Source organism: Hyposmocoma kahamanoa, unplaced genomic scaffold (genome assembly GCF_003589595.1).
Source record: "Hyposmocoma kahamanoa isolate Upper Pololo Valley unplaced genomic scaffold, ASM358959v1 87, whole genome shotgun sequence".
Classification (NCBI taxonomy): domain Eukaryota; kingdom Metazoa; phylum Arthropoda; class Insecta; order Lepidoptera; family Cosmopterigidae; genus Hyposmocoma; species Hyposmocoma kahamanoa.
This window is the reverse complement of record NW_020654422.1, coordinates 3,824,787-3,896,875: the sequence shown is the minus strand read 5'-3', so window position 1 is coordinate 3,896,875 and position 72,089 is coordinate 3,824,787. Positions and strand designations below refer to the sequence as shown.

The window sequence follows — 72,089 nt, the reverse complement described above, 5'->3', positions numbered from 1 at the left end:
TTTAATCTTGAAGCAATTCTATTTTAAGCTTCATTTCATTCAGACATATTTTATTACTTGAATATTCAATATTATTAGAGTTTTGAAAATGACGTCAAGTTTCGTCACGGCCCGTGAAGTTATTAAATAGACCAGATAAAATGTAATCACTAATCTTTATTTCATTTATTTATCAAATTTTACAACAAAATAATGTACAACACAACCGCAATAGAAAAACAATGATAGACTAACAAAATATGTCATGAAAAGGGATAGAAACCAAACACCCTTCTTTTTTGAAATTGTTATAAAAAAGTAGAATAAGTAATATAACGTAATTTTATAAAACGCTTTGCAACTGCCTTTTGGTAGGGTAACATCGTCCCGTAGCAGTTAAATTGTGAGAATATCCCAGAACTGTCGCTAAACTTTAAGCTCCAAATTCTAACCGGCAGCAATACTGTCTAAAGTTTGACAGACAATAATTAGAAACAATGATTTAAACAGCTACACTGAACTGGAGAGCCAGAACATCAATACCACTAAGTTGTCTTACGCGGTCAATTAGAGTACCAAATTAACCCTTAACCCTTTCATAGAAAGTACTTAAATAGTACCGCACACAAAAATGTCGGTATTTTTCTGTTTTTCTTTTGCTCTAGGTGGAGTGTATGTGTGATAAAATAAGAAAATTAACATGGTACAATAAAGAACTTACACAGAAAGCACTTGGAAATCGCACAGTAAATCCCGTAGTTGGTTTTTTGAGATCCATATGGAGTACCTCGTCGTGTTGTATTCTAATATTTAATTTTACGATAAACGCTGTTATTGTTCATGAACAGGTTAGTAAAATGCATACGGTGCGGTGCACGCTCGGATTCGGACGTGCTCTATTACATAGTAAGAGTTATAATAATTCGCGACTCGCGCAGCAATAGCCGCTGCGTGTAATTGACTATGGGTTCTCAACAACTCAAAACCAATGAACTGCTGGCGTTCATCCAACACGCCATCGACACTAGACGAGGTCAGCATTGCAGATTTGCAAGTGAAATTTCAAAAAAGAAGAGATTTGCAGTGGCAAGGCGCTGCTTTGCCGCACGCTCGGCAAGACCGAGCTGAACCAATCCCGTCGGAGGGATGGAGGAGCAAAGAGTCTCCAGGACATCATTACGCTGTTTAAGGAGACCGACCCATACGACGTGCTTGCTTTCATGGTGAAGGAGTTGCACAAGCTGCCTCCTGTCACGTTCGCCTATGTCGACGTCACCAGGCTACTGAAGGACAACACGTCCCTAAAAGCAAGCCTCGCTGAAGTTCGGTGTAAATTGGAGGCCTCGGAGAACATCATCAGTGATTTATGTGCCTAAGTTGTGCTGCCGCTGTCGCCGCGCGCGTTTCCCCGCGCCCTCGTTTTTCCGCCCCGGCGGAAACGTCATCCGTAAGCACGTTGACCCCTCGACGTGATTACGCTGCTGTTGCCGCTGCTACCCAACCCACTGCTCCACAACCACAATCCAGACAACCAACGGAAGAAGAAAAAGCGGAAACTCATCTCTGGATCATCTACTACCGAGAGGAGTAGACCAGTGCGACGAGGACGGCTTCAAAAAGGTGGAAAAGAAAACGAAGTACACTAGCCGTAACCTTAGTGGCACCGCCCCGACTGACCAAAACCATCAATTGCGTCCAGCGGTACCGACGAAGTTCCCATACGTGTTACGACCTCATTACTTACTCAACAAAGTTTGCGGACATTGTGGTGTACATACGGGTGAAAGCCAAAGCTGCCCTGAGGGTCAAGCAGTTGGAATCCCGCCAAAAGGTGAATTTTAATTCATTTGTGGTGAGAGTACCAACACAACGTATGTCGACCTTCATGAAGAAGGACTTTTGGCCGGAGGGTGTCATGTTTCGGCATTTCCGAGAACGCCTATCGGACATCCACGTTGTAACACGTCGCGGTCCATACGTGTAAATAAATAAATTGTTTTTATCATAATTATTTTGTATGTTAGTCTATAAGGTATGTGTTTTATGGGTCTTTTGTAACCTGAAAATAAATACACTGGTGCGGGTCAGATGCGTCGCGAGCACGGCGGATGTAATTCCGTGTATTTATGTGGACGACAACATAACACGAGCGGGCGCAGGTCAGGTCTTTATACCTATAGACCTGCGCTCGCTCGTGTTGTATTGTCGTCCAGATAAATACATACTATCTACCTCAGAACATCAGTTTTGACGCCAATCGTTATAGTTTTGAAGCATCCCTGGCACCAATATTACCCTATCATTGGGTCACAATCATTAGTTGTATAACCTCAATCGCAAAGTTATGATTTACCATGATTTTAGAATTTGTTATTGGCGATAATAAACTGTTAAACTGGTAAACGTGCCGTTTATCATAACTATGATAAGGGCAGTGGATTTTCCATGTTTACGCACAGGGTATTAGAACCAGGTTATTAGCGTGGTTGTTTGGCAAATTATCATTAGATTCATTTAACAACAATCATAACGGTCAATTATAACAACCACTTCGCTGGTATAGAAAATGAGTTTTGAAAATCGTATGTCTTTAAAAGAGCCTCGTCACTCTTCAGACACCAATTTAGAATACTTTGTTATCCTATTTTGGTTTTACAGGATAACTGACACGGGACGTTTGTATTTAATTTGTTTTTTGACCTCCACTGACTGGGCAGTAATAAACTGAAATAACATTTAACTCTTAAGTTAATATAATCCAACTCATTAGCTTAACGAGCTCACCCCGGTTGTGAACTGGCTGTTGAATTTAAGTTATAAATAACAGGACATTCATATACGTGCCAATATCAATATAAAAACTAAAAAGCATTGACGGCTTATCGGATCATGGAACTCAAGTGGGGCTGGGCGGGACACCTAGCAAGGCAAGGTGATGACAGGTGGAGCAAGACATCGACTGATTGGTGGCCGAGGATGGGCAAAAGAGGCGTCGGGCGGCTTGTTGCAAGTGGGTCGACGATATAGTAGTTAATGCTGGGGTGCCACAGGGCTCAGTGCTGTCGCCCACGCTGTTCCTTCTGCATATCAATGACTTGTTGCCTTTTGGCAACATTCATTGCTATGCAGATGATAGCACAGTGCACGGTTGCTATTATAAGCAATCGTCAAGCACCCGGGAGGACCCTGAGAGAAACCGGGAAAAACTTGTCGCTGAGCTCAACCATGTTTTGGAGCATATATCGTCGTGGGGCTCCCGAAACTTGGTTGAGTTCAACGCCAAGAAAACCCAGGTATGCGCGTTCAGCTCCAAAAAATCCCCATTCCTTCCACTTCCCCATCTTCAGGGTACAACGCTGACGCTGCAGGACAGGCTCAGTCTGCTGGGGATGAGCATCCGGAAGGACATGAGCAACAAAGATTACATCGAGAGCGTCATCTGTACCGCGTCGCGCAAGCTTGGCATCCTGAACAAGGTGCACCGATTTTTTACTCCAGAGCTGCGATACCTGTTGTATAAAGCTCAGGTCCGAAGCAGCATGGAGTACTGTTCGCACCTTTGGGACGGCTCTGCCAAGTAATTGCTCGATGCCCTAGATGGACTGCAGCGCTACGCCTTCCGTGTTGTCAACGATCCTCATGTAACTGAGCATGCGGAGTCGTTACAGCTTCGCAGAGATATAGCGTCTCTTAGCGTATTCTATCGTCTGTACCACGGTGAGTGCTCTGAAGAGTTATTCAACCTTGTCCCTTCCTCTCCTTTCCATCATTATTTTATGCCGAACCATCAAATTGTGGAACCAACTCCCGGCGCATGTATTCCCTCCCCTCTATAACATCGGGTCCTTCAAACGTAGTGTGAAGAAGCATTTGGCCAGACCGGCAAAATGATAGTGACGGAGTGAAGATATTTGTGTTTTCCATCCGTTACTCTCATCTCTGGACTGTATTCGCACTTTCCATCAGGCGCGGTGCAGTCATTTTGCCGAGTCACAATAAAAAAAAAATAAAAAAAAAAAAGTACGCGTCGCGGGGCATCAATGGATGCGGCTATCACAGGACTATGGTGGATGGCACAAACTTCGGGAGGCCTATACCCAGCAGTGAAATCAGGCTGTGGATGATGATGGTAATGACTTAGTAGGAGGAACGATTGCCTCCTACCATGGCCCAATAACTCGAGAGGAATGCTAATCGCGACATAGCGTAGTCGGATATTTAGTACCTATTAATTGGTGATGCTATTTTTGTAACTAATTTGTTTTACAGTGACTAGCTGCAATTTATCAAAGGTACTCTGATTTCTAGTGATAACAAACAAATCAACTAAGATGGTGCTTATTGCACAGATTTTTATGGAAACTGCTGGCTCTTCTTTTACTTTGTTTAGGATAAGCGCCATCTACCTATATTAGGAAGCGTTAATTCATAAATTAGTTTGTAACACATAATCCCATGATGTTAAAAGCAAATTTATTAGATTTTGGTAATATTACAAGGCTAAATAAAAACATTCTTCTTCTATTTCATTTCAATTAAAGCCCAGCACTAGGAAACACTGTATCGCGGGTGCCATGTACACAGACACACGTAGATAACCATAAATTACATCCAAACTTACGAGAGAAGTAAATATAGGCCGTACAAATGTTTCTCCCGGCCCGGGAATCGAGCCCGGGTACCTGTGCGTAGTAGTCTAGCATGGTGACCGTTCGGCCACTTAGTCTCATGATAAAAAATACGATAGACCCGTGCCCGACAGTGGGACGTATGTAGGTTGAAGATAAATAATAAAAAATAGCGTAGCTTCACAATGGATTACCGCTGCAAAATTGTGACTAACAATTTCACTCAATGCCGTAAACTGTTGTGAATTTTGTAACCACAGCGATTAAACTTCGTAACAATGAAATGCGTCTAGAGTTAGTCTATTGTCAAGTTATGAAAAGCAATAATTTCATCATACCATAAAAGAAAATGTCAGCTCTATATTTTTGTCGGTTAAAAAAAACACATTTTGTGAAAAACTAACTAGCAAATTGTCAAATAATGGGGTGTTTTCTTTTTTAAATATGTTCTGTTACTTTACTGTTTTGTTGTTAGGTCTAAAACGAAAGTATAACAATTAGTAGACAGTCATTTTTTTCATTAATTTATTTTAATTTCTTATTAATATAAATGTCGAGCAGTTCGAGGTTGATTTTGCGTTCTTGTTAATTTGTAAACCTTAGTTGGAAAGTGTTTTTATTTTTTAATTTTTTTTTAAATTTAATTTTATCAACGTTAACCTCGTACAGTTTTTAAATTTCCAAGCTGTTTCAGTTTTGTCAAAAATCTAAAAAAATGTATTTAGTTTTATTCGATAATTTTTAATAAAAGCTGAGTAAGACTGCACTATTTGTTGATGTTATTTTAATTGCCAATTTATGTTTACATCTTTTACATATAAATGTTACTCACTTACTTCGTTGTTTCAACAAACCAAAGTGGATCTTAGTCTTCAACACCAAAGTACGCCATTTTTTTCGATCTTGTGCCAATTCCGACCATGCGGGTATATTAGCTTCTTCAGATTTTTGGCGACTAGATCCTTCTAGTGATATCCCAGACGGCGACCCGTCCGTGGACGATGACCCGTAGGTTGCCCCAAATACGCTCTTTTGGCAGTTGGAGCATCTCCAGCCTCTTCCATATTCCCAAGCCAGTGAAGCTAGTGTCTGAGTCGGAATGTTCGGCTCAGGCACTAGCTTTTCGATCGCTCTATTGAGTCTGGTCGTACAATTCTCAAATTCTTATTTTATTGGTCCGGGAATCTTTCGAAAAATCTTCTGCTTCGCCTATAATAATTTATGTTCTTCCTTCAGCGTCAGTGTCTATTCTCCACACCCATTATATACGTTAGTATTTTATATTCCCAATTTTTTTTGTTGCATTTAATGTGGACACATCGGTGTGTATGTATATTATTATATCAAATATAATATTAAAGCAATCAAAATATCGTTATTAACTTCGAAATTCGTTGCTTAGGCGTAAAGCTCGAGTAAATATTGGATACGTAGACCTGTGTAGAAATTTCAGATGACACTCAAATTGGTTCGTGTAAATAGAGCACGGTAATAAACTTGTTGGAAATATTGGTGTTATTAAAATGTGATGGTTCTTAAGATTTACTGTCAAAATATCTCATAACGCATACAATATAAGCAGTATAATAAGATAAGTAAGCAGGTAACTCCCACGGAAGAAACAAAACAATGGAACTACTTTAAGCCTCGATTACTATCAGAATCGCTGTCGCCAAACCTTATACTTTCATAATTTGGTAATGATTGGTCATAGTTTAATATTTAAAAATAAACAACAAATTCTGGACTGTCAATATAATTTAATCTTTACCCTGTAGGCATAACATTGAAAGTTCAATATCATCAACACCTATTATTGCAAGTTACAACGTTTTGATTTTATATTGAAGTTTCAATCAATGTGCTATCATCTAGCAGATAACAGCTGAACGATGACGAATTCGAGATGTTTACTAAGTTCTAAAAAAAAGCGACCATATTACAACGGTATAAGGTTACTTTCGTTTCTTGTATGAAAAAAAAAATTTGGGACGAGAAACAAAAAACTGAAAATTTATTAAAATGAAATAAAATCACACTTAATGATGTGATGATCACATTTAATCCTCCATAGTAGCAAGATAAGTCATTTTTCTATTCGATGTTCGAGATTTTGCGAGATAATTGACACGACTATAACATACAAAGCGAAAACGGTGGACTGAGCTCAACTTTGCGGAACTCCACGAATCGTTAACACAGATGGCATTTCTACTGTATTTATGGTTCTGCGGTAACTCCACTGCACGCATTCACATAATCTCGCGGTGCACTCGTGTAGCATACCCCGGGTCGTCTCACGGGTCACGGGTCATTAAAAAAAATGACATCAAATAGTAGACTTGTTTAATGTTGACTTTGTGGTAATTTGAACAAGAGTGCCTCAAATTCAAAATTGTTCAGTATTTCATTTCTATATCATAATCATACTCCATAATTAAGATGCCAATCCGCGATGGTATAAAAATATCAATACGTATGTATCTACTACATTTAACAAAGGTTATTTCAATATAACACGAGAATACTAAATAGAATATTAAAGTCACAATATTACAATTAAAAAATACAATGTCAAGGAATAATATTATCGTCACTAACGCAAATAATTATAATGAATATAAAGTAAAGTAGTACAACTACTGCTTGTCTAAATACAAAGAAGTCAAGTAAAACAAAATTACACATGTTTCTAAAGAAACTCATCGACACTATAGAATTTCATTATCAAATAAAAGGCGTTTTAGTCGGATATTAAGCGTTTCGTCGTTTGTAACACTTTTCAGGTTTGTGGGTAGATGTTCGTAGAATCGGGGACCTATTACCAGTGGATTTCTCGTTGCGAGTTAGGTACAGTGGATAACGGATTTTAGTTTACTGTGATGAACACCTTTGTTTTTCAAATTATATTTACAACTTCAAGATACAACTAAAATAATAATGTAACAACCCTACGCCCCGCGCGAAGTGTAGACGTTTACGCGCTGAACATCCGGGAGTTGCCCTACATGCTCTTATTACGCCTAACAAGTTATGAAGTGCATCTAGTTGTATACGATGGTTTTCGTGAGAACATCAATTACGCTCTTTGACAAGAACAAAGTTAATAATAAACGAGGTTCATAATCGCTCGCTGACTAACAGTTGTTCATGCATAAAGAAGACTTTGCAAAGTTTTAAGTTAAGGGTAATTTATTGTCATGAGATAAAATATAGATATATATAGAGGTTTGTCATGTTAATTTGTAATTATATACATATTAATTTTAATAAAATGAAAATTATTTCCATAGTAGAAATAATTTTCGTTCTATATAATAATAATAAATATCTTTATTTATCTCCACAACACAATACAAAGAAACGTTACAATTACAGTAAATATACATTATTACGTAAGCTTAGAGTAATGTATTATAGGAGGCTGGAGCCCAAACTAAGCAGAGCTTGTAATATGGGTCTCCAGGCACCCAACCCCTAGGATAGTCATGTTAGTAGTAATGACGAAATACAAAGTACTGAGGAGGAAGTAAAAAATAAGTAAAACAAATTATGTGTGCGCGCGTGAGCGCGTGAGTGAGTGAGTGAGTGTGTCTGAGTGCGTGAGTGAGTGTGTGTCTGAGTGTGTGAGTGATTGTGTGTCTGTGTGTGTGCGTGTGTGTTTGTGAGTGTGGAAGTGTGAGGTTATTTGACTACTTTTAGTAGATTTTCAGTCTCATCATAGTTAAGGAGCAAGAGATATCTGGTCAATTTTAGTTTGCATTCGTATTTATTAAAACTGGCACTAACAAACGAGCCGGAATCACCATTAAAACTTGTTAAAAGCGACTTTTCATCCTGAGTTAGGACAATTTGGAAGAGTAATCCCATTTTACCTAGGTATTGCGATAATTTTATTGGATTTTTCATTTTTAGAAATGTGAAAAGCTTTGTGTTTCGTTCCCTTTCATTTTCAGAAAGCTTGAAATATTATTCGAAGTCATCAGTGTCTGAAATGAATATAAAAATGCGAGTATTTTTGTTAATCCAACTATTTATAGAGAAGAAGCTTCTAATGTAATAAGCGCCAACTTTTAGCTTAAACGATTTAAAAATTACAAACTTATTTACTTTTTAGATTATTAATACAAAAGTCGAATATAAGGAAAAATTCCTTCGGTCTGACTTTATTAACCAACTGCTTCAGAAGGAGGGTAATAAAGTAAGATCGAATATTTTATTTTATCGAGTGTCAACTGCATATTTTCTATTGTTAAATAAACAACTTTCTAAGTATGTCAATGACCACAATTAATAATTCACTTCGGTAAGTAGGTACTAAACAACACACATAGCGTGTACAGTGCATTCTACATTGCTCAAATAAAGTTCTATATACGAGTATTAAAGAGCTTGTTTATCTCCTTTCGATTCTTTTTTGTGGGGATTTTGTTTTTTAATTATTTAGTTTATTTCTTTTTTTGAAGAACTCAAAATTACTTTAATTTGTTTTTATAGTAAATTATCACTTATTATATAAAACTTAGATTCTTATATTGTATGAAAACAGTTTTAATTTGGGATTTACAAAAGTCATATACCCAATTTGGATACTTTTGATTTTTGTAAAGGACCCTTTAAGTTATGGCACCATCTTTATACATGATTTGTATTTAAATATCCAAAAAATAGAGTTTTGAATAAAGTCGATAGTTCAGTAATTGTAGATCTCCTTATGAAAGAATTTGTACAGTGAATATTGCCACAATACCTATTTAACATTCGTGCGTTCCGGTTTTGAAAGGCTTACCCTTCTGGTGCTGGTGAAATTACAGGCATACGGGTGTCTACGCCCCAGAGCGCGTACGGTTCTAATTATAGCAACGCCGTGATGTGTCATGGCTCTCATTGTTTAGTAACCATTTTGTATTTTTGTATTGGTGGTCTATATAAAAAAAAGTTATTTCAACAATCCAATACATTTATCGAGAAACTAAAGTTCTGTAACATCAAGCAACTACTTGTATTCAAAAGAAAATCGTCGACACGTTCTTGCCTAAACAAGAAATTTTTTTGGCGACTGTGACAGGACACTGCAGAACTGTAGGTATAACGGCTCGATTTGTCATGACCATTATCAGTAGTTAATGAAAAGAAGTTACAAAGCAAGGAAACAGATTGATTATCATCAAAATCCTGCGTTTGCCTGCAAGATCAGCGAATCATCTAAATAATCGCACTCAGCAGCAATGTTTAAACGCCTATTTTTCGGCAAGTTAAGTGCCATCTTTCGTTCCTTTTCCGTTTTCCAACTAAATTATTTATCTTCTTAATTTATTTACATTAATTATTAATTATTTATCTTCTTAATTTATTATATTAACATTTATCGCATTTGTGACGTAGTAGTGTTACAAAACCAATTTTCACTTTTTATGCTCATTATTTGAGTTATTTTAATAAGACTTCCCGTTTATCAGTTAACATTTCTTTAAATTGAATTAAACGATTATTCCATTCACAAGGCGATTATTTCAACATGTTTTATTTTGTATTGTATTATTTTTTATTTTTTATTTTAACGTTTTCTCTTATTTCTAAGTAAATTTGTATGGAGTAATTAGCATTCATTGTAAAAAAAGGGTTTAATGTGCTTAACTTATAATTATCAGGCATTTCAGTGTTTAACGTAAAACGATTTTATTTGCTATTCTGATTGAATTTGCCTAAAATTTCCTTGCCGTTGCGGTCGTGTTACGCGGGCCGGGTACCGTTTTCGCATAGAAATCCCAGCAGCCGGCCTATTCCACCAAATAAGGAACGTGAGATAAACCATGGAATATTTATTTTTTGTAGTTTTGAAAACATTTAATACCATTTTAAGCCGTCAAGACTTGTTAATTATTTTAATTTAGTAGGTAATCAGTTTTATACAAAAATTATTTTCGGTTTTATAGCTATCAATTCGTTATTACATAAAATGACTACATCTGAATCAGAATCACGTGCAGGTGTGTCGAAATCACTTAACAATGTAGTAGATATCAAATTAAAAGTCAATTTATACTAAACGCAGTTCTATTAAGGGACAGATCACAAAGTTTAAGAGTAATGTAGAAAAACTTTGGGAAAATATTGATGAAAGAACTGATTTAGAATTTGCCGAATTAAATCTCCGATTAACTAAAATCGAAAGTTTGTCAGCTACGTTTGACGATTTGCAAACTGAGATAGAAGTTTATACTCTGATAATTTGTCATCAGAAGTTGATGAAAGGGAAAATGATGAAGAATCATTCATTCAATGAATTGCTGAGGCTAAATTAATAATTAAACAAAATGAGTTTTCATGAAATAAAACCTTTTACACCTGTTCTGAATTGGATTTGGGAATTGAATTACCACAGATATAAATTTCAAAGTTTGACGGATCCTACTTTCGCTGGCTCGAATTCCGTGATACGTTTAGTACTTTAATTCACAAAAAGGGAAACATGTCCAATATACATGAATTTCATTATTTAATTTCATTCCATGAAGGTGACGCTGCACGCCTTACCTCTAATCTAGAAATTTCATCTGCTACTTACCAAGAAGCCTGGCAGCTTCTCTGTGAGTGTTACAATAATAAAAGGCTACTTATTAATCACAACTTAGATTCATTATTCAAAATGCAAGCTATTTCTCGGAAATCAGAAAAATGATTACGCTTCCTTGTACTAACTTGACGTGATTAAAAATCTATGAATGAATGAATGAATGAAATATTCTTTATTGCACATAAAATTACAATTAAAATACAATACAAAAGCTTAAGTATAATAGTAGTAGTAAGTCAATGTGCAACAGGCGGCCTTATTGCTATGTAGCAATTTCTTCCAGGCAACCTTAGGATAGACATTTCGGATATGCAAAAGGGGTGCAACCAAAGAATATCATCATAAGTACACTACATAATAAGTAATAATAAAAATATATACATATCATAGATTAATATACATATACATACAAATAACAATAATATTATTAATACATACATAACAATAAATACACAATAATATTAAATGCTTATATACTTTTAATAGAAAAAGAAAAATGAAGTACAAATGTAGGAAATAAATGAAAGGATAGTAGAGAACAGACGAAGTTTAGGAGTTGAGGAAGTGATCCTTGACACGTTGTTTGAAGGAATCAAGAGAAGGGGATCGTCGAATCGATTCAGGGAGAGAATTCCACAATCTGATCGCAGAAATGGTAAAAGAGTTGGAATAAAAGTTAGAGGTATGAGAGGGCAAGTTAAGTAAGAGAGTATCAGAGGAGCGAAGGGGACGACAGAGTGTAGAAGAGTGGAAAGTAAAGCGATCTTTAAGATAAGAAGGCGTAAAGGGATAGAACAGAATTGAATAGAGAAGTGAAAAAAAAATCTATCTGCACTCATAAGTGCTGGCCTTCCTACTCAGCTTGGGATGTGCTTATTATTTTTATGCTGTCATCAAAATTGGACACTGACACAAACACAAAGTGGAAAGAATTTCGTAATACATTAAATGACATACCCACCATAGAACAATAATTTAAGAAGTTTCTAATTGATCGTGCAGATGTTCTTGAGTTTTTGAATCGCAATAAGTTTGACAAACCTAATTTAAACAACAATATCAGAGTCATTTCACATTCCAACATGAAACAGCAAAATTACTCACGTCCACTTCATAATAATAAATACCCTCAAAATAACAAAATAGAAACAAAAATGTTTATGCTACATTAAAATCAAATAAAAACAATTCTACATTTTTATGCATTATTTGCAACAACAACCATTGAATTTATGATTGTCCATAATTCAAATCTAAAGGTATCCAAGAGAAACATGCACTTGTGTCTAAATATATATTATGTCAAAACTGTCTGCGACACGGACGTCCCTAAAATGAATGTCGTATAGGTCCTTGTCGCCAGTACAATCAAAAACACAACACTTTGTTACATGACTTTGATGTTTTTGCAGGATGTTCACCACTATCTCAACTGAAAACAAGATTGAACACAATTCTACAGTGACATTTTCTAATGCAAAATCAAATCAAACTTCCTTCCACGGCATTAATCAAAATTCACAATCCTGAAAATAATAAAGTGGAAAAGGTAAATGCACTTCTTGAATGCGGTAGGCAATCGTCCTTTTTGACAAAATTGTCACTAAAGATAAAACCTCTTAATGTAATCAACGTTATTGGAATATAAAATAGTTGCTCCAATAAGGTAGTAGAAAGTTGTATCGCTAAAATCAAATCTATAATAGTAGTAACTTATTTTGGTAAAATAAGTTACTTTTATGTCATTGAAGAGTTAACAAGAATGTTACCAAAAACACCTGTGTAAAACATTTAGATATTCCGAAATCCATAATATTTGCTGACCCACACTTTGATTAACCTGCACTAATTGAAATTTTGATAAGATCAAACATATTTTTGGACAAACTTGGTTGTGAACAACAGTGCTTAGGACCTTCTAATCATCTAAAGTTACGAAGTTCCAAATTCGGCTGGATTGTAGCAAGCCCTACAAATTCAGTCTCTACAATTGAAGTCCATTGTAATCATACTGTAACAATTAATTCAACATCTAAAGTTGATGAAATTATGACTAAATTCTGGGAGCTCGAAGAACTTCCTCAGACAATAGTTCTCAGCAAAATCGACTTTGCTTGTGAAAAGCATTTCAAAATGACTATAACTCGTTCTCCTGATGGAAGGTTTTGTGTGACCTCCTCCTCTAAAGGACTCTCCTGATTGCCACGGAGATTCTTATTTTCGAGCTAAAAAAAGACTTCTACACCTAAAAAAGAGATGTCGAAAAGATCCTATGTTAATAAAAAATAATAACGCACACACTTAACATAGCCCCGCACTAGGAAACCCCACAGCTATGTTGTTGTGTCGCGGGTGCCATGGACACACACATAGACAACCACAAATTACACCCAAAGTCACGAGAGAAATAACGTAGGCAATACAAATATTTCTCCCGGCCCGGGAATCGAACCTGGGACACGGTAACCGTTCGTGGTAACCGTTCGGCCATTGAGACAGTTAAATATTATAGTTGTATTAAAGAGACAATATGTCGATTTTATTCGTGAATATCATGACATGGGTCATTTATCCAAATAACCTGTACGAATACCCGAGCCATCATATTTTTTAAGTTACGTGGTAATTTTTAAAGTCGGAGTCAACTAAGATTAGAGTAGTGTTGGACGGCTCCGCTCCCACTACTTCTGGTTACTCTCTCAATGACATTTGGTAGTAGGTCCTAACATACAATAGGTCCTAACACACAAGATACCTGTAATTTTCCTAACAAAATCACACTTGAGATTGATATCACATCATCATAATCTCAGTACAAAGTACTAAAAAAACCGGCCTCAAAAGTACGTGGAATTACGTCTATTTGCTAAGTTTTATTGAAATATCCTTAAATTCGCCACTATACAGGATTTGACACTGGAAATAATAAAAATCGGTTCTTACTACTCAAAGTATATGGAGAGAAAAACGCCTTCAATTGGGAAAAGTAACAAAATCGACCATTAAAATAATTGCTCCTTTATAAAATTTAGGCACTATTTATGAAAATGAATCTTCATGCGTGAACAGCCACCCTTAGAGGTGGATGATTTTCTTCAAAATGAAATGGGACCACTGTGGAAGTACTCCCTTTCCAACAAAGAAAGAATCATGAAAATCGGTTCACAAATACCGGAGTTATCGCGTAACATACATACAAAAAAAACATACAGTCGAATTGAGAACCTCCTCCTTTTTTAAGTCGGTTAAAAAGAGTCATAATTTCTCATTCATTTCGAATTTACGATTCCCTGGGTCTACTAAGCCCTTGCATCATTCAAGCTAAAATGCTTTTACAAAAATTATGGCTACAGGGTATAGGATGGGACGAATCAGTTTCTTCAGATATCAAGGAGAAATGGTGCGAAATATCTGATAACCTTCGTTTACTTGCAAATCTGCAAATACCACGCAGGGTTCTGTATGATTCTCCAGTATTTATAAAATTACACACATTTAGTGACGCATCCCAAATCGCTTATGGCGCTTGCTTTTACCGACGATCAGTGAGTAGTGACAACATTATCACTGTAAAATTTACAGACTTGTCAAAGGTTGCACCTTTCAACAAGAACAATACCCCGCTTAGAGATGTGCGCCGCACTGTTGGCCGCTCGGCTGTGTGTTTGTGTCCTTTAATCTCTAAGAATCGTTCCCACTCGTATTTTTACTGGTGCGATTCGAGTGTGGTTTTGGCATGGATTAGCAGCAATCCCAACAAATTAAAACAATTTGTTGCTAACAGAGTAGGTAGGTGAAATTCTAGAATTGACTAATCCCAGATCTTGGCGCTGTGCTCCAACTGATTGCAATCCCGCTGATTTAATATCGCGGTGTTAACGGCAGTCAACTTTCAAATATGGAATTGTGGTGGTCAGGTCCGCAATACTTATCCCAAAATGAGTCGAATTGGCCAGGTTTGAGCAATAATGCAAAAATCGAAAATTTATGTGAAGGTAAGACACTACTTGTCTTCACAGTAAAAGTACTAATTGATTTTAAACTATTTTCAACTGTTACAGCAGTACAAAGAGTGTTAGCTTTCTTTTTGCGCTTTTTGCATAACGCAAATCCTAAAAACACAATAATTTCAATCATTTTTAAAACCCAAAGAATATAACAATGCATTTAATTTAATTTAATTTGTAAACTCATACATGCTTGAATGGCTTTCCCGCTATAATGCGAAAGAAGGCCGCTTCTTTTCTTCACCGTGTGCGTGGTAGCCGGAACAGCATACTGATAACACTCGTGAACCGGTTCGATAGTCCCTTGCTAGGGCATCTAATGCAAAGAGTCATAGGTGTAGTTTACATTAAGTAATTGCATATTATTTGATGTAATTCAAATGTAATGTAATTTAAATAAGTACCTACTAACATAGTTGCTAAGTCTTACTAACAAATTATGGAAACTTTTTCTGAAATAAAGTATTATTATTATTATTATTATTATTATACACAACTTGAAAGTTTTAAAACAGAATATGATAAATTAAAGGATAAAAAACCGTTGAATAGTAAATAAAATATTTTACCCTTATCACCATTTATGGATGAAATTCATTAATTAGACTTGGTGGACGAATTGATTCATCCAATGATCCATTCCAAAAGAAGCACCATATTGGTTCCCTATTGGTTCACCCTTGATTCTTCTCATTACATGACAATACTATTGTTCGTGCGCGAACATGTAAGAAATTTCCATGCTGGACCTCAATTGTTGCTAGCGACGTTCAGAGAAACTGTTTGGCCTATTAATGGCAGAAAACTTGCCCGGAGTGTCGTGAAGGTGTGCAAAACTTGCGCTCGTGAACGCGGTGAAACACTTTCCCCAAGATGGGTGATTTACCAATAAATCGTGTGTCAGTCGATTTTCCATTTAGATTAGTTGGAGTCGACTATGCTGGTTCCTTTTATATCATAAACCGCAAAGGTCGAGATGCAAAATTGGTAAAGTGCTATTTGTGTCTTTTTATTTGCTTACGTTTTAATTGCGTGCATTTAGAGGCAGTTTCGGACCTACCAAAAGAAACTCATGTAATGACGTTTCGTAGGTTTGTTGCGCGTCGCGGCAAGCCAGCTGAAGTGCTTTCCGACAATGGTCGAAATTTTGTGGCATCCGCGAATGAGTTATTAAATTTTTTAAAACAACAAAATAAATCTCTATCTGAGTTTGCAGCTCAGGAGGGAATTAACTTAAACTTTATACCGGCTTACGCTCCCCACTTTGGTGGAATATAGGAGGCCATGGGTTAAATCCGCAAAATTTGACATTAAACGTGTGATGGGAAATACTGATAAATACTCATTTACATTCGAAGAATTTAATTCGTTATTGGCACAAGTGGAGGCAATCTTAAATAGCCGACCCCTATATCCTATGTCCTTCTCACCGGATGATCTCCTTTCCCTGTCCCCTGGGCACTTTTTAATAAGAAGGCCTTCGAACGCTCTTCCTTTAGCTGCACTAGAAAACCTCAAGGAGACGTCTCTAAATCGCTATGCTCGTCTAGAGCAAATACTTCAGCATTTCTGGACAAAATGGCAAAGAAAGTACATCAGTAAATTGCAGCAGAGAACTAAAAAAGACATTGAAAATGACAATCAACGTTGGAGATTTCGTGCTAATTAAGGAAGAGAACAACCCTGCACTTAATTGCCGCATGGGAAGAGTTACGCAATTATTCCCTGGGCCTGGTGGTATTCCAAGAGTTTCTGAAGTCCGTACTACGAAGGGCTGCATACGTCATCCTCTAGTTCAACTGTGCCGTCTGCCTTCAACTGACCATCTACAGGGTTGAAGAATTTAGATCATTCAACAGAGGGGAGGATGTCTACGCCTCAGAGCGCGTACGGTTCTAACTCCGTGAAGTGTCATTGCTCTCATTGTTTAGTAACTATTTTTTATTTTTGTATTGGTGGTGTCTATAAAAAAAAAAGTAATTTCAATAATGCAATACATTTTTCAAGAAATTAAAGCTCTGTAATATCAAGCAACTACTTTTATTCAAGAGAAAATCGTCGACACATTCTTGCCTAAGCAACGGGACTTGTCAACCATGTCTCGGGACGACGGGAGCAATGGCAGTGCCCCTTAGATCTTTTCAAATTAAACTCTGATTGGCACTGCAACTGTTATTGGCAGGCATGTCACTTACCACAAAGAAAGTTTAATGAAAATATAGTTCATTGACTAAAAAGGTTAGTACCGATTTCCAAAGTACAAAATCCGGCCAATATCCCAACTGTCGTGCATTATACACACAGAGTATCTCTATCACTACCTTTGTCACCTGTCGCGTACTCTTGATGTTAATGTTAATAACACCATAATGCTGTTTAAACCAATTTTATCAAATCAAATACAACACAAATTGATAGTAGTTTCATTGTAACACAGGAGATTTATTATTTCCTTTTTGTTTATTAAATTTCAGTCGCAGATTATCTCTGGCTTTAAACACTTCGTGTCAGTCAGCTTTTGTTTATTTGGTTACAGTTTCACAAACGTGGATTTAAATACTCCGGCTCATGTTATTAAATGAGATCATAATTTTCGTAGAGCGAAATTTTCGTACGTACAGAATGTGGTCATGCGCTTAATACTATGACAGTGACAATATTTTATTTAAAAAATACGCCTAGTGTTTGAATTTTCGTATGGAATGTAACCAAAATCTAAATGAAAAAGGGTCTCAATAGACATCGAGATGGGTCCAAGGAAATGTGCGGATATGATCGTGGGATACCTAGAGAATATCAATGTGAGCAGCTCCCCTGATAGATATTCCATAAAGGGATGCATGACCAAGATTTCCGATCCCACAGCAGATATTTACAAAAGTCTGGTGATATAAAATTTTATATTTCGTTTGGAGAATAACTATACAATCGCAATTAGATTCGTTTACATTTCAACATTTTATTCAAAAATTAAAACATAGTAAAATATACATACCACCTTATATTTATTTTAAAAAAAATCACCTAAATTTTTTTCTTAACATTCTTTTAAATGGTGTCAACTGCTTCATACGAGCACAAATTTATTATTACTATTTAGTTAATTCTTTATTGGTTTGCTTATTTCCAAGATAATCCCTTATCGTCTTAATGATACCCCACTGTTGAGTGGGACCTGTGGGAAAATAATCCTTACTAATTATTGCACTTACTACTTTAAGTGGGTAAATTATTAGAGCGTGTCAAATGATATAAATTTACTATCGATTGATAATATTACTATTTAAACTTGCATTGTTATATAAAAACTTGAACACAAACAATAATAAAACAATAAAGAAATTATGTAAATTACAGACAGGTTGACTACATTCTTATGAAATGAACTACTTTAAAGATAAAGTGAGTGTCTTTTTTCAAAAGATTCTGATCACCACTATCCATAAGCTCACATAAATATGACACAAAATTTACAACGAGTAACAAGCACTTAACATGTAAAATTACTTTCTATGTAGTTTGAATTGCAAATGCGGCAAAAACTTGTAGTGTTGTTTAATTTTATTGTGTCTTCTTTTCCACAGGTTCGGCCTCATCGTCACTGTACACAGTTGGTTGTTCACCGGGCTTCAGGAGACGTCCCACGATGTCGTATTTTTCTGTAAAATAAATTTATCATACAAATACATTATTGCGTAATTATTTAGATCAGTTAAGGGAGCAATTAATGTTGTGTCGTATCGAAACACAATATTAAGGCGCTGAACAAAGATAGTTTGCTAATTATACCTCCGACAAGAGTGAACGAAGGTCATAAAGAAGAAGAAATACAATAACTTTATAATAACTGAATAATTCATGGCGATAACTATAGTACATAAGGGGCTATTTTTATATATCCTATAATTAATGAACACAGACATCCTTATTATTAAAACAACAATAAAATTGTTCTATGACATTATAATTATTCCCGTGTCCTAAAACGTTACAAAGAAATAATAATAATAATAACGCTTACACTCATAGCCCCACTAGGAAAATACTGTATCGCGTGTACCATGGACACACACATAGACAGCCACAAATTACACCCAAACTCACGAGACAAATAAATGCAGGCCATACAAATATTCTCCCGACCCGGGAATCGAACCCGGAACTCTGCGTGGCAGACCAGTCTTGCAAACGTTCGGCCTCGGAGGCAGTTAATAAAAATAATCATACCAATGTCATGTTAATACAATTTAAAAATAACCATGTACAATTGACAATCATTAAATAGTGTTATTAACCGACTTCAAAACAAGAAGGAGGTTTTCAATTCGACTGTATGTTTTTTTGTATGTATGTTATGCGATAACTCCGCATAACATACATACAAAAATTTGATGATTCTTTTTTTGTTGGAAAGAGGGCACCTCAGATATTTGACCATTTAAATTTGAAGAAAATATTCCACCTCTAAGGGTGGCAAACTATGAATGACTTTAGAGATCAGTTTTTTAGTGCTCTGTACTGCGATTATGTTAATAAATCAATCAATCAATGGTACTCTGTGTACTTACAAACAATTTTTTGACACTAGATGCTGGGAAATGGACAAGAAGAAATTCGAATTGTCTTTATTCAAAAGGTAATCAAATGAAGTTTGAAATTGAAATCACCGCTTTTTGAACTACAGTATTCATTAAAATAGATTTCCCCAAAAAAACTTATGTCACATAACTTTTCAGCTTGGGAAACTATCGTATTTCATCTATTTCTCATACTTTATATGAAAATCATAATAATTATAGCACTAAGAAGAAAAATCACATCACATAAGATCACATTACCTTAATCTTAAGATCATATAATCACATAAGATTCAACAAGCGGCCTGCTCATTGCATATCAACTTAGCAATCAATTAAAATTAAGAATAGATTGAACGTGTTTTCTGTAGTGTTGTTGAACTAAATTAAATTGAATCATGTTACGAAAGTTATCTATTAAATACTGTAATGTCGTTTAGGTATTGTCTAGTTTAAGGTCAAAGTCTTGGAGTAATGTATCTTGCCGCTCTCATATCTCAAAACACAGTCTCAATCCTGTGTTTTTGAGATACATCACATCCAACAGATATATGAGACCCTTGGGGGCTGACGTCGTGTTTTTCACTAAAAAGTGTAATGAGAAGTTTAATGGATTTCAATCTATTTATTGCAAGACCAAGAAATAGATCAGAAAGAAGTTAAGGCTAACAGATGTGATTAGCGGAAATGCGAAGTGAAAATTGGCTGATCCTTAGGCCACATATATAAGAGGTTTGAAAATTAAGTAATTTGACTGGATGAAGATGATAGAAGATCGAAAAAAATATTACATGTACAAAAATAGAAATGAGTGTGTGAATGACTGAATATAGTGATGTTCGTAATAGCTAAGGGCAATAAAATTTGATCTTCTTGATCTTCTTTATGAAGAAGTAAATTTTACGAAATGGTAGTAGAATTTGTGTATGAAAGTCCCACCACCGGAAACAGACCTATATCTAAGATCAAGTTCAAAGTTTACTGTCGGACATCGGCCTTTCCGATAGAATGCTGCCTCGTACCATGTACGGCGTCGGATAGACTTTAAAACAAATAAAACTTGATTATTTGGGTACCTCTAAATTGCTCCTCCCATTCTTTAGCAGAGGCAACTTCATCGGGAGAGAGGTCACTGACGTCATCGTACTCCCCTTCTGCCCCTGATACCTGACCAGTGGCAAGACCTCGTGTCGCATCTCGGCCCGCGAACGCTGCATAAGGACCACCTGGAAAACAAAGAAAAACCATTTTATTTCTCCTTTACTTACTTACATTGTGCTTTGCTACAGGGAAAACTCATTCATAGCAGCGTCTATAAATAAATCAGCTTATCAACAACAATATGTCGGACATGTACATAATAGGGTTAAACGTGTGAAATGCATTGCTTATGTATATTATTATACAACTCATTTAAGAGCACGACCTCCTCAAATATATTCATATTGCTTTTTAACTTGATGCATCAAAGTATTAATCTCTATTAAATAACAAACGTTCAGCTGTTCCTGCCCTAGTGCCAAGATTATAAGGAATCAATATTGGTTTCCGCGAGAAATAATGCCCAGCGCGGTGCGGGAATATTAATGGCCCCTTACGTGTCGCAGACCAAGCATCGTTTGATATTAGAAGTGGACTTTTTTGTTACAGTAAATTCTAACCATATGAATTTTTGGAAATCTCTATATCGAGACTGTACAATACACTACACCCTGAGCGAGTAAAGAACCAAACTATAGCATTACAGCTGCACAATAATTTCCTTTCGACATATACTAAGTAATGTTGTGCATATTATTCCGATTTAATAAAATCTATTAGTCTGATATTCCATTACCATGATTATGTATACCGGTAATGTGGAAAGTCGTGAATGAAGTTCCAACTAAGAATCACCTACAAAGTGTATGACTAATTCATAACGGTAGCACTGTACCAACTGCCGAGATCCCTGGCTGTCTTAATGATTACATCGAAATTACGGTTACAAAGTAATAATGAGAATTCTATCATTCTTAAGAAAGTGTGTAGGTGAATGATATGTAACCCCAGTTCAACATATCAATTGTTTACTCATTACTAGACAAGTGTGCCGCCGATGGCCGACTTGACGGCGTTCTTGTAAAATTGGCGTGGCGAAAATTTGTTTTATTTTAACGAAGTACATTAGTTTCTTTGTTAATTAATTATTTATATATTTCTATAAATATTTTCCTACAAATCAAAAAGAAAAACGTTTCTAAGTCTTACTAGTACTGCTAGATTTAAATTAAGAGGTTTGTATTTGTGTTTCTTTTTTATAAATTTTTTTTACGTTGATTATTTTAACTAACAATACCTATATACCCATTAAATTCCCAGTAAAAACGTAAGATACGTTGAAAATAAATACAAATCTGATTTAAAAATGTTTAGTATTTTTATTACATCAAAAAAATATGTGTCACGCTGATTTCACGCCGATCACTCTACCGCCGACGATTTTACGATCGGCGCACATCTCGACTCTTGACTTGACTCGTTGGAGAGGGTGGTAAAGGGAATGATGCATACAACAAAGGCGTTTGTTATGATTGAGGATGACTTACTGATACAAAAATTAGCTATGTCGGCGTCAACGGAGCCGCCCACAATTTATTGAAAGTCTTTATTAACAAACAGAAAGCAAACGGTTCAGGTCAGTGCAAATGACAAAAAACTAGGTCAGCTGCTGATGTTACTACCATTAGTATCCCTCAAGGATCGGTATTGCGTAACATGCTATTCGCGTTCTTCAACGATCTGGCACATTTTATATCAGAGGGTCTATCTAATATAGTTATATTTGCAAACAACACTACTGTAGTAGTGTGTGTTATAAACAACAGAGTTAGATTAGAAAATTACGTATACGTACAAGAAGCTGTGCGAGTGGTCTTTTGCGAATGGGCTAATTTTGCGTCGAAGTCGAACCACATTGATTTTCAAATTGTAATATTGTGACAGTGTGAAATAAATGAGTCCATTGAGTTCGCGTATTAGCGCTATGTTAGCAGGCACGTTACGACAGGGTGCTGGACTATGCCCTTCTCTGTTTTCTGTATATATTTGTTAGCTTCAGTAGCAGTAGAGTTCCTTCTGAAAGAGTTCATCATACGTAACTGCCACTTGTTTCTGCCGCCAAGTAGTAATGTGAGTATTACTGCGTTCCGGTTTTGAAGGGCAAGGATGCGGGAGAAATTGTAGGCATCCATATGCCTACAATTTCTTCAGTCTTTCAGAAGTGTCGTTATCTTACGCCTCAGGGTGAAGGGCGCAGTGGTAGTGCCCCTCAAATGTTTGCGATTTTTAAAGCTCTGAGTGGCACTAGAATTGCTTTGGACAAGCGCATCGCTTACTACCAGGCTACATACGATTTGTTCATCCCGTCATTTGATGTCATAAAAAAAGACTCGAAGAAAACGTCCACGTTCGTGGTTTCTATAAAATGTCTAGAATACATTATTCGTGCCATTCCACTTATTAAAATAACCACAACCTGCTGTGGCTAACTTAAAAAGACCACATTACAAAATTTATGTCATGACTCTTTGAGAGTCCACTACGCATTTAGTACAAATTGTTATTTTGTATTCTTGGTATAATAAAGCCCGTCATCACACATCAAAAGTGCGTTTATCAAATATTATAAAAATAATACGAACCACATGAAACCAATTATGTATAATATGTGAAATTTCATAACTCTTCCTTTCACGGACAATACTTAAATACTACCGCGCACAAGTGTCAGTTTTTTCTTGGCGTGGTGCTTATATTGTTTCAAAATAAAGTGTTCAATATATGTGAATCATTGAATATTGTCAGTACGTTGTTTATACTTCTCTATGGAATAGAAGTAGGCAGCAACTACACAGAAAGTACTTGGAAATCAGGTAACCTATAACAAAGTCGAAATTTTTTTTGTCGGAAAAAATTTTTTAACGTTCGTTTCGTTATAATTCGGATTTCGGTGTGATGAAATTTTGACCAAACGACGACGTTTAATGAGATGCGTATAGGGAAACGAGGTACCCCGTATTCGGATGTTTAAGTTTACGGTAAACGCGCCATTGCTGTTCATGAACGGGTTGAGTATAAAAACGATACCAACAAATTTCGTAGATCCTTAAACCTCTGTTCCGGAAAGTTGTAATTTTTCAGATGTGACTTTATTACATAAAGGGTGCGATTTCATTATAACATATATTAAAGAATAATCGAATTAAATTTGTTAAAACTTATGGTTAACAATGCACCTTAAAGATAAAGTCATTGGTTAATTTCAATACAATAGAATATGGCATGAGAAAATAAAGGAAACAATGCAGAAAATGCTATTGTGTTAAATAGCACAATGGAGTTAATATTATCGAGTGTATAAGACGTACCCAGAAAAAGATAATAAGTCTACTACACAGTACTTCGATTTTCAAAGGCATTGACTAATTTATTTGGGATATGAAAGTGTATGATAAAAATAACGTATAAAAAATTTGTTTTTCCGCGAACCCAGTAAAGATTGTAAGCCTATATCGATATATATTATTATTATTAGTTGTGACGTGGTATCGTATCATATTAGCTTTTAATAATAACTGTTATTTTGTAATATAGTATCACACCGTAAAGGTCATTTTGTAGAATATTTTTTGTATCAACTGAGGACATTATATATCCTGAGTTGCCAATTACAAAAAATATTGTATTTTGACAATCAGCGTAAAGATTGTATTTAGTCGTGATGTAATTTCTTTGCTGAAGAAGCTCTCCATTAAGAGTCTATACAATCTCATAAGGCTTTTGTTGACTCCGCATAACAGTGAAAATATTAAATCAACCACCTTGGAAAAAATATATAGTAAAATTGAGGATATGCACTGATTATACTATATGGTGTGAAAACACGATTCCTAAAAATTGTCATGGTAGAAAAAATACACAAACTTACCTCGAAATTTTACAAGAAAACCGTTGTATTCAATAGGTACTTTACATATACCAATTTTTTTCAATTCAGCTGAACTGAATAGAACAAGTATATTATACGAAAAACATTTTTCAAATAGCTTTAATTTCGTTTGTAAAAACATTAATTCTGAAATAAAGCCACTCGATCCAAACAAAATTAACCAAATTAAATCGAGCTGAGATGGTATCGACACTTAAGGTGCAAAACAACTGCGCTTGAGTTGAACATGTTTTTCTCACCATCCTTCTGCATAAAATAAATAATATAAACGCAACTACAGTCACAAATACCACCACCAAAAATGTACTCGAAATGACAGTAGTTGTGTTTGAGTTTATTATTTTATACTGAGAGAAGATGGGAAAATTAACTACATGAAAAAAATATTCAACGCAAGCGCAGCTATTCTGCACGCTTCATTGAGTTTGCGAATAGCAAATTAATTTTATTCCATTTTTATTAACATGGACTTCCGCAAGTAACGCCTGAACCTATTAATTACTTAAAATAAAAGATGAGATATAAAAATAAAAGATAAAAGACCTTAAGTCCACATTTTGAAATTGAGATGTTTTACAAACATTGTTTTACAGTACAAAAAGTTACGCAATAATAGAAAACATTAAGTGTTTACACACGTCAACTTTTAGCAGCGATGTAAACGCGCGTTCGTGAAACGCGCGATTGCATTGCTACACTTGCGATGCAAACGCGCGATAAATCAAATCCCAAGTGTAGCGATGCAATCGCGCGTTTGTATCAATGCAGTCGCGCACTTGCATCGCGTTTCCATCGCTGTTTAAAATGCGTGCGTGTGTGTGAGGGTAGACGATTTGCGACTGCATCTCGTTTGCGTCGCATTTGCATCGCTGCTAAAAATAGCTGTGTGTAACCGCTCTAAGTTCTATGGCCGTTTGTTTTTACTTAATGTATTTTGTTTGATGTCATTATTGATTTTAAATACCTAATTAGGAGCATATTCTCTTTAAAACGCTTTGTGGTAAAATTACTTTTAGGCACCTAAGGTTCTTTACCTGTCACCTACAGATGTAATACGCATCTTTATTATTATAACTCATGCACTAGAAGAAACATACAGAAAGATTTTTTTTTTAATTTAATAAAATAAAGTATAGAGTGACATTTAGACCTTGTTGTTAAAATGATCATGGCACGGTCTATCTTGTATGTGAGTACATAAATAGTGCAGATCATTTAAGTGACCTTCTCTTCGAAAGCAATTTTGTTTCTTAGTTTATAATAGGTCAAATTAGAAACTGTGAATAAAAGCACTGAAGTGAACCGCAGTATTCGCAATAAATGTTTTTTGTATTCTTTTTCATCAGTTTAATTGTATATTGAGATTCTAAATTTAAATGTACTTAATTTTGGCCCGTTTTCTTGGACTTGTCATTGCTGTCATACTACTTTCTTGTTCGTGCACAATTTAGTGTTTTAAACAAACAGAAACAGAGGATTATTAAAATTTAAAATTGATAAAAGACATTGTCAATGACAAAGAAATAAAGGAAATAAGAGGAGAATATGCTAACGAAAGTATTATTATTACTATGTGAGAAGAAGACTATCCGCCTGAAGACTGCACAAACCCCTTTGGAAATAAAGGTAAGGCGTGTCGCTTTCTTCTCTCCCTAGAGAACCCATAAAGACCTTCGTCTCTAGGGTGTCCATACCCCGGAACCCACCTTGTGTTTGTACCGGTGGTTTTCTCCGCCATTTCTGATAATTTAATTGGGATTAAATCTCATAGTGGTACTGTAACTGTTACGGACTGGCGTGTCGTTTACCATCAGGCGCATGACTTGTTCGTCCCATCAATTACTATTATAAAAAAAAAATTGAAAAGCACCTGAACCTCATTTTTATAATCCACTACAAGCAAAATACCTTCGTTAATAACAATCTAACATAATTACTACTAGATATATAAGGAAAAATCATAATTTTCTGTCTCTGTAGGATATTCTGTAATCTGTGATATAGGTGAGCGTAGAAGCCATTCAATTTATATAAATAACAGGATATCTTGGTGATATCCGTATAGAGCCTTTTATTTAACCTTATTAAGTCCTGTAACCAACGATCTGTCGGGCTTCTTCTTTTGTAAGGAATAAGAATGGATGTATTTCGTACTGATGGTTTTTTTTTATAACATTTTTATCAAGACGTTTATGGAGATACTGAACTCATACAATAAACTAGAATTAAATTAAGTGAACTTTGATAAACTTACAGTGTTGATAGTCTCTAGCGACTTTGTTCGGTTTCGTTTTAAATTATGAATATAGATTCAAAATTATATGGGCTCAAAAACTCGTAATTGTCGCCCAAAAGGCCTTTAGACTTGTTAATAAAGGCAATCTTGTATTTTTTATACACTGAAAAGCCATGATACACATCTAACATACAGATTGTTATGCAAAAGGACCAACAATTTTTTTTTTTTGGAAATCATGAGAGTCATTTGCTTACTTTTATCCGTAGACCCCATGTCCCAGGTATCACGGTAATTCAAATATGATGTTTTTTAATTTACAAGAAATCTTGCCTTTACATCGCAATAACTTTTGTTTGTGGTTATAATAATAAATTTTGCACAAAATAAATTCTGTTAATATAAATAAATCGTAATTTTAAACAAATGTTTTCAAATAAATTACTTGTGTGCTTTTAAAGTGAAAAAAAAAAATCGTGATTTTGTGTAATTAAACAAAAAGTAAATTAAAAGTCATATTTCAATTGCCGTGACATTTACAACATAACCCTATGTAACCCTATATAACTCTATGTCATAAATGTCAGCGGAAAAAAGCTAGCAAACGACCACTCGAACCCTCAAAAAATTTTGTCGGTCCATCTGCATAACACCCTGTATAAATGTGAGTAAACATCAAACTACGTGCTGCTTAATCAGACTCGTCGCGCGGCGTAGTACACTCTTCTTAATTCTACAGGATGTGTGTTAATTACACAGGGATTATGATGTTATTATTTGTAATACACGTTCCTAAAAAGGGATAAGGAAAACTTACTAAAACAGTATGTAACAATATCCTAAGAACGATAAGAATTCCTAATATTATTATCATTAATTGATGTACTGAACATTTACCATAGCAACTGTTTAAGGGTCAAAATGTAACTTGTTTGCTTTTAATGCATACGGAAGAAATCTGATTTTAATTTAGCTTAACAAGATATTTCATGAAATCAATCGTACCATGATTTAAAATGGTTACTCCAATGATTGCGCTTGATACGCTCATAACATTTGACATGTCCACCAGAGGTTGATTATTGCAATTACATTAGTTTTTCAGTACACATTGAGCTAGAAACAAGCCTAACGGAAGTTATGCCACTGTAATAACGCGCTTGCATGCATGGGATCGTGACAAGTAAAACATAGCATATTTTTGCGAAAAAATTTGGCGCGATCAAAATTACACGCGTGTATTTTTGTACACATCGTTTTTTGGTCTCACCACTAAGGATGCCGAAGACCGTGCAAAGTGGAGGAGAAAGAGTAGGAAAGCGGACCCCGGGCTCCGCAGCAACCCTGCTGAGGACGCAACCGGGACAACGCTAAGATGAGAGAGAGATTTTTGTACACATCGTACTTAGTCTAGCCCAGAGATAGGCAAGCGCTCGGGCTTTAACCCGGCGCTTTGTTAACGCCGGGTTTAAGTCGAGTTAAAACCCATTAACGTCCAAAATCGAGGGCAAAAACTATTTAAAATTAAACAATATGTGATGTAAATCGAGTTTCTTCAAATTGAATGACATTACTACAAAAGCTTTCTGATCTAGACGATTCGATTTGCCTTAGAAAGAAATAAATCGATACAAAAAATCGTTACATCCTATAAATTTGAATAGATATAAAAAAAAATCGAAACGCAATAAGTGAGAATCCATTGCAAAGTGGGTATTTTATGGAGTTCCCTTTTTCTTCTGAAAAAACTTTTTATATCAAAATGTGTAATAAGTATGGAATTATACCAAATTCTTTATTGCCCATGATTTTGGGCAGAAATGGATTACAATTTTTTGATGAAGAAAGAAATGGGTTGATTAGGTTTTAACCCAGTACCCATCTGAATCTGAGAAGGAACAATAATATATTTTCTCACACATTCCAAATGATGCGATTTAGTTACCAGAATCGAGCTCATTGTTTGATGGATCGTAAAAACGAAAACAAACGCGTCCATTAACTGTAAATATAAACAGGTTATGACGTTGTAACAAAGCAAACTATGAATCGTGCGCGCATGTATAAAAAAGTAAAGATTGTCTGTATATAAATGACTGATACGTGCAATTTTGTTCACATAGATTTATATAAGTAACTTCTTTTGGTTCAGGAAATAGAAATTTATGGAAGAATATCATATATCCAAACTAAATTTATAAATGCCGAAGTTACTCAGTCTGTTACAATTTTCACGCCTAAACCACTGAACCAAATTTGATGAATTTTGGTGTAGTGATGGATGGAACTTACAAGAAGGATATAGGCTACTTTTGTCACAAAAATAAATCTTAAAGGGGTGAAATAGAGGATAAAAGTGTAACGCAAGCACTCTCTCATAGTTCCGCATTAGTGAAACCCTGTATTGAAAGTGCCATGTAGACATACATAGACAACCACAAATTAGACCCAAACCTATGAGATAAATAAATATACGCCATACAAATATTTGTCTCGACCCGGAAATCGAACCCGGAAAGTCAGCGTGACAGTATGGTAACCGTTCGGCCATGGAGACTGTTTTTTTTTTATAATATCAAGTGACGGGACGAACAAGTCGTGCGCCTGATGGTAAACCTGTTCATAATAGACGCAGCGCCACACAGAGCATTAAATTACAAAGATCTGATGGGCAGCGCCACTGCGCCTATCACCCTGAGATATAAGTCGACAAGTCCCACGTGCCTGTAATTTCACCAGCACTCTTACCTTTCAAAACCGGAACGCAATAATTACTGCTTGGCGGCAGACATAGGTAAGGTGGCAGTACTTTCCTGGATGTACTCCTTCACTAGGAGCTCTACTGCTATTTATAAGTTTGTATGGAGAACCAACAATTTCTCAAATAAGGCTACTCGAAGTAATTACTTATTCTAGGCAGTCGTAGTCATCTGCTAGTTCAGAATTATTCTTAAAAAATATTTCACTTCCAACTGAAGAGTGCGTTCTAAAAAGTTACAAATTGTACATAATTTTTACATAAGTAGGTGATAAAAATATGCGCTTAACATTGTATTTTTTGTATCTTTGTTGTTAAGAGGATTACGTAGCTGTATTCTAAATGTTCCATCTATTCACACCTATTTGATATTCAAAAATATAATTACGTGAAGATCCTTTTGTCGCCTCAAAGTATTAGACGAAATTTAAGAACACGGACAGCAGTATCTCAAGTCTTTAGGCAATATAAATCCGTAAGTACAATTGTTTAGCAGTTGGCCGCTGACTGCTTTGACTGCGCAATCGGACTAAAGGGCGAGCTGAAGGCTCTTAGCCCGTATAATAAATTAAGTAGCGGGCCGTAGGGCGCCCAGGTGGGCACAGTAGTGTTGCCCAATGCCAAACCAAGATGGGATTATTTATTTATTTCAGGAATGTTTACAGCTATAAGTTAAAGATGGTGTATAAAACTAAGCAATATCAAAAAACGCCTATTACAATCCTCCACACCTGGATATCAAAATTACAAACCAAAAAGTAAACCAATAATGCTGATCTTACTTACATTTTTATAGTTTAAGGCAGTCATAAAAATAAATATCTCGTATATATTTCGATTGCCTGTATATGTTACATATAGATCAATATCCATATGTATATACCTTACATCTTTTGAATAAAATACAAAACAAGTATGAGCATACCTACAATCTTTGTTGTCCAAAGTAATTCAAACCTACAATTCGTCTAATGGTCGCTGTGCTTGTCGTAAACAGATCAAAGTCATAGTTGGTGCAGTACTTATTATATGTTTCACATCCACGTAACATGAATATCTTGTGTCGGTAATTTGTGTGATAAAGTGGCATGTGCAGCAAGGGGTGCCGCCTCAAAGCCTGTGCGAAGACCAATTTTTATTAAAAATTAGTCTCCACTCTTGATCTTCGTCTCTCGTCAGTACACTCTGTCTTGGTTTTGGTCTCGGGCTTCAAGATTCTCGCAAGTCTTGTAATTACCAATTCTTACTTGTCAAATTATCCATATTTGTACTATTCTTACAAAAAGTAACAATGTTCAGAATCTGAAGAACGCAATCGAGTAGGCGCCCATTGGAAAGCTGTAGTGTAGAGCAAATTTCATAAAATCGTTATATATTTTGGAGATATGCAAATTCGTAAATTAAAACGGAATCCCCAAAGATATTTCAACCCAAACGCAGTATAATTAATTTAAAAAAACACCGTAAAGCGCATCTGATAATTTTTTTCATACCGTCCATTTTTATATATATATTTTTTTATTACAGCCTACAATAGCTTTTGAGGAAAAATTTTGAATTAATAGTAATAATGGTAATAATATTTTAGAATTAATTGTAATTAAGTGCTCACGTCAGATATCACACATCAAATATCTCTAGTCCTACCTAGCTGAGTGAAGAAATAGATTTCTCGCAGATGGCGTTACAGCAAAAAAAGTCATAAAAAAATTTAATTCTTAATTTTGTTATTAGATTTTCAATTGTATGAGTTTTAAAAGTTATCCTTAATAATGTTCTCTTTATGGGTTAAATTATAATATTTCTATTTGCGGCGTTCAGGATCATGTTAAAACTATTTAAATTTTAGGAACTATGTAACATATGGAAGCAACAAACACTTTTAACTTCTGACTTTTACATTTTATGTACATAATTATGACGTAGACATAGCGAAGGCCAACCAAATGACGAATAAATTCCCTATACATTATTCTCGCTAACTTCGCTAGTTATTTTTGTTTTTTGTTACAAATTTACCATAGGTACACATTATTTTATGTGAATAACAAACTATTTACTTCAAAATAATATAATCATGGACACCATAGTTTTTCATGTTATAATAACCAGATAACTTTGTTATTAAAAGAAAACATGGTTTTGGTACCGATCCTGTTGACCGTTTATTACATAGGGAGCACGATAAGTTTCCGGAACTGGCCACTTACATAAACAATATTTAAAAAGTAATTACAACATTTGAAAAAGGAAGTCTTTGGCTGTAGAATACAGTTTATTTCATATGACTGTCACTTGTTTTTACATTGTGGCATCATTTTAGAAATTGGTTGTCTACATCACCATGGATTTAACTCGTGAAAATTTTCGTAGTATGTTTTTCTACGACTTTAAGTCTAATTTAACAGCTCAGCGGAGCTTCGCTTGGCTTCAAACTGCTTTTGGCGATGAAGCACCATGTAAGACGACTATTTATAGCTGGTTTGCAGAATTCAAACGCGGTCGAGTGAATCTCAGTGACGGATTTCGTGATGGTCGCCCATCCACTGCTATGAACAACAAAAACATCGATGCAGTGCACCGTATGATTAAAACAGACAGGCATGTGATATACCATGAGATTTGGGCATTATTAGCCATAGGCATGAGTTAAATACAATCAATACTACACAAACATTTGGGTGTGAAAAGGCTATACTCTCGGTGGATCCCACACAATTTGTCTGAGGCTCAAAAAACGGATCGCGTCACTTGGTGCAATGGCCTGCTTACCAGATTCAACGAAGGGGTGTCAAATTTGCTGTGGGACATAGCAATAGGTGACGAAACATGGATTTATAGTTACGATCCTAAAACACAGCAGCAATCAAGCGTATGGGTTTTTCGAGATGAGCCAAAACCAACCAAAGTGGCGCGCGTGCGTCTAAGCTGAAGCTGAAGCGGATGATTGCTTCTTTTTTAACAAAACTGGACACGTGGCTACTGTTGCTTTGGAGAATCGTTGTACTATGAATAGTAATTGGTACACGACCATTTGTTTGCCGGAAGTTATTGACAAACTCCGTAAAAATAACTATAAACGCCGTATCATCTTGCACCACAATCATGCCAGCTCTCACAAGGCCAGATAGACAAATGAATTTTTGAAGGTGAACAACGTTGACTTATGAGCAATCCTGCGTACAGTTCCAGCCTGGCACCTGTCTTTTATTTATTTCCAAAAATTAAGAACCAGTTACGCGATCAACGATTTTCATTACCTGAAGAGGCCGTCGAAGAGTATGAAAAATATGTTTCAGAGATTGTCACGGAGAAGTGGCATAAATGTTTTCAAAATTGGTTCATTTGTATGAAAAAGTACATTAACGCTAACGGAGAATATTTTGAGAAACAATAAATTCATTTCTAACCATTTATAGTACTTTTTTCTTATTCATTCCGGAAACTTATAGTGCGCCCCAAGTTTGAAACCAAAGTATCCGTAACCGTAGTATCGACACAAGTTTGAAACCAGATACATATATATATTACATTAATGCCTAAGCCTATGTCTGAGTTAGACATAACTGCAAGATGCAAGAGTCTCGTAGACTCAGTCTTGTTCTTGTTCAAATGTCGCAAGGTCGGTCTTGGTTGTGCAAAAGAGCATGAACAAGATCAAGACTGTAAGACCGACACCGATTTTGGGAAGTACGGGCAAGGACCTCGGCTCAAGACACTATTGGATACTTTTGCCAGAAGGGTGTGCTATTGCAGAGAATCGGCGCGAGTATAAGCTGAATTGGAGGAGTCTTTGTCCTTGATGGCTATTTATTAGTTTTCAATACAGATCTCTAATACGACTAGCATAAGGACTGAATTGTTTGCACGTTTCAAAGCTACAACTAATGCCATGTAGTGGTAACCCGGGGTACTTAATTTCTTCAACCACATTAAATAATTTTATTTACTACACTGCAACGTCATGGTTAAGGCGAATAATACAAATGGTTGAGGCATATGTAATTTGAAGCATTTCTGTTACTAACACCCTATGGAAAATAAAGTATTTTTATATTATTATTTGTTGGTAATGATGACAGTGATAATGAAGTAAATTATAAAAATAAAATATGATATAACGATGACTCAACAACAAGTCTCGTAGTTATCGCTCTTATCAATTTGAACGTATTTGGGTGAGTTAGATAGCAATTCGTTATGTTATTACTTTTGGTATATCACCACGTATAGGTTCGTCTGAAGACTACTAGGTCGTTGCCCAAGTGCTCCATACAAAACTCACCCAAATAGGGTGACGCGTAGTAATGATAGTGAGAAGACACAATCATTGCACAGCAAGTGGGAGCAGGAGAGACGGCGCCAGTCAGAGGGGCGAGTGAGAAGGCGCGTTCCAATTATGCACTTACTAACTTTTTCTGAAATTTGTATTTATTACAGTTGCTAAAGTAAATTTATATGCTGAATTAAATTACCATTAGTTTGTAATGTGGAATATTAGTTTAGTTATTTTGTAACAGTAGAGCTCGTAGTAAAAGAGACAGTCCAGGGAAGTACTGCCACCTTACCTATTTCTGCCGCCAAGCAGTAATGGGATCATTACTGCGGAAGGTCCGGAAAGTTTTGAAGGGTAAAGGTGCTGGTGAAATTACAGGCACATGGGACTTGTCAACTTATGCCTCAGGGTTACGGGCGCAGTGGCAGTGCCCCTAAGATCTTTGCGATTTAAAACTCTGAGTGGCACAGCAACTGTTATGGACAGGCGTGTAGCTTATCATCCGCCGCGTGACTTGTTCGTCCCATCATTTGATATTATAAAAAATATATATATGACGATGTGCAGGTGACCCTACATATGTACGTTTAGTAACTTTTATCAACTGTAGAGGTAAAAAATGAGATAAGAGTTAATAATAGACGGAAGCTTTGGTGTGAAAATCAAGAGACCGCACCTTAGGTGGTATAGTTTTATAATATATGCTTTACAAATCCAGGATGCGTTTTACAAAATGCTTTACAATTTGTACTAAACCTTCCAGTTATTTATTACAACTGGCAAAAATTATGTGGTCCTTCAGTCCACACACGTGTTAAAATCGTCCAACCCGAGTTGACCCGAGAGACGGGTATGTTTTGATATTAAGTGACGGGACGAACAAGGTTATGTGCCCTTGCACAGTAATGTTCACATTACTGCTTCGCGGCAGAAATAGGTAAGGTGGCCGTACTTCCGCAGACGAACTCTTTCACAAAGAGCTCTACTGCTACCAAATGTAATTGTCTGCTCTAAAGCGCTGAAAAAAATAATCCTGTATTATCTGGATATAGGGGCAAAGCATTCTGGGTGTAAAAGGAAAATTGTTGAGTCCCAATTGTACTAAATTAAGAATAAATAGGTTCTTATCTAGATATCTTTTAATAGCGCCTTGGGATTTAATTAAGTTACTCTGTTACTTGTGTTACTAAGAATTGTTTAAGGTCACTATATGATTGTCTTTTTTATAAAATAAAAAGCTCTGTTTACCAAACTATATGAAGACGTGCACACAAAACGACATCAAAAATTTAATTTTCATATTTTTAGAACAAGCTACTGTGCGTGCGCAGTTTCGTTAACATATTTATATAATCCACAATTGAATGATCTATATTGTTAAAATTTATGGTATCATGTTATCATTCTATTTTTATAAATTTGTTTTCAATGGTAGAAAAGTAGTAGATTTGTTATTAACATCGCTTGTATACGAGACGAACAAGGCCTGCGTCTGTTGGTAAGCAATATCAATAGTGGTAGTGCCACTCAGAGCTTGTAGTCACAAAGATCTGAATACTAACGCACACACTCAACATAGCTTCGCGCTAGGGGAAACCCTGTGTCGCGCGTACCATAGACACACACATCGACAACCACTAATTACACCCAAACTCACGAGAGAAATAAATGTAGGCCATACAAATATCTCTCCCGGCCCGGGAATCGAAACTGGGACCTCTGCGTGGCAGTCCGGCATGGTAACCGTTCGGCCACGGAGGCAGTTAAAAAAAAGGAGAATGGGGACTATCACTGCGCCCGTCAGCAAGAAACAAGTCCTATGTGCTTGTAATATTAAATTACCATTCAAAACCGGAACGCAGTAACGCACACATTATTTACTGCTTGGCAACAGAAACAAATAAGGTGGCTGTACTTCCCTGGACTAAGTCTTTCACAAAGAGCTCTACTGCTATTAGACAAAACAGCCGTTAATATTTTTTTTTTCACATGTCAACGAAAAGTGATCGTAAAATAGGCGATTCCTTACGTTATAAAAACAAATTATTGATTTTTTTCTGGTAGTAAATATTATATTAAATATAAAAGGTTATTGTTTTCTTTTTTATTAATTCTCCTATTCTATATTATACAGGCCAAAGCGTCGATGGAGAGACGAACTAGACGTGCACTTACGACTGGACCTCAGTGGCGTAAAACAGAGAGGTGTGGAGAAAGGGGAGGGAGGCCTTTGCCCAGCATTGGAACAGTATAGGCTTAAAAAGAAATATTACAGCCGATAAAAAATTTACAATTTCTTTAATTTTTTGTCAACGAATAGTGACCGTAAAACAAATTTAATGTTTCCTGAAGTAATGCAAAAGTAAATACAATGATCTATTGTAAAAAGTAGTAAAAAAACATTTCTATTATAGCACGAACTACTACTTGTTAATAATAATTTTCTATATTTTTACTCAAAGAACAACACATATTGACCGTAAAATTGTCGTTTCCTGTAGGTACAGTATCTGTTTTAATAATAACAATGTACATACACTTCTAACTTTCAACCTTAAGATTTATTGTTACGGTTCAGATTTGTGTATCACTATTATAATGTTATCCTCTATGGAAATATTCATTGACCCTGACGTAATGCCTTGACGATAATTTGTAAAACGTATTTCAAATCTAAGTAAAAGGTACATACAATAGAACCGTTAGTTAGAACCTCTTATCTAAATTTAGTTTGTCATTACCAGTATCATTGACGAAAGAATATATGTATAAGCATCTATAATGTATATATACTATCTACACAGGCTGTTAATTTAACAGCTTTGCTCCCAAAGGTGGTTACAAAAGTATAAACCCTGAACTCATAAATGTTCATACTACTCGATCGAAATTGAACTGTTGATTTTTTTCGCGATTCACAGTAACACTTCCTTATGGCCGGTAATGCTATTATGTGAACACCTTGTATAGAGGTGCCCAAGTGTACATTTACGGCATCTTTTATTTTATAATATCAAGTGACGGAACGAACAAGTCGTGCGCCTGATGGTAAGCAACACGCCTGTCCATAACAGTTGCAGTGCCACTCAGAATTTTAAATCGCAAAGATCTGAGGGGTGCAGTCACTGCTCTCGTCACCCTGAGACATAAGTTGACAAGTCTCATGTGCCTGTATTTTCACCAGCACCCTTACCCTTCAAAACCGGAGCACAGTAATGCTGACATTACTGCTTGGCGGCAGAAATAGGTAAGGCAGTACTTCCCTGGACGAACTCTTTCACAAGGAACTCTACTGCTGCTGAACTAACGTAATTTGTAGCATTAAGTTTTGTCAGTACAGGTACATCCCTATGGCGGCTTGATGACTTTAATTTCTAAATTGCATATATTTGTGAATGTGTTGTAAAAAATACCTAATGCTAAAGGCAAAGGGAGATAACGTGATGAAACCTGCATGTGCAAAGAAGATTCAGAACCGTTGAAAAACCTGTAAGTCCCCACGCCGCATGGTACTAGGATATTAAAAATTCTCTTGTTAAGAGACCCGTGCCCAGTAGTGGGATGGGTTGGCTCGTATAATTTAACAGCATCCGTGGCCGAACGGTTACCATGCCGGACTGCCATGCAGAGGTCCTGGGTTCGATTCCCAGGCCGGGAGAAATATGTGTATGGCCTACTTTTATTTCTCTCGTGAGTTTGGGTGTAATTTGTGGTTGTCTGTGTGTGTGTCCATGGCATCCGCGACACTGGGTATTCCTATTGTGTTGGTGTGCGTTATTATATTATTATTATAATGGGTTGACGATGATGATGATATAAATTCAGGTAAAACTTACATGTTGAAGGTTAAAGAGACTAGATGTTATTGTGTTATTTAGAACATACAAATCTTAATTATTTTAAGTTTACATTTGCCTTTAAACATTTCCTATGATTTGAACACATCAGTATATCGCCTGTAAATAATATATAATACATTCAAAACTATCAAATTATAGGCGCGCCATGGACACTTGACTTGTGATTGTGCTATGTGTATAGACAATCACAAATTGCACCCAAACTCACAAGAGAATAATAAATGTAGTCCATACAAATATTTCTCTCGGCCCGGGAATCGAACCTGGGACCTGTGCGTGGCAGTTCGGCATGGTAAGCGTTCGGCCACGGAGGCAGTTAATTTTTAAGTTTAATTTTTCATAAAAAAAACGAACTCAAAAGTTTGTGGAATTACATCTCAAATCGGTTAACGGAAAGTGGGTGCAACCCAACACACCGGATTCAACCCATAATTTACCGCCGAGAGAGGTGAAATATTGTCTTGAAATTTAAATGGGACCGCTACTGCTGAGGTATTTAGCCTTTCCAACAAAAAAAAAAGAAAAAATTTACAAAACCGGTTAACAAATGCCGGATTAATCGCGTAATATACACAAAAAAAACATTCGAATTGAGTACCACCTCAGTTATTTAAAATCAGTTTAAAAAACCAGCTTCACTTTATTTAAAAACAACTTTGTGTTCCTCCAATTTGACGCCACTATTATTACTCCATGAAGTTGTCGCGAAAACCTCGGTAACCTGCATCAAGAGCATGCAACATACAGTTCACGTGTTTACATTAAGACTCGTTTATTGCACTTTGATAACACCTTGGTATAGTAAAACCATTTTAAAATGGCCTCGGACAGCTAGGTGACCCGTGTCAATAAACTCTACTAAAGTACTAATTTATAGTAACTCAACAGTACTCTGCAAGGTGCGTTCCTAGGTCATTTAGGGTATTTGGTTTACAAAATAATAAATAGGCTTTAAATGTTTGAGAAATCGACTTTAAGTATTGGTGCTTTATTTTACAGAATAACCGACACACTAGACACAATTACTAGGTTGTATTAAAATGATTAAAAAGTGTAACTATAAACAAACAAGGTCCCAATAAACTTCCTTGAAGTACTCCGTATTTTACGACACAAATAAAACGTCATTGCACCATAAACAACAGTTCATGCAATAACGATGATTGGACAAAAATAAAAAACCGCAACAATCAACCATATCATTGCCTACAGAAACATATTATTACAATTTAAAATCAAGAAAAATTTACTTACCGGGACCATAAAAACGCTTGCCTCTGGTAACATCGAAAATGATTGCATTGACTGCTAACAAAACCCTGCCATCTTCTTGTGTGCCGTCATATTTCTTCAATTGGGCTACGGTCAAATCTTTTCTTAACTTCGGTAATGGAGGAGGCGGCGGAGTTACTTCAACAGTCGTGAATTTCGATTTTATGATCTTATAAATGAGGTACACAATGAAAAACACTAGTATTAAGTTGATGGGACTCGTCAATTCTTCCCACAATGTGGGTGATGATTGTTTCTCTGACATGTTGACGTGTAGCCGCTACGAATACTTGATGGCGACTGATTATAATGTACTGCATCAGTGTTGAGGTCAACCAGTTGTCAAATCAGTGCTAGACGCGTATGTATTTTTGTTGCTATTTTGCAGTGTAATCATTGTACGTTCTGTTTTAGGCTTGATTTTGATCTTAATGTTGTAAATGATAAGTTTATTTTACAATTTTGTGGGAAGGACTGGGTAAATCCTTTACATTTCCATGACTTTATTAACCATTTTGTTTTACGGGCTGAAGCTTGGAGGATCCAGCAGTACCTCTTTGCTTGTGTTTCGTTCCAGCGCACACATCCTTAAATCTCTAAAATTTCTCATGTTTATTTCCTTCTCCTACTCAGAGAGACTGAATCTATATAAGTAATAGTCACTTACTGTTTTGAAGACAATAAGCTACTAATCTGACTACTAAGTCCTGAATATTATAAGTGCCCTTCGAAGACTGACACAATTTGCTCAAATACAGGACATTAAGTAAAAGAATATTAGACAAACGCATACTAATATACTACTAATTTTTATATTAAAATTATGTTGGTAATTAACGTAAAGCATTTGCATTAAAAATAATATTTGCTATTATGTCTTTATCAGGCGTTTAATATAAATTTGCGAAAAATTGCGTCTAACTTTTCATGGCTAAACAAAGCCAACAGCATGTTTGACTTCACACTTAATATTTTAATCCAACTCTAAGTTCTTTGCGATAAGAACACCTAAAATTCGTAGTATAAAGTCGAGTGTCCCGTTGACTGTACATTTTCAATTCTCAGCAAAAGGCCAACAAGATTTACAACTTCTTAATTTTTGCACGGCAAATTTAAACGCGTTTATAAATGGCGTAAAATTTAAAACTTTTCGAGTGAGATTTCGGCAGTTTGTAAAATATCTCTCTAAGTGTCAGTTTTGTACTTGGAAAAAATATGACTGACAATTTTTTATACAGGAATTACCTATAAACCAGTTTATTACTTGTCCTTAATTAATTTTTTAAATCCATAAGAATTGTAATACTAGTCATGCACATTAATGCACTAAATATTTATGTTCACCAGAGTACCCACATAGTGAATAAAGGGCGTGAATTAGCCCAATTATTCCAAACATGACACTTATCTAGTGCACGACAAAGTACCAAGTCGTTTCTGTACGCCTCGCGCACCCTGGGGTACAATCGGCGAGTACTTTTAATAGCAGTAGAGCTCCTTGTGAAATCCACAGTTCATCCAGGGAAGTAGTGCCACCTTACTTATTTCAGCCGCCAAGCAGTAATGTGAGCATTACTGCGTTCCGGCTTAGAAGGGTAAGGGTGCTGGTGACGTTATAGGCACATGGGACTTGACAACATATGTCTCAGGGTGACGGGCGCAGTGGCAGTTCGCATCTTTGCGATTTAAAGCTCTGAATGGCACTGCTACTGTTATGGATAGGCGTGTCGCTTGCCACCAGGCGCATGACATGTTCGTCCCGCCAGCCGCCACTGGGTATTATATATAAAAAACCTTACGCCGATCGGCAAATCTTGTTGGTAAGCTTATTTATTTATTTATTTTGCCATTTATTTCATGTCATATGACCCGTATAATATATATTTTAAGGTCATACAGTCATTTTTAATATAACATACGTATATATAATATAATATAACAATATAATAAACTAAATAACTAATCTACACGAATTGCACTTGTCGGTGACGCGTAAAGCAATCTGGTGTCAGATAACCGGCCGCGGAATCGCCGATACATGACACCACAGACCACATTTCTTCCGTGCATGACACCCTTTGGCCAAAACCCTTTCTTCATGAAGGTCGACAGATGTTCGGTTGGCATTCTCACCATAAACGAATTAAAATTCACGTATTATATCACGAACTAATGATTCTAGTGTATAGCATCGATACGATAAGAAGAAGACTTATCTAGCCTTTTCTTTATGTATTTGGTAGAAGTGTTGCATAACACTCCTTCTGTATCAACGCCATAAAACTCCCAAAATATGAAACGATATTGTTATACATGAATATGCAATATTAAATTTAATGGCATTGTTTTCTACAAGGCTATAAAAATTTTAATGTTGCCTTTAGTTACAATTTAATGACCATTTCCACAAAGCAGGATTAGAATCACGTACAGCAGAGGTAGGCAACCCGCGACCATAAAGGTTCAGTCTTATGAATTTTATGAATGTTATTAATAACTGTCGTGGCACCGCTCTCTTTTACCTGTAACTGCAATAAATACATCCAACCGCATCGCACTCTAAAATGATGTATAAATATTAGGCAACATCGCATACGTTGCTCTGATACCAAAGTAAGTAGCTAAAGCACTTGTGTTGTGGAGACCGGAAACAACGACGGTACTACAAACACTCAGACCCGAGACAATATAGAAAAGTTAGTTTTCTACACTGACCCGACCGGGGATCGAACCCGGGACCTCAGAGATGACGACACCATGAAAACCGGTGTGCAAGCCATTCGACCACGGAAGCCGTGAAAACTCTGTCTAATGTAAGATACTTTGAAAAACTCCTTTCATGAAATCAATGATCTCATAAAAAATTATGGCACTTTGCCATCTGATTTTAATGAATTGGTAGATGCTGCTAAACAAATAATAGAAATTTTGACTATAGTTTCTTATTTAATGACTTACTGAATAAATAAAAAATTGTTCTCGTCTCACTGGTACGTAAATATTAATATATTTATTATTTGGTAAATATTAATTTGCAAACAACTTAGAATTAAGTATGACACTCAAATAGAATATTTAGAATTTCAAGAATTACCAGTCAAATGTTCTTTTTATTGGTTAAGTTGTTTCGATCTGTGATTTTTCAAATAAATATTGTAAATGATAAATGTCTGTTAACGTTTATTTACAAAGAACAATCTAGAGTTTCTTTCTTACTTATTGTTGTTAAGAAAATCTGCCTTACATATGAGTAGTAGGTTTAAATTAATGTGACGATTTCAAATGTACTTTGCTATTTATGAAATAAAGATTGTTTGACTTTGAAATTCAGCCTCTAAACTCACATTAAATTTTGATTCGTTCGGTAATTAGCTTTCAAATACGAATAAAAAATTACTAAAATAAATTAATTGCTGCTATCAAGTAACAAAACGCCAGATACTGGCGACAATCGCCATGATTTTTAAATTGTTTTTCAAAACAGACATGAAAGAAATGAAAAGGCACGGCTAATGAGCAAAAAGAAGAAGAAGAAGAAGAACAAGCATACAAGTTTCAGGAATTATTTGAGTGTTTCTACTTATAAAGACGTGTTTTTCTTCCAAAAGGTTGCCGATCGCTGATGTACAGATTGTTCATTGCTTCAATCGTGACGGAATATGTTCTTCATGACACTTGCATGTAAGTCTCCGACCCGTATTGGGAAAGCCTTCGGGAGAGAGTTATCTCTTTTTACAGGAAACTCCAAATATTAATAGTTTGTGTAATTATTATGTAATTTTCTATATTATTGTTTATAATTTGTGTATCTCAAATAAAACCGAGTTTATTTTTTAATTGATTGTGTAATTTAATATTTTCTACTATTTTAAATTTTAGGATAGTTTTGATGACATAATTTAAAATAACTTCTATAGGTGGCTCGGGTTTCGCCCTACAGGGTCCTTATAACACTATGGGTTCTCATATAAGTTTTATATGGCAATAAGTAATTCTAAGATATAATTAACTTTACTCAAGAGACGATATTATGGTACCGAAGCAGTTAATTATTAACCGCGGTAATTTTATCACAGTAATAAAGCAGAAACGCTAGAGCATATACCACTTTTATAGTCTATTAAGTATTTCTTAGTGCAAATTTTAAGAGCTCTGAGAGTGTGTGTTTATATTTGACCTACAAATTATTGTCAAAACATAGGTGGTAACCATAAGTCGTGAAAAGCTTTATTGAAATTGAAATTTTCCATGGAACCTGTAGACATCTGAAAAACAATTTCATGATGTGAGTGAAGTTCCGACTCCGCATTGAGCCCTCGTGGAATCTATAGCCCAAGCCCCCCCGCACTGTGAAAGGGCGCTATTAGATTTTAGAAAACTGTTCGAAGGGTAATATTTAACTTATTACTTAAATTGTGTTCTCCTGTTACACAGGTATCGTATCACTGGTAAGTATCAACTTGAGGCTCTTGATTCGATTGAATGCAAAGCCAGGAGATTTATTGGCGACGATAAGCTCAAATCTTCATAGTTTAGCCCACCGGTCCAAGGTTGCCTGTCTGTCGGTTTTCTACAGAATATATTTCGGTGAGTGTGCCCATGAGCTCCATCAGCTCATCCCGCCGGCCCCCTTTTACCATAACATCCAGATGTACGGCGGGATATCATCCTTACTTGGTCGATATTCCCTTCAGACATTCTAAGCGCTTTTTATCACCTTTTATTATGCGCACGGCCCAGTAATGGAACTCCCTGACTGTGACTCTGTTTTCGAGCTCTTACAATCCCAGTAAATTTAAGCTAGGCGAGCTCATTCCATCGTTGATCCTATCTTTGCTCCAGATCTAGTCAGGGGTCAAGAGCAAGTCCATTTAATTTAAAAAAATAATCTGATCTTCTTCTTCATTAAATATTTGCTAGTCTTAAATAATAGTGAGCCGTGGCAGTCTAATGGTTTGACCTACTGTCTCTCAAGCAGAGGCTTCGAATCTGGAGTTGCACCTCGGAGTTTTTTGGAGTTAATGTGCGAAACTTAATTTGAAATGTAACACGAGCTTTTCGGTGCTGGAAAACATCGTAATGAAACTTGCACGTGGAAGAGGCTTGGAAAACGCGACGTCCCAAACCTGCATTGGGCCAGCGTGGCTGACTATGGCCTGAAACCCTCACCTGAGAGGAGACCCGTGCCCAATCATGGGACGTATGATGATTATGATGATGACGTCGTGAAAAGAGGTCGAAGGGTAATCTTAGTACGGGAAAGAAAGGCGTTTAGAGCACCGGCAAGAGTAAATATATTTTAATGTCAAGTATATTACAAATTGTCGTAATTACGTTCCGCGAATTTCAAGGCAACATATTATGCAAAAATACGACCAGTACATCTTGAACTGTTGAAGGCCAATGGCAGCACGAATAAGGTCAATAGTTGGAATTTCTAAATTGCTGTGACTTAATTTGTAAGTGACGTACATTTGATTTTATGAATGTTTCGTAGAATTCATTCCCCAAACTCACCTCAAAAGCCGTAACAGTTTCCAATGCACCATAAAGGCTACGAAGAATCATCCGACACACTAGTTGTGCAATGTGGAACAGAAAAACTCCCATCACCTTCATCATCTCTCATGAGCATTTTTGGGTTGTATTGGCCGAGGATGAGGAAATCTGAGATTTGGGAGTTATAGTAGACAATAAGCTTCGTTTTACTTCGCAGATGGACAAAGTAATAACTAAGGTGGTCCAGATGTTTGAATTCCTTAAAAGAAACTTCTTAGGTTTTAAACAAACATCCAAAATCCTCTTATACAATGATCTTGTACACAGTCATCTGGAATACGCAAATGCAACATGGAGTCCATTTTTAGTAGCAGTAGAGGTCGTTGCAAAAGAGTTCGTCCAGAGAAGTACTGCCACCTTACTGCCAATTTCTGCGCCAAGCAGTAATTTTAGTATTACTATATTCTGGTTTTGAAGGGTAAGGGTGCTGGTGAAATTACAGGCACATGGCGTTTGTCAATTTATATGTATGCCCAGGGTGTTGGGCGCAGTGCCCATCAGATCTTTGCGGATTTAAAGCTCTGAGTGGCAATGCAACTGTTATGGACAGATGTGTAGCCTACCATCAGGCACGCGACTAGTTCGTACCATCTCTTGTTATTATAAAAAAAAACAACAAACACGGCGGTTTGAGAGCATACAACTAGTGTTCTCCAGATCCTTGCCTTTGTGCTCCAGAGGGTTCTATCAAAGGTAATCAATCGTATGAACAACGTACCTATACAAACATTCAAAATGGTCATTATCCAACTCGTTAATGGACTAGTTCAATTTAATGATTAACACGAATGCCTTTCTGTAAATGTCCCATATAAATATCCAAGAAAAAATAACAAAAATTTTCATTCCCCTCGCTTGTAAAACCAGTCTTAGCCTACAATCCACCTTGACTAGAATTTTCAACAAGTACAATACCATTAACAGTAAAACCAAGAAACCTAGATGTGTACCACCACACAAAAAATATTTTTGTAAAAAAATAATTAAAATTTAATTTTTTTATTGAATTGATATTCAATATTTTTTTATGTGAAATTACTCCACTAGTTTGTTATAATTACTAATACAAAGATCGAACACTCAGAAAAAGTTCCTTCGATCCGGGCGGATTCGAACCGACTTCTTCTAGCATACTGTGCCAGACGCTATGCCGACTAAACCACGGCACGAACCAGCGGACCTCATGAATTTTTCTATGTCCTTGTTGTCGTATCTATGTATTTGGGTTTTCAACGACTTGTTAGACATAGCGCCATCTATGAGAAATCTATGAAAGTATTTCGTCACCCAGTTAGACACCTTTACAGCTAGCAGCCTCGGCTAGAGATGTCTAATGATATTGTCTACGATGATATTTAAAATTGTGATGTGAATATGTAAAATAGTTCAAATTCAAACCCAAACAGTAGGCATTTATTAATTACTTTAAACTTATATAAAGTTTATTTTATTTTATTAAGCCTTTTATTGTAAATGCTATGTACATCGTAATTATCATGTAATAATATATCAAATGTAATACCGTATGTTGAATGTTTAAATACTGTAATATGTATGATGTGGTAGTACGTAATAAATACATAAATAAATAAAGAGCACTACCACTAAGTTACGATGTGCGTTGGCCCGTGTGGAAGTCGTTGAATCGACTTCACACTCAAGTAGGTCACTGCAGAGACAAGATGTGTAAATGGTGATTCAGGGATACTAGTCTAACCTAATTTGTGCCCCTGGTACCCTAATACGAAGGAAGATCTCTACTACTAATCTCGTAGGGCAATATTACCAATATTATGAACAACAAATTTTATTGCATGACTTTTTACAAAACGTAATAAATATACCAAAAACAAACTTCCAAGTTTTTGTTGTACTATATGGCATTGTTTAGATCTATATTTTTAGCAACACCTCAACTAGTGCCTTCTTTTGCTACCACATCTTTATCTTTCTTTTTGTATGACAGTAAAATCTGATGAAGTGATGATGAGTGATGAAGATTACAGTTATGCGAGGTTATCAGTATTTTACAAGTAGCCCTGTATATATCAAGGTCACAACACCTACTACAGTGTAATCTGATTGTATTTTTGTAGTACATAATTTTATCATACACATTGCATTACGAAAACCTAGTTTGATATAGCTGTAACACGTGGATAATTGACACTGCTCCAACGTTGACACAGACATGCATAATTGGACTCTGTCAGGGAACAATACATAATATACCAGGTATACCCTCCCACTACTATGGGACATCCCAGTGGTTTGTGGACATGGAGGAAGAGTATTGTAGAAAGGATGTTTTGCTTCATGGAGTCATTATTTATTTTTACGTCTCCCGGGTTCAATGCCCGATAGGGCCGGTAGGATTTTTGCCTTATCTGGGAATCGAACTGATGAAATGTGAAAAAAATCCTGTGTTTTTGCGATGCCTACGAAAAGGGTAAATTATAAGGATTAAATAATGTTAAGTAACATAGTATTAGAACTGCCTCAGTGGCCGAACGATTACTATGTTGAGCTGCCACGTAGAGGTCCCGGGTCGAAAGAAATATTTGTATGGCCTACATTTATTTATCTCGTGAGTTTGGATGTAATTTGTGGTTGTCTATGTGTGTGTTCATGGCACGCGCGATATAGCGTTTTCCTACTGCGGGGCTATGAGTGTGTGCATCATGTTAGTATTCTAAATTAAATGAACACTATGAAAATTTATATTTAGTTTAGGAAAATGAATTATAATGCGTTTTCTGTCGATGTTCTACTTCAAGATGGTACTCCAGCTCAACAGTCGGAGAACAGCCGATTCTCCAATGTTTGTCTTCCTGGATCAGCACACTTGGAGTTCCCCAGACGACGATGATTTTTACGATCGACGCACATGTCTAGACCCAGCTGAAAACCACGCCTTATAGAACGTTGATATATTTAGAGTTGGTTCTCTATCACTGTTATGACAGAATATGTACTGTTTTGTCCCGTCTTTTGATATCATGTAAAAAATCATACAGTTCAAACTGTGTTTGCGGAATATTTCTTTTCATGGCTGCTAAGGCCGACACGGGAAAGATATACTCTCACTAACTTGGAATAGACGAACAAATCATTGTCAAATCGGTATTGCAAAATAAATTTGATAAAACGCTTATATCCTGCCCAGTATACCGCTATTCATATAATCAGTGTATGATTCTTGTTTGAAATTTTAGGAGCAATGTGTCTAGGAACTTTATTTTAAATACTATTGCGTGCCAGCAACAACGAGAATGTAGAGTTCATGAGGCACGTATATTACTGCATTATGTTGTAGGATTGCCTAGTTTTATTACTAACGAGTCGCATTTTCTCGTAGTTACAATTGAAATAGTATTTTGAAGCCATATTTTTTGTATCTATAGGTATAAGTGCACATAATAAATCACTTATACGTACTATCAGCAAACTCGACGCAGTCTTACCTTAAGGGTTCTTTTTCCGTAAAGCAAAAGGTGGTCAGGAATGACCATCATCAGCTTGCTGGTTCTTTTCAACCAAGAAATTTGTTGAGGAGTGGCGAAATTTGAAGTAATTAATTTCATGATTTAAAAAAACGGTCAGCAAAATAAGAGGCAGGGCTATCCTCAGCTTGCAAAAAAAAAAATGTTTTGATATTGGGTCTGCGTCGAGTTTGTTGACAGTACATAAACGAGTCTATAACGTACTGAACCAGAGAAGATGTGACAAAAGTTTTTTTAATGTACCTACTATAAAGGAAACTCTTACGTCTGACAAACTTTTGTTATCCAAATTGTATAGATACGCGCAATGTGCGGCATTGGTCCAGAGAAATCTGAGAGTTGGTAATTTAAACATTATGAATATCCATTGTACGTAAACAAAGTTTTTAAATTTGTCAAGTGGCATCCACATTTATTCAAATAAGCCCACACGCGAAAAGAAACACAAATAGACTTAGTAGTTGTAGAGCATGTGTTCTAAAAAGTCCCTATTATTATAATAAAATACCTAGTGAAATAAAATACTGACACGTACGAAAATGACAAAAGAATTGTATGAGTGGCTAATTATAAAAAAAAATACTAAGAACAATAATTTTTCTATACTGATCATTAGACATTTGCATATTTGTATATACTGGTACTATTTTCATATTCTGTTTCAAATTTTGTTATACAATGTTTCAAACAAATAAACTTGCATTATTATTATAAGATGTTAATACAAATAAGACAGTTTTTTTTTTTGGATGGTTCTACCTATGATATTGAACGAATTTTCACAAGAAACCATAATCCAATTTTTCAAAATCAACTCTCCATATAAATTGTATGATTATAATGAGTGTGATATTTGTATGGGGATAAGAAAAAAAATCGCAAAAATGGATTGATTTATTTAGGATAACGGTTCAGTATAATGAGTAGAGTGTTCATCATCATCAACCCATTTATACGGCCCACTGCTGGGCACAGGATTCCTCCCAGGCGAGGGATTAGTCCATAGTCCGTCATGCTTCCTCGGATTGCTAACCTTTTTCGACTTGCAGATTTCATCATGATGTTTTCCTTCACCGAAACGCTCATGGTGATTTCAAATTAATTTCGAACATAAATTCTAAAAATCTCAGGTCACGGTATTTGTTAGAGGCAGTAGGTAAAACCATTAAGCTACCACGGCTTTAGTTTCAGAGAGTCAGCACAATTTCAAATGACTTATTTTTAACACTCTATATATACATAATACAGGCTTCACAATACAACTTCCAATGTATGCGTCTATAAACGTACACGTATGATATTGTGTGAATTGTAATGATTTTATTTGCTCTATTCAATATAGTTCATTGTATTATGGGATTTCGCCTCTTCAACGAGTAGCTATTTTTATTACACTACTATTTATAAATCTTATTTTTACGCAGATATAAATTCGTAACTTGAATAACTGATATCTATTTAAATGGATGTATAACGAACTAAAACAGAGAAGATGTGTTAATATGTAATTTTTTTTGTATTTTTTTTTCTTTATTTAGCAGAAACCAACGATAAAATTATTCATTATTAACTGCCTCCGTGGCCGAACGGTTACCATGCCGGACTGCCACGCAGAGGTCCCAGGTTCGATTCCCGGGCCGGGAGAAATGTTTGTATGGCCTACATTTATTTCTCTCGTGAGTTTGGGTGTAATTTGTGGTTGTCTATATGTGTGTCCATGGCACCCGCGACACAGGGTTTCCCTAGTGCGGGGCTATGTTGAGTGTGTGCGTTATTTATTTATTTATTTATTATTTATTTACTATGTTGCAATTACGGACACCCAAGTCACATTTATACAGCTTATGCATGGGAGAAATACAGTTAACTAAACTAAATAAATTTTACTAAACATTTTTTTAAACAGTGATTAATAGATTAGAAATTACAAAGTTGAATCTAGCTCTTAATATTATTGAAGCTTTGTGAAAATATCTTGAAATGAGTACCAGTGCGGTCACATATTGTTATAGTGGCACATACTGTGTATTAGTTACTTTTGTATTGATTCTTTTAGGGTTTTGACAGATTAGTCTTCTCTAGTAGTACCAGTAGATTTCTCAAACGTCATTCTGTATGCGATAGCGCTTTGTGGAATTTGCACTTGATACACTATTAATAAGAAGAAGAATTGAGTTACAATCCTACCAGACCGTTTAATCGCCTCAGGGGTTTCGTAATTTTATAGTATATAAACAAATAACATGGTAAATGACTAGATTTATATTTCCAGTAACAGTAGAGCTCCTAGTGACAGAGTTAATCCAGGGTAGTACTGCCACCTTACCTATTTCTGCCGCCAAGCAGTAACGTCAGCATTACTGCTTGGCGGCATTACTGTGTTCCGGTTTTGAAGGGTAAAGGTTCTGGTAAAATTACAGGCATATGGGATTTGTCAACTTATGTCTCAAGGTGACCGGAGCAGTGACTGTACCCCTCAGATCTTAGTGATTTAAAGCTCTGAGTGGCACTGCAACTGTTATGGATAGGCGTGTAGCTTATGATCAGGCGCACGACTTGTTCATTCCGTTACTTAATATTATATAAACAAGAACATTTTAAACATTGGAAATACAGTTAACTGGACTATATGAATGGATTACTTGACAGTCAGTTCGTATCTGAGAACATACAAATGGCAGAATTTTAACGAACACGAGAGCAGAGCGACTGTAGTAGAAATGAGGTCCCTTAGTAAAATGTGTAATGTTCGGTTATACAGCCTTGTGAAGAATAATGTGGTTTGTGAACGATATGATTTGAAAGAAGTCGTACCAAAAATAGAGAAAGGTATCACTGAGGTGGTGGAAAGGTGGTTTGAGCACTTAAAGCGAATGAATGAAAGGCGAAAGAGCCAAGATTGAAGGATTCAGATCTAATCGAGAATATTTTAAAAAATTCTGTAGTGAAAAGAATAGAAAAGTTAGTATGAAAACTTTGATGAATATAAGTGAAGCAAGTGTGAGTTGCCAGTATTGTGAAAGGTGACGATATATTTTCTCTACCTACTGAATACTGAAATGAAAACAGGCGTAAGTATACATATGGCTGTAACACAATCATTGAAAATCGCTAAGAATAAAATCTATAAAAATGTTTTGTTGTCTCGAAAAATTCGAAAATTACTAGTTGTTGTACCTGCGTGATCCAAAATGGACCAAACTTCGTACGTTTAGAGCGCGCCAGCAGTGTTATCATATGAAATTTCAGCTATTTCCTTGTGCCAATTAAAGGTTGTTAGACCATGATCAATTATTGATAATTTCGCCTTCATATGCTCAAGACAATGCAAAGCAAGCCGAGACAGCCATTAGAGATCAATGAAAACATTTTCAATGTTTCTGAACCCTGAAGCTAAAACTTACGCGAGATACAATACGACAGTAAGTCACACGTAAAATTACCAGCTAATATTCGACTAATAATATATTGTATTTGATGAGAACAACACAGGTATTTGACTGTCTTAAGCCCGTGAATGTATGATGTAAAAATTTGCATTATAAGTATATTTCGTATCAATGAAATATAGGCGCGAGCGCAGGCGATGTGCGGTGAGAGATGCTAGGTTCACAAATTTTAAAGTAGTTTTTTTTTTGGATGAATTCATTACATTAAAACTTTTTTTGGATAAATTTGCGGCGGCATATCTCAGTACTTTAATACTGAGTGATACTCAAAGAAAAGAACACGTATTTTGTTTTTGCACCACAGATCGTAATGTACGTTTACTAAAATAATCCCGTGACGGATAAAATTGAGTCTACTAAGTCCAAAAGTACCGAAAGCTTTACAACATACGAACGTGTAGAATGAACATAATCAAAGTTATTCAAAGTTCCAAATCCGTAATGTTTTAATGCACTCCGTCTGGGATAGTAGTTAAATAAGAAAATGTTTCCGTTGTCTTACGATAAATTGATATAACGCCTAATATGAGTAAGAAAGGAAATACTACCAGACTCTACATAACACTAGTGTACAAAACGCAGTGTTGTGTAGTTAAATAATTATTATACAATTGTTTGCTGCTTATGTTTCTTATGAACTTGTACATTTTTTTTATAACGTGCACGCTCATAGCCCCGCACTAGGTAAAACCCTGTTTCGCGGATGTCATGTACACTCATAGACAATCATAAATTACATCCCAACTCATGAGAGAAATTAATGCAGGCCATACAAATACTTCTCCCGACCCGGGAATGGAACGCCGGACCTCTCCGTGGCATACCAGTGCGGTCACTGTTCGGCCACAGATGCAATTAAATATAGTGTAGTTGGGTTGTCTGTTTCCCGATTTTACACTACGATAAATGTTTGTTAGCTGACAGATGACCAAGGTGTTTAGTAACAAGAACTAAAAAATGATAAGCAATTTATAATATTTACTTGCTTCTGTGGCCGAATCGTCACCATGCAACCCGTCACGCATAGGTTCCGTGTTCGATTTCTGGGAGAAATATTTGTATGGCCTACATTTGTTTATTCTCGTGAGTTTAGGTGTCATTTATGATTTATAATACCCAATTACCCAATTATAGGAACTAAACATATTTGTAGGCTCTCAGCTAAGAAAGTGTATTATATGTGAAAGGGAATTCTAGAACTTCTAAAAATTAGAAATCTTCGAGGTCGTTCGAAAGGCTTGGGATAATTGAGGCAAAGGCATTAAATACTCGTAAATTTAAGATTAAATCCGTGAAGTCGTTACTTTACCTTTGGACTTTGAGTCTTTTGATCTTTTTAAGATTTCAAATTTTCGGATAAGTATTTAATTCCCTCAGACCTTTGCGATTTAAATCACTGAGCGGTACTGCAACCGTCAGGGACAAGCGTTTCGCTTACCACGAGGTGTGCGACTTGTCCGTCTCGTCACTACTCTATACTATATATCACTACTAGCAGGAGAGGGCGCAATTTGCGCGAGAGCGACATAAAGCGCGAGATACTGCTACCAGGAGACGGATGCTGTAGGACCAGAACCCAAAGTGTCCCTTCCCTACCAATGGTCCAGAACAATTCTATACAAAGATACAAAATTTACTCATAATAACACATGGACCAGCTTCACGGTTTGTAGACTGGCGAGGGAAACACTCCCATCGCTCAACGCCATCTCGAAAATTAATTGAACTCAAAAGGCAAGAATTTCGCACTCCTGACTGCCGCCCTAACGGGTCATGGTCCATACTGGAAACACCTTTTTAATTTAGGTATCACAGACAGCTCTCTATGCAGAGCGTGCATGGAGGGGGAGGAAACGGCTTCGCACATCCTACTATAGTGCTCCGGCGTGGCCAACTACAGGGCGAAGTGCCTTGGAGTGCTACCGAGGTCGCTCTTCGAAGTCTTCAGCAAACCGAGGAAGTTGCTGAGATTCCAGGAGGAGCTTGAGTGGCACGACCTGCACCCACCACATGCAAAATAGGCGCGTTGACGTCGAGTTGCACCAAGTACCAAAGTACTTGTATGTCACTTTCACGCAAGTCGCGCTCAGTCGTACTAACTCTATTAGTATCATAAAAAAGCTATGAATATAACACAAGATATTCTTATGTAGATACAAGGAAACATAAATATTAGGTTTGCAGCTATATCCGTTATAACAAGGCGTTGCGACGTCGATTTATAGCCGACGCGTCGGCTGAATTGCCTGTCCTATGTCGTATCTCAAGTGTCCTATTCTTGCCGGGTTCGCAATTAATATTCGTAGGGCAATGGAAACACGTCGAAGTAGAGAAATCCGTCGCCAGAGTAATCGTGCAAGTTTGAAGGCCCCGTCGTTCGCTTGCACTCTGCACTCAACTCTGTTTGTCTATCGTCGTATATGTATTCATAGGTGTTAGTTTCACTATGCAGTTTTACTCATCCGTGGTTGGAATTGGTGTTTGCATTCTAGGTTCATAAACTACGGTGGGTTCACACGGAAATGAATTCTCGAGTCGCGGATTGCTTTTTGCATTTTTATAATATTTCGTGGATTTGGATGGCATATTTTTGTTTGAAGGCGATATTCTCAAAATTATTTGATAAAAATCTTTTTACTCGATAATTTTGCTATGAATAACTGCGGTCATTGTTTCCCTTTAAAAATGTTGTGTATGCGCATCTAGTTATACACGTATGCGGTTCAGCAACCGGTAGTTAAGAGAGTTTTGTGTCAAATAAAGCCATTGCGTTACTAACCAGTGAGCGTTTAACTTGACCCCTACCCATGTACGTTTACTTATGTGACAAATAATAAAAATCTAATTATTCATTACGCACTAAAATTTTAAATGGATGTAAATAGACTAGGTCACATTAAGATATTGCGCTGTAGTCGCACAAAAGATTCACAAAACAATGAAAGTTCTTCTTAGTTGATAAGCTCGTATTTTAAGCAGTTAAAGAAAGTTTGTTAAGAACACGTAATGTAATCTGAAGGTATATCTCATAGTATTGTAAACTTCTCAATTTTGCAGTGTGTACTAATTCAAGTAAAGTCTGATAATCCAAGGGGAAAAAGTTATTACTGAAGCAAGTGAACAAAATTTGTCGCCCAAAGAATATGTGGAAACCGCATTATTTTAAAATGCAAAAGGCCTTTGAAGAATTCTCAAGAAAGGTGTAAGAACCTGTAATATGAATTTGTATCATTCGTTATGTGTGATTTTAAATCACACATAACGAATTTCTTAGTAGATATCATACTTTTCTACTTCTATCGTTTCGACCAGAAGCCAGTGTCAGTATTCCGACATTTTAGTAGCAGTAGAGCGCCTTGTGAAAGAGCTCGTCCAGGGAAGTACTGCCCCTTACCTATTTCTGCCGCCAAACAGTAATGTGAGCACTATTGCGTTCCGGTTTTGAATGGTAAGGGTGCTAGTGAAATTACAGGCACGTGGGACTTGTCAACTTATGTCTCAGAGTGACAGGCGCAGTGGCAGTGCCCTCCAGATCTTTGTGATTTAAACCTGTCATTTACCACCAGACAAGCGACTTGTTTACTCATTCAAAAGAAAAAATGTTCACTCATTCATGTCAGTCCTGTATCACCTGTTACTGGGTATAGGTTTCCTCTTGTTTCTGCCAAACTTTCCGGTCATGTGAGTCAGTCACCAGTCGTCAGTGGTTCAAGTTTTAGCCCGACTTTTACTACGTCATCAACTCAACGCGCGCCATTGGACGAGCCGGATTTCTTCGGGCTATCATTGGCCATCACTCCGTCAAGACCTCATTCCAGTGGCCACCACCACTTCTACCCAACTCCACTTGATGTCTTTTAGCACAGTCCCCAATGCCTTGAAGTTTCGTCCGACATCGAATTTCGTAGAGGAGTGTTAGACTGAAAATGGCGTGCTCTTCTGACCGACTTACACGTTAAGTAATACATAGAGTAGATTATACCTCTGTCCAAAATTTCGAAATGATTAAAACGTATCATTGTTACATAAAGCCACATCTGATCGTAAGTAAGGTAAGTTAAAAGACTACGTGTTTTTATCACTGAAAGTTATAAAAATAACACAAACTACATGAAACAAATTATGTATTATTATGTGAAATTTTATAATTCTCCTATAGAAACATAAAAAATTGTTAGTAGAATCTTTAAGCCTCTTCTGTCCCGAAAAGTTGTCTTTCTAGAGTTGTGGCCTTATCACACCAAAGGGTGTGAAAAATAAAACGCAAAGTAAAATTATTATTATTTACTTACTATTTCAATATTTTTTCTAAATACGACTACTACTACTATAGTAAAGTAATTGCTAGTTGTACATGGAAAATGTTGAAAAAAGTATAGTAGAATGATTTCAAATTGAGGTAATGTCCACTCAATATGAATATAAATAAAGAATAATTACTTATTAGTAAAATTAAACCAGTTGTTTACTCTAATATTCTTATTTCTATTCAACTAACACTGTCCACACGTGTCTAGATGTCCCTTAATAAACATATATGCAAGTTGTAAAAAAATTGAGCTACTTAACAAAAAAACTATGCAACAAAAAAACCAATAATCCGTTTTAGTAGCCACGACAACGACGTGAAAGTCATAAAAATTCAATGAAATTTTTCTTCATTTTCTGACGCCATTATCCACTAAAATTATTCTGAATTTTAATTTTGTTACATTTGATTTTTACACTGAAATTTAATTCCTTACAAGTAGAAAAGGAAACGGAGCAAAAAGTAAAGTAATACTGTTACTTTACCGTTAACCATTCGTAGCTCTGAGCAAAAGAAAGAAGCGCCGAATAATTTACCCACGGACGTCCAACTGCGCTTCTCGAATACCCAATTGCCACTTTTTGTTTCACTCATTTTACGCTATTTTTTTAGACTGAAACTCTGAAGTGAAAAAGCAAAAATGGTTGCGTTCATAGATCCGATGCAATTTCGTACAATATTGTTTAAAACGCTGGGAAAAATCGGCTTTGTGTGATTGATATACAGTGTAAGAGAATTCAATGGAATTTCGAAAGGTATTACGTCTATAGCTGTAGCTTACGATATCCGCTTTGCTATAAAATTTAACTGGCGACAGGTAACTAAAATATAAGCTAAAATATAGGAGTACGCTGTTTTTTAACTATCTATCAGCTTTTATGTGTCATTATTAATATCTTACGTATCGACAGTGAAAAAAAAAACAGTTTTCTGTAACTACATTCAAAGGCAGAGGGTCGGTCTAATGATGAAGTGATGCGCTTGGTGAAGTGGTGCATGTACAAAAAGAAAAGAAAAACGGAAGGTCCGATACATACATAACCCACACGGTAAAATAACTTACAATGTGGTCCGGAAGACACTGTGTGCCCTATATTTTTATGAACTATACATCTAAAAATTTAACGTATTAAATGTTAATAAAGATGGTTAAAATTGTCTAACCCGAGTCAGCTCTGGCTAATGTTACCGACTGTAAAAAATCATGGAGATCTACAATTAAATACTTTATTAAAATTTAATAATCCCCTGAAATCAAGATGAAGTTAAAAAAAAACTAGAATTAAAAAATAATAACCGGGTATATTTTTTTTTATAATGCCAAGCGATCAGAATGAATAAGTAATAAACGATACGCCTGTCGAGTTTTAAATCGCAAAGATCTGAAAGTGGTGTACTGCCACTGCGCCCATCCGGACCCTTACCCTTCTAAAACTGGAACGCATTAATACTCACATTACTGCTTGATGGCAGATGTAGGTAAGTTGGTAATACTTTCCTGGACGAACTCTTTCACAAGGAGCTTTACTGATGGTATGATAAATTATAATCAATTAGAGTGAGAGCGTCCAGGTGAACACGGGCCTCAGCTCAGGATGCTACTGGACACTTCGGCCAGAAGGAGAAAATCGATTACATCCTGCATTGTATAGCTCTTCGTACTCGTCGGCAAGATGGTAATTACATGTGGACAAAAATTCTGGATACATTCTTTGTTCAACTCCTGAAATTGTGATATTTTGACGTACAGTTATAAAAAAATTGTATCTGCTTAATGCCCTCTAGAGGAATGGAATCGAACTAACGCTTCAATGTAAAATCATAAATAACATCTTGGAAAAAAACATTTATTTCATGTTGAAATTACCAACATTTCCATAGAAAATAAGATTGTCACTGTGCTTCTTGTATACTAATGCATTTTAATGCAGGTGACTGTGTAGGTTTCGATGATTATAAGACTATTGGAAATTCCTTTGTTTGTCACCAATTTATTGGTGCAACTTTGATTTTCTCCCCATTAATATTGAAAAAGAAAAAAATGAAACCTCGCAGTCTTGCCTCAATGAAGTCTTATTAAGTCAACAAGAGCGTAGCTGGCTGTTTGTTGTGAATTTTTCGCGAAATATTGCACCGACAGCTGTTCGTTGCTACATCTTGCATTTTGTTTGGATATTACAACGTCGGTCGCTTATTTCGTAGATAAAATATGGAATAACGCGTATTCCACTCATTTCTTGGGACGATCTATATTAAATTTAGAACAGATTTTTTATGAAGGTGAATCGGGAATCAGGATTTTTTTTATTGAGAGGGTTATAAGCACAACAGTGCCAGTTACCAACAGGTAACACCTGTACTGTGGTTAGTCCACTGTAAACGTGAATGGATATCCGGATAGTTTCAGGATTATTTCTTAGTATTATAATATTGAGTTTATTAAAAATTTTGTTTTACTACCATGACATTCAATTATATTCGTGAATTTACAAAAAGATAGAACACAAAGAAAAATTTGTTCGATCCGGGTGGATTGGAGTTAGCCACCTCACCAAATCGGGGCTATCGCTCTCCCAACTTAGCTACGAAACGAGTCAGCAGTTCTTACCAATTTCTCTAGTGCTTGATACCCCTATTATGGCGAGGACGCTGGTTCGAGTCTTCCGCTTGTATTAATAATAATAACTTCTTATTATAGAATATTCTAAATAATTAACAGCTTTGTTAGCAATTCGTAAAAATAGGTTTTATATGTATAAAAGAATATCACATTTAATTGAAATAAACCAATAGAGATGGGGTACTTGATTATTCTCTTCTTCTTCTTCTTCTTCTTCTTCTTCGTCTTCTTCTTCTTCTTCTTCTTCTTCTTCTTCTTCTTCTTCTTCTTCTACTGCTATTACTACTACTACTACTACTACTACTGCTACTACTACTACTACTACTACAATACTACAATACCCTTAGTGTCGCATTCCAGAACTCAGGACTTGAGTATTGCAGTGAACACTGAAAATCATACTCAAGGCCCTTGCCCTTAGGGTCGTATTTCCAGTGCTTGATATCATACTCAAGTCTGCTCAAATCCTGACTTGAGTATTGAGTAGAGTTCTGGAATACGACCCTTAATCTTACATCTAGGAACGTTAATTTTAAAACGGAGTACATTACTTCTATATCTTCAGCATACACTTAAAAATCAACGCTGACATAGTATGGAGTATCGTAGCGAAAAGTTGCGAGGAAAATAAAATGCCTGCGTCATAAACATTTTCATTTTTGGCAAGGAATTCCGGTCATTCCTGCTTTATGACTGCAAACTTAGTAGAGTTTAAACGTACTGGAAAATGTATTTTTTATTAACTTTCATACTGTAACTGCTATGCATTTACGCGCAGATACTTATACAATATAAACATACGAGTATTTAGTTAAGGCACGCTGCAGTTAGAATTCTACTAACTTTAAAAATTAATAATTAAAAATTGAACCTTACAACTATATAAAAGGTAAAAAGTACGTTAATTTATATTAATAATAAAATTAATCGGTACGCTTAAATGTGAGAATCCCACAAATAAAGGATTTTTAGAAAACGTTAATACGTGTGGAGGTAAAAATGAGGTTAGTAGGCAGCCACGGTAAGGCAAATCAGATCTTTTGAAAAATCTTTTGAAAAAATCAATGTATTGCGATATGTACCTTTAGTTTTTACTAGAAATATCGCAACCATGGTATGGGTATGGCAGGCCAACTATATCTGTAAAGCATTGCAAAATAACAATGTTTCAGTATGGAAGTTTAAAGATTTGACGAAGTTAGACGATAATTTTTAACATAAAAATTATGATGGTTATAATATTTCACATGTGGGAGTTTTTCATTATAGTTCGTAACATTTTTGTGACTTTCATGTAATAAAAACAATTTCGACAGATATTTAATCGATATTTTATTAAATCAGGAGGATGGTAGCGAAGAAGTCTAGGAACAGTAAAGCTCCTTGTGAAAGAGGTCGTCCAGGGAAGTACTGGCACCTTATCTATTTCTGTAGGCGCCAAGCAGTAATGTCAGCTTTACTGTGTTCCGATTTTGAAGAGTAAGGGTGATGATGAAATTACAGGCACATGAGACTTGTCAACTTATGTCTCAGGGTCACGAGTCTTTTTTAGCGGTGAACGCACAAACTTGTGTCTTGGTGGGGTTAAACTGGACTAAGTTTAGTTGTCCCCAATCAGAGACCCTCTGCAGGGTTGGTCCAGGTAGTGGACTGTAAAAATTCGGGTGTTAACGAGGAGTGAATAAGACGGTGAAAATATTCTAATACTCTACTCAAAAACGGAAATAAAGCATAAGACGTGCTCGAGCACTAAAAGCAGACGAAATAATGAGAAATCAAAAGATAGACGCCAAAAATAAATACATTTCAATTTAGAATTTCAATTTAAGACAGAAATAAACTGAGAAAAAAGACTGTATAAAATACTGTTTGAAAACAGAAACGAAGTATAAAATATGCACGAGCACTAAAAGCAGACACAACAACGACAAATCAAAGATAAGGCACCACAAACAATTTCATTTAAATGTACCATTTCAATCTAAAAGTAAATTTATTAAAAACACTATATTGTAGCGACTGCTACCCTTCTCTACACCACCTTTAAAAAATATATATACCTACAAAAAGTTGGAATGAAAAGTTTTCAATTCAATTATTTTGTAACATTGTGACATCCAGAAAATATTTCATTTCTTTTGATTTTAAAGAAAAAGTTAAGACATATACATTAAATTCATCTCCAATTCTTTTGACAGTTTTCATGACATATTTTTTGTTAGAAGAAATTTAAAAAGATTTTATAAAAAAAAGACTTTGATAAACCAACGTTGCATTTTACTAACTTTTTAAAGACAACTACTTATTTGCAGAATGCAAATGTGACTTCACCACCAGCCACGTACATAGCCGTAACTATTATAAAAAGTTCCGCCTTTGAACCATGCTTAATAAGTAAAACATTGGAATTTTCAGGAACATTGCGAGAAAAGCTCTACATATAAATATTTAACTCTTAATATGCATTGAACTGACGTTGGCTAACATTCTATTTTTAAGTAAAGAATTCGAATTTGACTGATGCGTCATGGCGTAGACAAAAAAGCAAAAAAGCTATTGTTCTGGAATACAATATGGCCCTGACAGTCATCCCTTCAGTCCGCCTCTCGGCGCCATGAATGTGAGTGACTGGAGTAAAAAAAAGTTCCAATCTTTCATTTATTTCTTTGGTGAAGTGCAACCCACAGCTGTGGCCAATTGTTAGCATTTGCACTGTGGAACATTCTTCTTTGTAACGCTTTTTAAAAGAAAACGAATGATTTTTTTCACTGCGTCGACTTAAAATGCAATTGTACAGACAAAGAGATAGTGTGTAGTAGTGGGTACATTTCAGTAGAGCGATGAAAAACAAAAGAGAATTATATACAGGAGGGACAGCATACCCGCATTTGCTTTTTTTTGTAAATGAAGACATTAACAAATAACCGAAATAAAGTATTCTTTTGAAAATACATGCTCGTTTATGTGCATAAGTAATGTTCCGCGGAAGGTTTGCGTCGTCTCCAATACAAGCCAAACCTTGAATATTTGCAAGCAAGGTTGATGTTACTTACCGATTCTTGCGGCCATATCTTCTTTACATTCCTCCGTAACACGGAGAAGGAATATCTCCTAAATAATACCATTTCCATATGAAAACCATTGAGGATTGCAAGCAGAGAACAATTGTTACCAATTGTGCGATTTGCATTTCCATAAAGCATTCTCTTTGGATGAATGGCTGCCGTCAGATTGAATAAAATAGGATTTCTCTTTGTCTTTTTTGTTTTATCGGATACTGTGACTATGGATCCTGATTTGCAACACTTTTTTAAAATCGCTTTTCATCGTTAGTACCACGATTTACAACTTGACTTCACCTACTGCTGGTTATAGGTCTTCCGTAGTTTGTGATATCCACCACAATCTTAAGCCAGTCTCACTAATCTACGTTCCGTGATTGTGACAGTGTCGTCTATTTCGCGTATAATTAATAAATTAAATTTACTCAAAATTCATAGTATTGTAAATAATATTTTTGCAAAACGTATAAAGCGCTAATTGGAATGTATGTTCAATTAATAAATTGAACATTAAATAAGCATTGAAGTTCTGCTTTATTTGGTTATATTATTAGGCAACATTTATAAAATATGTATGTAAACACTTTATTATACAACAAAACAAATTTTAACAAATAAATAAAACATTATTGTACAAAGGCGAGCTTATCCCGTAAAGGGATTTCTAAGGGGAATATTAAGTAAATGATGATTTACTAATACATATAAAATATGTAGTAAAATGAATGTATAAAATAAGACTATAAATAAATATGTCAAGTTTAAATAAATATTTTATAAGCTCTAATATGAGGAATCTGAGTAATCCCAAGATTTCAAAAGGGCACCCCTGAATGCCCGAACCGAGCCTGACTGTCTGACCTGGACTGGGAGGATAAGTATATGTTAGATTTTATTAACCGACTTCAAAAAAGGAGGAGATTCTCAATTCGACAGCATTTTTTTTTGTGTGTATGTTACGCGATAACTCCGGTATTTGTGAACTGATTTTTATGATTCTTTTTTTTAAAAGAGGGTACCTCCATTGTGGTCCCATTTAATTTTGAAGAAAAACATTCACCTCTAACGGTGCTGTAGGCATGAAGATTCATTTTTAAAAATAGCGCCTAAATTTTATTATAAGGAGCAATTATTTTAATGGTTGCTCTTGCTATTCTCCAATTCAAGGCGTTTTTCTCTCTCAATATACAAGTCCCGTATAGTGGCCAACTAGGGGATGAATCCAGGTTTGCGCACTTTCCGGTAACCGATTTAAAAAAAAGGTAATTATATGTAATTCCACGCACTTCTGAGGTCGGTTTTTTTAGTACTAACTACTGAGATTAAGTTAAATATGTTTTATATTTTATCACAACACACTACTCCAAATCTGTCCAACAAAGTGTGCATATCGCTGTGCTCTTAAAATATAAAAGCTATTAGTTTCTAGCCTGCGTTTTATATAAATTAGAAATAACTTACGTAATTATAGTTTAGAAAAGACTTTGCATTAATATTAGACGTAACTGACTGATGCTTACCATAGTAATCAGACGACGTGACCACGGGACCGTTAGTGAGCCCGAAACGGTGGTTTTCTTGAAAAACAAAGAGTTTCACTTACGAATGAATGAACATTTATCTAAGAACTCGATATCTACTGAAGCCGCTCTCTGAAGTAAAGCACATCAAACAAGACTAGATACAAATTCTTAAAGGAAAAAACCCTAAAATAAGTTCAGTTGCGTCAGACCAAGGCGGTAACAGACGTAGAAAAATAAACATCACTCGTCGAAAACAACACCGTCACTGAACAAAACTCACGCTTCGTTTAGTGACGATATCATTTTCAACGTACGACCACAGTGGTTGTACTACAGTGCTTTCATAAGCGTCTAATTTGAAGGCGCCCTTTAGGCTTACCGCTTATAGTTTTATCTTATCCGGTATATATTTCACCCGGCATCGTTAGTAAAAATAGCAGAGACAATTAAACTAATGGACAGAGTAGAATCCTTTATATCCATCATAGTCAACAGGAGCATTTAATTAAGGCAATATTTCTAACAAAATCCGCCATTTTCATTAAAATACTCCAATTTATCAGTACCTACCAACTGCGTATTAATTAAGAGGATTGTGAAGCCTCCGCACCAAAGCGATTAGATATTTTGGAAAATATTTGCTATCTCGGTACGCTCTTCCCCGGGCGCACACACACAACGATACTATATGTAAAAACAGCACGCATACTTCATAGAGGGGCATGAGGATTATATCTTAATAATTATAATAAGACAAGTATGGTAACTGTATACAAAACAAACGTAGCAGCGTGGCTTGTATTCGTGTGCGCCTGTCGCGCGCCGTGTACGGACGCATTCATTTGCGTAATCTCGCGATGCACTCTCGTTGCATAGCGCTGGGCGTCACACGCGCCTTTATTTTATTATGTGAATGTGTGCACCCGTACTCGGCGCAAACCGCGCTACTAATTTTTTATGGAGTTACCATATTTGTCTTATCATAATTATGATTATAAGCCAGGAGGATAAAATGCGCAAAATGCGTCGATGCGTATTTCATAAAGATGCAAGCCATACCTTTGGTATAACAAACCCACATGTGATCATACGTTAATAGTGTTTTATGCGATTGTTGCATTATGAGAGTTCTTAAAGTCGAGTACCGTATGTTAGTAATAGATACGACATTTTAAGACCTAATTATATAATGATTTACATACAGTACTTTTTCAACGAGTAAATAAAATAATGAAAGACAACCAATATTAAATGTATATTTTGTTAACAAATTCATGACAACCAACAAACAAAAGCCAAACAAACGTTACAAAACAAAAACCAAAGAGATAAAGTAGAAGTGGCCAAGTACCGCTTATATTCTAACCAAAATTTTTTTTTATAAAGGTTAATGGCCCGGTTGCAAACTTTTAGGCCAATTTAACCATTCCAGGGACAGTAGAGCATTCGAATGATATCATATTGGACATTTTAATTAGCAAATACAACCTTATTTTTTTGAAATTCATAGTTCTGTGTAGAAAACTATAATACTCATTATAGTTATGTGTACAGAACTATTTTGACATTTTGCACTTCAGTAGCGAATACCGCAGACAATTGAATGTTGAACTAAAATGAGCGCCTTTATGATATGAAATTATTACAGTAGTAGTAGAGTTCCTTGTAAAAGAGTTCGTCCAGGGAAGTACTGCCATTTTACCCATCTCTGCCGCCAAGCAGCAATAGTAAGCATTACTACGTTCCGATTTGGAAAGGTAAGGGTGCTGGTGAAATTACAGGCACATGGGACTTGTCGACTTATGATAGTGACGAGTGGTGGCAGAGCCCCTCAGATATTTGTAATTTAAAGCTCTGAGTGGTACTGCAACTGCTATGGACAGGAGTGTCGCTTACCACCAGGCGCACGACTTGTTCATCCCGCCACTTAGTATTATAAAAAAAAATTAAAATAAATAATTATAATTGACAGCTTAAAGTATAGGAGTAGAAAAAAGAATCACGACAGTCAGAAAACTAATATGAACTACATGAAGAAAATGATGATACACAAATGATTCTATGTGAAATTTTATATCTCTATTTAAACTAAACAGTTATAAACTAATCTCGTTCATAGAATCTTCAAAACTGAAGTTGCCATTTAGTAGATGTAGCGTTATTACACCAAGGGGGCGAAGTATCATTTCACTTCTAAAGCAAATATTTGGTTGACACTTACCTTTGCCAATTAATGGGTCGGGTTTCAGTTTAATTCTTGTTTATTAAAACAGATCAAATACAAGGCACCAAATACATATAAAAATTGGTTAATTGGTTTCTTGGTTTTTAGGCGCAACAAAGGAGACGAAACATCTACATGTAGGCAGTTTGAAAGTCCAATGGTTGAAGTTAACATGTATTGCGACGAATTGGACCCTGTTTGTGTTACATTTAAAAGGTCTTATGAGTCCGCTGAATCTAGTAATAGTATATAGCCGAGGTCCTACAAGAATTGCGCAAATTTAGAAATGATTTTTGTACCTTGAGTACTGATCGCCAGAAAATTACAGCAGAGATACAGTCACTCAACAAGAAATTCAGCGACACGGAAACCCGTTTCAGCTCCTTGGAAGATAGGCTAATTGCCGTTGAGAACAAACAACATCGTTGATTACAATTCTTAAAACAGGGCTAGAATCTGCAAATGAAGCGATAATCACGTTCGAACACGACAATCACAAATTCGATCAGTTTTCAAGAATGAACAACGTTGAAATATCTGGGTTACCATATACAGCAGGAGAAAATCTTGTGTCTTTACTGCACGCAATTTGCAACAAAGTTGCACTCCCGCTGGATGATCGTGATATCGATGGTATTGTGCGAGTAAAGAGGTTCGAAGTGGAAGACAAATCTAATAGCTCTGAGTCTGGCCGCCCGCGCCCTCCGGCTATCGTGGTTAAATTCACTAGACGAATATGCAAGGATAAGCTATTAGCAGCGGTGCGTGCGCGACGCGGCCTCACAACCTCTGATACAGGCCTCTCGGGATCCGCACTTAACATCTTTGTACCCGATCATTTTACGATCATCAGGCGATTTTGCTGAGTGAATTTGAATTGAAATCAAGCATCATTTGTATCACAGGTCACAGTATCACAGATATTCATTAAAGTATTTTCTTAAAAAGTTGTCGGCGTCATTTTTTAACAGTTCCCAGCCAATCGAAGCAGTATATTCAACACTGTCGAAGCGTTTATTCCGTAATTTAAATTCTTCTCAATCATTTCCTCACTACTAAGGATCGTGACTTCACTTCATCTTGGCAATCATCTGTCTCCATCGGTTCGCTCAGTCGCTTGGAGGAGTGCAGCGTTGACAGGTAGCTTCAGTTGTTCAGAGATCTGATCTGATCAGTGTTTAGGATTCCTGCCTCTAGGTTTCTTTCTTTCACCTTCCGCACTATTGAATACTCTTCGTACCATGAGACCAAAATAACATATCACACGCTGCGTGTATAGAAGACAGACGCTGTGCATTCTCTATCTTGAGTTCCCAAGTACACTAATTTGGATAGAGATATTAATTTATGTGAATAGCTTAAATATTTATTATTATTTGTAATACATAATCTCAACATCTGTCGACCTTCATGAAGGAGGACTTTTTTACAAATATGTACAAATAAATAAATAATAAGTATTTTATTATATTATTATATAGGTTAGTCTATGTAGGGTATGTATTTGTGGGTCTTTATAATCTGAGTATGAATAAAAATATTTATTGTCTTTCTCAAGTATGTATAAAAATACAAAAAATACAAATAGTATCTTGCAAATATGACGAGAAAAAACTACGATGAAAACCCACAGCGTGACTCGGAAACACTTAACTTTAACTTGCAGGCTCAATTTTTTAGACCGCTACTATAGACCGTGTTGCAGGAAAGTTTTCAGGCGGTTTCTAACTTTTGAGACGGGAAGCACTAACGACGTATGTTTGTTATAAACGACGTCCGGGATGTGGGATTGTAGGCAAAACAAAATATGCAGAAATACGCCTACACACAAATGGCAAATTTCAGAATTAATACTGTACCAAAATAAACAAAAAATGATGATGAATTATGTCATTCCAGCACGTAATGCTCACATTACTGCGGCAGAAATAGATAGTAGATACTCCACAAGAATCCCCGTATATATTGTTATATCATGAAAACCACAATTGGGTACCTACAATAAGACTACACCAGGCTGTCATTTTACTCGATAATACATGTCAATAGCAATATCATAATAACACCCTATAAATCTGAACAACCACAGATAATCTATATATAACTCACAGGAAACAAAGTCGTAAAATAAATATGAAATATTTAAATATTAAGTAGTAAACGAAATTCAAATTTATGTAACAGTTTAAATTACATATTTTTAAAGTAGCATGTACTCGTATATCGACATAGTGCCACAGGGAATAGGTTTTATTCGCGGTAACAATTGAAACGAATATGTCAAAGACAAAATGAGAATACAAATCTTCTAGCCAATCTAGAATACTAGCTTTTAAATTTTAAGAAAGATATGCTATCCATATTTTACGTACTATAACAATAAGTAAGAATAGTGAGTCTGCAGGTAATGTAGAATTCAACTTCAAATGTATCGTACTTACTCGTATTCTAGACTCTAATGTCTTTCAAGTAGAGTTATACCTATTAGGCTAGTATAACCCGCAAGAATTTTAGCAAAACCTTGTCGCTTATAACAGTTTCTTTATAGTACAAAGTTTTTATTTCTTCACCAACAACGCGACGCACACAAAAATAATAATAAGTAAAACAAACATTAGAATTGACAGTGAAAGGCGTTAAAATAAACAACCGAAGCACAAGATACGGATTTGTAATGACAATGACAAATACATGTCTATGTTATGTGGTTTACGTATGTATATACCACTATCACATTGATCTCGTCGTAATCTGATTCAAATACATTACCATTACTCCAGTCTCCAGGGAAAAAAAGCGGAGACTACAAGCATCTTCACTTGCTAAGAATTCTATTTACTTCAATCCACACAATCATTGTATAGTTATTCATAAATCGATTTGACGACTCGGTGATCCAACGCTTTGCACTATGGGTGCTGGATAAGGAGGCCCCGAGTTCGATTCCTGGCAGGAGCAATACAGGAAATGAAATTTTTATATTGATTCTGGTTTGGGTGTTCTGGGTAGTGCCCCAGAGTGTATTCCGTTGCTCTGGTACTCATAGTGCAGGGAATGCCCTAATTTGAGACTAGGTAATTGGTGTGGGTGTCTGGCAAATATTTATTATATTAATATATTTTTTTACATTCTTACGTTACAACAATTGGTAAAAATATTGCAGTGGTTCCCTGGTAATTGAGAGTCGTACATGCCATTTCCATTGCCATTTTTTTAAAAAAAAAGAACATCATGTTTAGAACTTGAGAATGTAGTAACGCTGCTAATCGATTACATAAAAAAAAGATTTACCATCTTATTTTTTTATAATTTACCTTTATTTAATTAAGGGATAACTAGTATACTAAGTATTAGGGTGCACGAAAGGAGGAGGTACGATGGTACGTCGCGACGTACCATTCCTTTTCTGTATGTCTGGTGCACTCACGGCAACAATCGGCGAGTTACTTACGCCAATTGGCAAATCCTTTCACGATGATGGCAAGCATTATAATATATGCCATCGATACGTTAAGAAGACGAAGTAGAACTTCATAATTGATGCATTATTGATACTTTTTTTCTTTTATTTTGTGATTAAAATCAGTGTAAGAAGACAAAGGGCCACCATTTGAAAAACGAATGGCCTTTTGCCTTTTCTTCAAAAGTTCTCTTTGTCTCCATCGAATTACGTATGCAGTTAAGTGCAAAGTCGAGCATTCTTGAGACGGTAAAGACTTGAGCGTCGCAGCACTTTATCACACATTCCGAGATGTCCCGAGCGCGTTCCTCGGGTGTCACCTCGCTGATAAAAACGTGAAGAACCTCGCATTGTACGGGTTAACATGTCTGGCTTTGATTATTTTTCTTACTTTGTTTTCTTTTGTAAAACATGTCCTCTTTTGTGTTTTTCTGTGTATCTTGTGAATGTTGTAAATTATGTTAAATGTTTACGAAAGAAGTGTGAGTGGAAAAACTTACAATTTTTTTAAGATATTTTAATATTTTTTTTCAGATACCGTTATGAATATATTGTAACGTGGGTCGAAATCAACTTTTTGTTTTAATTTTTGGCCTTCTACTTTTAAATATTCAGGAATTTCAAAGGGATCTACGGTCCGTTGTACGGTAATTACCAAAGTTTAAGCAAATACGCTCTTCCTTTTCCAATCTCAGTTTATAACACTCAGAAGGCGTTTAATCATAAATTAAATTCATATCTATCGCAACAAATTGAAACACTAGGCTAAGCTGTGAGGGAAAGAAAGAGCGGACATGAGTTTTTAAATATCTGTTATATTTATGTACAGTCAACAGCACATCAAGCTACACATTGACGTATCTTGTTACGTTGCACTGGAGTCGATTTTCGAACAAAAATGTGTAGTCTGATGTGCTGTTGTCCGTACATTTCTGTTTCTATGAATCCTCGAAATTATTTTAACTTATATACAGGTTGTTAATTTGATTGAAATGCCTGCGTCTGTGGCTGAACGTTACCATGCCGGACTGCCACGCAAAGGTGCCAGATACGATTCGAGGGCCGGGAGAAATATTTGTATGGCCTACATTTATTTCTGTCGTGAGTTTGGGTGTAATTTGTGGTTGTCTATGTGTGTGTCCATGGCAATCGCAACCATCTCGCAACACAGGGTTTCCCTAATGAGGGCCACGTTGAGTTTGTGCGTTATTTAAAAAAAATCGATTTACGGGGAGCGGAATGTTTTCTTTAAATTTGAAGAGACCACTACTGAGGTTTCCCATTTGTAATAAAAAAGACAAAAACTAAAAAAAAATACAGGCGAATTGAGTACCTCCTCCTTTTTTGAAGATGGTTAAAAATAAAACAAAATAGCAAATTACAATTATAAATAAATACAAAACCTTGTAAAAATACGACGACCTCAAATAAAAATAAAATTACAATTTCTTCAAGAGAAATTCGTCAACTCTGTAAAATTCATTATCCAATATACGGAATTTCAGTCGGCTATAAAACATTTTATCGTTTGTAACACTTTTCAGATTTTGTGGGTAGGCGTTCGTAGAATTGAGAAACAATTACTCCCGGGTTTTTCGTTGCGATTTCGGTACGGTGGGTAACGAACTTTAGTTTTCACGCGTTTCGCAACGTGGCATATCATACAGGGCGTCTCACGGCTATGGGACACGGGGGAAAAGTACTTTAAAGATTGTAGATAAGGTATTTTCTTCATACATAGATTATTTTATTTTTAAAAGTAAATAATACTGCATTCAATTTTTTTTACATACCAAGTGGCGAGATGAACAAGCCGTAAGCGACACGTTCATAACAGTTGTAATGCCACTCAGAACTCTACTCTACTCGCTTTACTGCTTGGCGGCAGAAATAGGTATGGTGACAGTACTTTCCTGGACGAATTCTTTCACAAGGATGAAAAGGTTTCTAAAAGGCCAATACGGAGCAATAAAATAGATTACTCGGTCATATAAATTTATCGTATACGATGAAGGTGAACAAAAGGGCTGAACAAAAAAACGGTGTAAAAAAACAATTACAATATTAAAAACAGTCTCTACTTAAATACTATAAATTGTGAGACAGTAAACTTAACGGGCCTTATTTTACAAATATTACTAGATTTTAGTGGTATTAAATAGGCACATGATTTAAAATGGAAATTGGTAAACCGATCAAAATTAGCGGTCAAGACGAGCAGAAATGCTCGCATCAGATATTAAGCAGAGAGTGAAGACAGAGCGAAACAAAGTGAGAATGACAATACAAGGGAATTAAACAACGATTCAAAATTTGAAAATGAGGGGCCAGGAACCAGAGCAATGTACAGGAACGGGGCGAGGAACCGACTAAATATGAAAAAAACCTCTAATTTTATGATGCTAATCGAAAGGATCAATTATATGAATGTAAGACCTTCCGTTATTTTAGATGACACAAATATTGCAAGCTTATTTATGTAATAATATAATTATTTTCTCCCACTACGAATTGTTAAAAAGTAGTAAATAGAACAGAGCTTAAATATTAATGTTTGTGAGAAACAGGAGTCTCAACTAATAGAGTCGTACATCTTAGGACTCCTTGGTTGTATGAATTTTGTATTTAAGATGGTATAAAATTGTTTACGGAGTCATTTAAAAACATAGTATGTGCATTGTTTCTTTAAATAATAGTGTGCCAGCCAACTACACCAACTGCCTGGTCTCAAACTAGGGAACCTCCTGTACTAAGAGTACCAGAGCAACGGAATTCGCTCTAAGGCACTTCCCAGAACGCCCAGACCAGAACCAATTCAGAAAATTCATTATTATTACTCATTTGAAGTCGTTTCGGCTTTGATTTCAAACATGATTTTCTCTGATATAGTAAATGAATCATAAGTCGAATATTTTATAAATCGATAGATATGATTATGACGTATTGCTTGAGAAATGCGATGATAGCAGATTGAGTGTGGTTTGAAATGGTACTAATAGCGTCAGTTGTGTCCTACTATCTCCCGAGAACCACGTTCAGTTTAAAATATGCTTACATGCAGTGCAACACGATTCAAAATGCAGGTTTTGAAAAAAATAACAGAAATATGAGATATTTAAAAATTAAATGGCAATTAAAGTTTATGCTTTCATGAGCAATGCAAAACAGAGCACGCGTACCCCTATCTGTTATCGCTCCATCAATGAAGTAGAATGCGAAG

At 35.9% G+C, this 72,089-nt stretch overlaps 1 protein-coding gene across 1 annotated transcript; it reads right to left on the bottom strand.

Annotated features, from left to right (window-relative positions):
• Positions 1-18,192: 18,192 nt before the first annotated feature.
• Positions 18,193-39,459, bottom strand: LOC113235206 (membrane-associated progesterone receptor component 1-like). Its single transcript, XM_026470831.1, has 3 exons — positions 39,143-39,459; positions 20,845-20,994; positions 18,193-18,850 (listed from the first exon to the last, which is right to left on the bottom strand). Exons 1-3 carry the CDS (start codon positions 39,423-39,425, stop codon positions 18,753-18,755), a joined length of 531 nt encoding a protein of 176 aa, XP_026326616.1. The 5' UTR covers positions 39,426-39,459; the 3' UTR covers positions 18,193-18,752.
• Between the last annotated feature and the right edge of the window lie 32,630 nt (positions 39,460-72,089).

Bases quoted from the DNA above. Each gene is read 5' to 3' on its own strand.
- LOC113235206 (XM_026470831.1), bottom strand. From the start codon at position 39,425: ATGTCAGAGAAACAATCATCACCCACATTGTGGGAAGAATTGACGAGT. The intron at 20,995-39,142 runs GTAAGTAAATTT...TTTGTTTTCCAG, and splicing joins CAAGCGTTTTTATGGTCCCG to GTGGTCCTTATGCAGCGTTC. The intron at 18,851-20,844 runs GTACCCAAATAA...TTTATTTTACAG, and splicing joins ATGGGAGGAGCAATTTAGAG to AAAAATACGACATCGTGGGA.